At 42.7% G+C, this 72,089-nt stretch overlaps 1 protein-coding gene and 1 pseudogene across 1 annotated transcript in view; one reads left to right on the top strand and one right to left on the bottom strand.

The window, feature by feature from the left end:
• Positions 1-13,515, bottom strand: part of ggt5a (gamma-glutamyltransferase 5a) — a 223,320-nt gene extending 209,805 nt beyond the window's left edge. The window contains exons 1-3 of the mRNA XM_034169431.1: positions 13,500-13,515; positions 12,403-12,512; positions 12,156-12,352 (exon numbers count right to left, since the gene is read on the bottom strand). Coding sequence (XP_034025322.1) covers positions 12,156-12,352; positions 12,403-12,512; positions 13,500-13,515 — 323 coding nt within the window. The remainder of the gene's footprint in view (positions 1-12,155; positions 12,353-12,402; positions 12,513-13,499) is intronic.
• A 22,849-nt stretch (positions 13,516-36,364) lies between these two features.
• Positions 36,365-55,465, top strand: LOC117509735 (annotated as a pseudogene).
• The last annotated feature ends 16,624 nt before the right edge of the window (positions 55,466-72,089 follow it).

The raw sequence follows: 72,089 nt of genomic DNA, 5'->3' as shown, positions 1-72,089 counted from the left end.
TCAGAGTAATAGGTCCACTTTGTAGCCAATAATTCATGCTTATAGTATAAGATAGCATCATGCCACGGAAGGTGGAATACTTCTAAGTTTGAATGATGCACTGCTGACAGAGACTGTCTTCCTTTCATGCCTGTGATGGTTTGCATTCCTCTCCACACTTCCTTGATGTTATTAGCTTTCAACCTTCTCTCCACCTTCCATTTGTAATTCAACCTGGAATTTTCTTAGACTTCTTTTCACCTCCCACTGTATCTCTTTCTGCTTTTCCCGATCACCAGCTTTAAATGCCCCCTTCTTTTTGTTTAGAAGATGCTTTATGTCAGCTGTGATCCAAGGTTTATTATTGTGAAAGCATCTGACAGTTGTAAAAGGCAGGATGACATCCATGCAAAAGTTTATATAGTCTGTTGTGCTTTCCACCATTCTGTTGATGTTAATATCAGTTTCAATACTACAGTTGTTACCCTTTAGATTCTGCACAACCCTCCAGTCTGTGCGCTCAAAGCAGTCTTGCAAGGATTCAGTGGCCACAGGAGTCCACTTCCTGAAAGTCCGTGTTGTTATTGGCTGTGCGAGTACACAAGGCTTATATACAGGTCTTAGATAAATCATGTTGTGATCAGATTTACCTAAAGGTGGGAGTGCAGAAACAGTATAAGCCTCTTTGACATTAACATAACACAAGTCAAGACTTTTTTGCTCCCTTGTGGGGCAGTCCACATATTGTGAAAATCCAGTCAGATGGGGGCAATGTTTACATGATTAAAGTCGCCAGAAATAACAAACACAGCTTCTGGATGTAATGTTTGCAATCTCGCAACAGTTTTGTGAATGACATCACATGCAACTTGCGTCTCTGCTCTCGGGGGGATGTAAACAATCATGGCGACGATGCTGTTAAATTCTCTCGGAACATAATAGAGTCTCAATCCAACTGCCAGGAGCTCAGTGTCTCTACAACACAGTCACTGCTTAACAGAAATATGTGTTGTGTGGGCCGCTGAAGAGGAGGTACTGCTGGCCCACCACCACCAGAGGGCGCCCTGTCTGGAGTGCGGGCTCCAGGCACCAGAGGGCGCTGCCGCCTCACAGGAGCAGCCGGGGTGACAGCTGTCACTTATTGCCTACGACAGCCGTCACCAATCATCTGATCAGCAGTGGTATATCAGCAAGACGACATCTCCACCTCTTTGCCGAGATATCGCTCTACCTAGGAGGTACAGTACTCAGCCGACTGTGTTGTCTTTTTGACATTAACACTTTGTTACTTTTGTGTGTTAAATAGCAGACATTCTTCCGACGAGAGGTGGAGGTGGTTTTCCCGCCATACGGGTTGCTGGGTGCAAACGCACCCACATTTAACTGTTTTTGTTCCTCGCCAGCAGTACCAGATCCGACACGTGGAGGCAGTGGCCACCTGGGAGTTCGGGACTTGGCGGCTCCAGTATTCCCGGGGTTCGGTGGTGGAGGAAATCGTGTGGTTCCGGTTCTGCTTTGGACAGACGTCTCTTATCTTCGAGCCTGCCCACGTGACACATTTTGTGAATTGACTTCTTTGTCTATTGTTGTAATCTGTTGTGTTTGTTGTGCTTATTCACAACAGTAAAGTGTTGTTATTTGACTTCCTCCATTGTCCGTTCATTTGCGCCCCCTGTTGTGGGTCCGTGTTCCTACATTTTCCCAACAGGATATCTCGGCCAGCGTCATGGACTCCGAGGGGCGTCACCCGGCTGTTGAACGACCAATGGGAGAGCAGGGAGCGCAGGCGTCTGCAGGAGACGTGATTGGTGAGCTGCAGCACATTCTCACCGCCTTTACGGCTCGGTTGGATCAAATGACTGAGCAAAACATCCTCCTGAACCGCAGGGTGGAGGCTCTCTCCGCACAGATGGCGGCGAGCGCTCAGGGCGCTGCTGCAGCTCGTCCTCCTGCCGACCCTGTGCAGGATATAAACGTTCCAGTGGTGGTTCAACAACCCCTCCCACCATCCCCTGAAGCATACATAAGCCCTCCTGAGCCGTACGGAGGTTGTGTGGAGACGTGCGCGGATTTTCTTATGCAGTGTTCGCTCGTCTTCGCACAACGTCCCGTCATGTACGCGTCAGATGCTAGTAAAATAGCTTATGTGATTGCTCTGCTTTGGGGTAAAGCACGCGCCTGGGCTACGGCGCTCTGGGAACAGAACTCACGGTTGTTATCAGCATACACTGGGTTTGTGGGGGAGTTCAGAACGGTGTTTGATCACCCTAACAGAGGAGAGACCGCTTCAACCGTGCTGCTGTCAATGAGACAGGGACGCGAGAGCGCAGCCGCTTATGCAGTCAACTTCCGCATCGCGGCTGCGAGGTCCGGCTGGAATAACGTTGCGCTCCGCGCCGCCTTCATAAACGGACTGTCGTTGGTTCTGAAGGAGCAGCTGGTAGCTAAGGAGGAACCGCGGGATTTAGATGGGCTTATCGATCTCGTTATACGGTTAGACAATCGGTTGGAGGAACGCCGTCGGGAGCGAGGCGAAGGACGTGACCGGATACGCGCCGCCCCTCTCCCTTTCGGGTTCGAAAAGGGGCCGCCCTCCCCACGCTCCACAGCCGCAGCGCTTTGTGGGGCAACAGCTCCCCCTGCTGACGTTGTTAGGGAAACGCACAAGGCCAAAATGGGGAGGCTGATCCGTGGAGAGTGTTTTCTCTGCAGCTCAACTGAGCACACACAGAGAAACTGCCCCAAATGGCCAAAACGACAACACTCGTCTTTAGAGACTGGGCTAAGGGGGGGTCAAAACATTCAAGTGAGACACACACAAATTGCCACACGACTCCCAGTCACAATCCTGAGCGGGGATTTAACCCTTCAAGCCCAAGCACTGGTGGACACGGGGTCAGAAGGGAATCTGCTAGACAGCAGATGGGCAAGGGAGGTAGGGCTCCCTCTGGTGGCGCTTCCTTCACCGTTGCAGGTGCGAGCACTAGATGGCACCCTCCTCCCTTTACTCACACACAAGACACAACCAGTAACTCTGGTGGTGTCTGGAAACCACCGGGAGGAGATTGAGTTTTTTGTAACTCCTTCTACCTCCCGCGTGATTTTGGGCATCCCATGGATGTTGAAGCACAATCCCCGGATTGATTGGCTATCTGGGGTGGTGGTTCAGTGGAGCGAAACCTGCCATCGGGGGTGTTTAGGATCCTCGGTTCCTCCCGGTTCACAGGCTAAGGAGGAGGTCAAAGTCCCTCCCAATCTGACGGCAGTGCCGGTTGAGTACCACGATCTTGCTGACGTCTTCAGTAAGGATCTGGCACTCACCCTTCCCCCGCACCGTCCGTACGATTGTGCCATTGATTTGGTTCCAGGCGCTGAGTTCCCGTCCAGCAGGCTGTACAACCTCTCACGACCTGAGCGCGAATCAATGGAGACCTACATCCGGGACTCATTAGCTGCCGGGCTGATCCGGAACTCCACCTCCCCGATGGGGGCAGGTTTCTTTTTTGTGGGCAAGAAAGATGGCGGACTTCGTCCATGTATTGATTACAGGGGGCTGAATGAGATTACGGTTCGCAACCGATACCCGTTGCCATTGTTAGATTCCGTGTTCACCCCCCTGCATGGAGCCAAAATCTTTACTAAGCTGGATCTTAGAAATGCATATCACCTGGTTCGGATCCGGAAGGGAGACGAATGGAAGACGGCATTTAACACCCCATTAGGTCACTTTGAGTACCTGGTCATGCCGTTCGGCCTCACCAACGCCCCCGCGACGTTCCAAGCCTTGGTTAACGACGTCTTGCGGGACTTCCTGCACCGATTCGTCTTCGTATATCTGGACGATATTCTCATCTTTTCTCCGGATCCTGAGACCCATGTCCAGCATGTACGTCAGGTCCTGCAGCGGTTGTTAGAGAACCGACTGTTTGTGAAGGGCGAGAAGTGCGAGTTTCACCGCACGTCTTTGTCCTTCCTGGGGATTATCACCTCCTCTAACTCCGTCGCCCCTGATCCGGCCAAGGTTGCGGCGGTGAGAGATTGGCCCCAACCAACAAGCCGTAGGAAGCTGCAACAGTTCCTCGGCTTCGCTAATTTCTATAGGAGGTTCATTAAGGGCTACAGTCAGGTAGTTAGCCCCCTGACAGCCCTGACCTCTCCAAAAGTCCCCTTCACCTGGTCGGATCGGTGCGAAGCCGCGTTCAAGGAGTTGAAACGACGGTTCTCTACTGCGCCAGTTTTGGTGCAGCCCGACCCTAGCCGCCAGTTCATGGTTGAAGTGGACGCCTCTGACTCAGGGATAGGAGCCGTGCTGTCCCAGAGCGGAGAGACCGATAAGGTACTTCACCCGTGTGCCTACTTTTCACGCAGGTTGACCCCGGCTGAACGGAACTATGACGTCGGCAATCGAGAACTCCTTGCAGTGAAAGAGGCTCTTGAAGAGTGGAGACATCTGTTGGAGGGAACGTCCGTGCCATTCACGGTTTTCACTGACCACCGGAACCTGGAGTATATCAGGACCGCCAAGCGGCTGAACCCCAGGCAAGCCCGCTGGTCACTGTTCTTCGGCCGTTTTGACTTCCGGATCACCTACCGCCCCGGGACCAAAAACCAGAGATCAGATGCCTTGTCCCGGGTGCATGAAGACGAAGTCAAAACGGAGTTGTCGGATCCACCGGAACCTATCATCCCGGAGTCCGCTATCGTGGCCACCCTCACCTGGGACATAGAGAAAACCGTCCGGGAGGCCCTGGCACGGAGCCCGGATCCCGGAACTGGGCCGAAGAACAAACTTTACGTCCCACCAGAGGCCAGGGCTGCAGTCCTGGACTTCTGTCACGGCTCCAAGTTCTCCTGTCATCCAGGGGTGCGTAGGACCATGGCAGTTGTCCGGCAGCGCTTCTGGTGGGCGTCCCTGGAGGCCGACGTCCGGGATTATATCCAGGCCTGCACCACCTGCGCCAGGGGCAAGGCTGACCACCGCAGGGCATCGGGACTGTTCCAGCCGCTGCCTGTGCCTCATCGCCCCTGGTCCCACATCGGCCTGGATTTTGTCACGGGCCTCCCGCCGTCCCAGGGCAACACCACCATCCTCACGATAGTGGACCGATTCTCCAAGGCGGCCCACTTCGTGGCCCTCCCGAAGCTCCTGACTGCCCAGGAGACAGCGGACCTCCTGGTCCACCACGTCGTCCGGCTGCATGGGATTCCAACAGACATTGTCTCCGACCGTGGTCCCCAGTTCTCCTCGCAAGTCTGGAGGAGCTTCTGCCGGGAACTGGGGGCCACGGTGAGTCTCTCGTCCGGGTATCATCCTCAGACCAACGGGCAAGCAGAACGGGTCAATCAGGAGGTGGAACAGGCCCTGCGCTGCGTGACGGCCGCGCACCCGGCCTGGAGTACCCATTTGGCCTGGATCGAGTATCAATCAATCAATCAATTTTTTTTTTTATATAGCGCCAAATCACAACAAACAGTTGCCCCAAGGCGCTTTATATTGTAAGGCAAGGCCATACAATAATGATGTAAAACCCCAACGGTCAAAACGACCCCCTGTGAGCAAGCACTTGGCTACAGTGGGAAGGAAAAACTCCCTTTTAACAGGAAGAAACCTCCAGCAGAACCAGGCTCAGGGAGGGGCAGTCTTCTGCTGGGACTGGTTGGGGCTGAGGGAGAGAACCAGGAAAAAGACATGCTGTGGAGGGGAGCAGAGATCGATCACTAATGATTAAATGCAGAGTGGTGCATACAGAGCAAAAAGAGAAAGAAACAGTGCATCATGGGAACCCCCCAGCAGTCTACGTCTATAGCAGCATAACTAAGGGATGGTTCAGGGTCACCTGATCCAGCCCTAACTATAAGCTTTAGCAAAAAGGAAAGTTTTAAGCCTAATCTTAAAAGTAGAGAGGGTGTCTGTCTCCCTGATCTGAATTGGGAGCTGGTTCCACAGGAGAGGAGCCTGAAAGCTGAAGGCTCTGCCTCCCATTCTACTCTTACAAACCCTAGGAACTACAAGTAAGCCTGCAGTCTGAGAGCGAAGCGCTCTATTGGGGTGATATGGTACTACGAGGTCCCTAAGATAAGATGGGACCTGATTATTCAAAACCTTATAAGTAAGAAGAAGAATTTTAAATTCTATTCTAGAATTAACAGGAAGCCAATGAAGAGAGGCCAATATGGGTGAGATATGCTCTCTCCTTCTAGTCCCCGTCAGCACTCTAGCTGCAGCATTTTGAATTAACTGAAGGCTTTTTAGGGAACTTTTAGGACAACCTGATAATAATGAATTACAATAGTCCAGCCTAGAGGAAATAAATGCATGAATTAGTTTTTCAGCATCACTCTGAGACAAGACCTTTCTGATTTTAGAGATATTGCGTAAATGCAAAAAAGCAGTCCTACATATTTGTTTAATATGCGCATTGAATGACATATCCTGATCAAAAATGACTCCAAGATTTCTCACAGTATTACTAGAGGTCAGGGTAATGCCATCCAGAGTAAGGATCTGGTTAGACACCATGTTTCTAAGATTTGTGGGGCCAAGAACAATAACTTCAGTTTTATCTGAGTTTAAAAGCAGGAAATTAGAGGTCAACCATGTCTTTATGTCTGTAAGACAATCCTGCAGTTTAGCTAATTGGTGTGTGTCCTCTGGCTTCATGGATAGATAAAGCTGGGTATCATCTGCGTAACAATGAAAATTTAAGCAATACCGTCTAATAATACTGCCTAAGGGAAGCATATATAAAGTGAATAAAATTGGTCCTAGCACAGAACCTTGTGGAACTCCATAATTAACTTTAGTCTGTGAAGAAGATTCCCCATTTACATGAACAAATTGTAATCTATTAGACAAATATGATTCAAACCACCGCAGCGCAGTGCCTTTAATACCTATGGCATGCTCTAATCTCTGTAATAAAATTTTATGGTCAACAGTATCAAAAGCAGCACTGAGGTCTAACAGAACAAGCACAGAGATGAGTCCACTGTCCGAGGCCATAAGAAGATCATTTGTAACCTTCACTAATGCTGTTTCTGTACTATGATGAATTCTAAAACCTGACTGAAACTCTTCAAATAGACCATTCCTCTGCAGATGATCAGTTAGCTGTTTTACAACTACCCTTTCAAGAATTTTTGAGAGAAAAGGAAGGTTGGAGATTGGCCTATAATTAGCTAAGATAGCTGGGTCAAGTGATGGCTTTTTAAGTAATGGTTTAATTACTGCCACCTTAAAAGCCTGTGGTACATAGCCAACTAACAAAGATAGATTGATCATATTTAAGATCGAAGCATTAAATAATGGTAGGGCTTCCTTGAGCAGCCTGGTAGGAATGGGGTCTAATAAACATGTTGATGGTTTGGATGAAGTAACTAATGAAAATAACTCAGACAGAACAATCGGAGAGAAAGAGTCTAACCAAATACCGGCATCACTGAAAGCAGCCAAAGATAACGATACGTCTTTGGGATGGTTATGAGTAATTTTTTCTCTAATAGTTAAAATTTTGTTAGCAAAGAAAGTCATGAACTCATTACTAGTTAAAGATAATGGAATACTCAGCTCAATAGAGCTCTGACTCTTTGTCAGCCTGGCTACAGTGCTGAAAAGAAACCTGGGGTTGTTCTTATTTTCTTCAATTAGTGATGAGTAGAAAGATGTCCTAGCTTTACGGAGGGCTTTTTTATAGAGCAACAGACTCTTTTTCCAGGCTAAGTGAAGATCTTCTAAATTAGTGAGACGCCATTTCCTCTCCAACTTACGGGTTATCTGCTTTAAGCTACGAGTTTGAGAGTTATACCATGGAGTCAGACACTTCTGATTTAAAGCTCTCTTTTTCAGAGGAGCTACAGCATCCAAAGTTGTCTTCAATGAGGATGTAAAACTATTGACGAGATACTCTATCTCCCTTACAGAGTTTAGGTAGCTACTCTGCACTGTGTTGTTATATGGCATTAGAGAACATAAAGAAGGAATCATATCCTTAAACCTAGTTACAGCGCTTTCTGAAAGACTTCTAGTGTAATGAAACTTATTCCCTACTGCTGGGTAGTCCATCAGAGTAAATGTAAATGTTATTAAAAAATGATCAGACAGAAGGGAGTTTTCAGGGAATACTGTTAAGTCTTCTATTTCCATACCATAAGTCAGAACAAGATCTAAGATATGATTAAAGTGGTGGGTGGACTCATTTACTTTTTGAGCAAAGCCAATAGAGTCTAATAATAGATTAAATGCAGTGTTGAGGCTGTCATTCTCAGCATCTGTGTGGATGTTAAAATCGCCCACTATAATTATCTTATCTGAGCTAAGCACTAAGTCAGACAAAAGGTCTGAAAATTCACAGAGAAACTCACAGTAACGACCAGGTGGACGATAGATAATAACAAATAAAACTGGTTTTTGGGACTTCCAATTTGGATGGACAAGACTAAGAGACAAGCTTTCAAATGAATTAAAGCTCTGTCTGGGTTTTTGATTAATTAATAAGCTGGAATGGAAGATTGCTGCTAATCCACCGCCCCGGCCCGTGCTACGAGCATTCTGACAGTTAGTGTGACCCGGGGGTGTTGACTCATTTAAACTAACATATTCATCCTGCTGTAACCAGGTTTCTGTTAGGCAGAATAAATCAATATGTTGATCAATTATTATATAATTTACCAACAGGGACTTAGAAGAGAGAGACCTAATGTTTAATAGACCACATTTAACTGTTTTAGTCTGTGGTGCAGTAGAAGGTGCTATATTATTTTTTCTTTTTGAATTTTTATGCTTAAATAGATTTTTGCTGGTTATTGGTAGTCTGGGAGCAGGCACCGTCTCTACGGGGATGGGGTAATGAGGGGATGGCAGGGGGAGAGAAGCTGCAGAGAGGTGTGTAAGACTACAACTCTGCTTCCTGGTCCCAATCCTGGATAGTCACGGTTTGGAGGATTTAAGAAAATTAGCCAGATTTCTAGAAATGAGAGCTGCTCCATCCAAAGTGGGATGGATGCCGTCTCTCCTAACAAGACCAGGTTTTCCCCAGAAGCTTTGCCAATTATCTATGAAGCCCACCTCATTTTTTGGACACCACTCAGACAGCCAGCAATTCAAGGAGAACATGCGGCTAAACATGTCACTCCCGGTCTGATTGGGGAGGGGCCCAGAGAAAACTACAGAGTCCGACATTGTTTTTGCAAAGTTACACACCGATTTAATGTTAATTTTAGTGACCTCCGATTGGCGTAACCGGGTGTCATTACTGCCGACGTGAATTACAATCTTACCAAATTTACGCTTAGCCTTAACCAGCAGTTTCAAATTTCCTTCAATGTCGCCTGCTCTGGCCCCCGGAAGACAATTGACTATGGTTGCTGGTGTCGCTAACTTCACATTTCTCAAAACAGAGTCGCCAATAACCAGAGTTTGATCCTCGGCGGGTGTGTCGTCGAGTGGGGAAAAACGGTTAGAAATGTGAACGGGTTGGCGGTGTACACGGGGCTTCTGTTTAGGGCTACGCTTCCTCCTCACAGTCACCCAGTCAGCCTGCTTTCCCGGCTGCTCGGGATCTGCCAGAGGGGAACTAACGGCGGCTAAGCTACCTTGGTCCGCACCGACTACAGGGGCCTGGCTAGCTGTAGAATTTTCCACGGTGCGGAGCCGAGTCTCCAATTCGCCCAGCCTGGCCTCCAAAGCTACGAATAAGCTACACTTATTACAAGTACCATTACTGCTAAAGGAGGCCGAGGAATAACTAAACATTTCACACCCAGAGCAGAAAAGTGCGGGAGAGACAGGAGAAGCCGCCATGCTAAATCGGCTAAGAGCTAGTAGCTACGCTAAGCTAGCGGATTCCTAAAAACACGCAAAGTGAATAATGTGTAAATAATTTAGAGGTGATTCAGCAGAATGAGTGCTTTAGTTAAGGCACGTAAAGATTACACTGGGAAACAAATCGTAATCTAGATAACTAGATCAATCTAACTGCGCAGATTAAACAGCTAACAGATACAGAAAAACACCGCTGTGCTCCGGAACAGGAAGTGATACAATACCGCAGTGAGAGCCAACCACCAGAGTATGCCCATAACAGCCAGGTGTCTTCATCCACCGGCCTCTCCCCTTTTGAGGTGTGTCTGGGGTATCAGCCCCCGTTGTTTCCGGTGGTTGAGGGAGAGGTCGGTGTGCCCTTGGTCCAGGCCCACCTGCGGAAGTGCCGTCGGGTGTGGCGCGCCGCCCGTTCTGCTTTCCTAAAGGCCCGGACGAGGGCAAAAGCCCGTGCAGACCGTCGGCGGACCCCAGCCCCTGCGTATCGGCCAGGGCAGGAGGTGTGGTTGTCCACAAAGGACATTCCCCTGAAAGTGGACTCCCCTAAACTACAGGACCGTTACATCGGTTCCTTCAGAATCCTTAAGGTCATCAGTCCAGCCGCAGTGAGGCTTCAGCTTCCGGCCTCACTGCGGATCCATCCTGTTTTCCATGTGTCCCGGATAAAGCCGCATCACACCTCACCCCTCTGTGCTCCGGGTCCGGTGCTGCCTCCTGCCCGGATCATCGATGGCGAGCCGGCTTGGACTGTGCGCCGGCTCTTGGATGTCCGTAGGATGGGCCGGGGCTTCCAGTATTTGGTGGACTGGGAGGGGTACGGACCCGAAGAACGCTCCTGGGTGAAGAGGAGCTTCATCCTGGACCCGGCCCTCCTGGCCGATTTCTACCGCCGCCACCCGGACAAGCCTGGTCGGGCACCAGGAGGCGCCCGTTGAGGGGGGGGTCCTGTTGTGTGGGCCGCTGAAGAGGAGGTACTGCTGGCCCACCACCACCAGAGGGCGCCCTGTCTGGAGTGCGGGCTCCAGGCACCAGAGGGCGCTGCCGCCTCACAGGAGCAGCCGGGGTGACAGCTGTCACTTATCGCCTACGACAGCCGTCACCAATCATCTGATCAGCAGTGGTATATCAGCAAGACGACATCTCCACCTCTTTGCCGAGATATCGCTCTACCTAGGAGGTACAGTACTCAGCCGACTGTGTTGTCTTTTTGACATTAACACTTTGTTACTTTTGTGCGTTAAATAGCAGACATTCTTCCGATGAGAGGTGGAGGTGGTTTTCCCGCCATACGGGTTGCTGGGTGCAAACGCACCCACATTTAACTGTTTTTGTTCCTCGCCAGCAGTACCAGATCCGACACGCGGAGGCAGTGGCCACCTGGGAGTTCGGGACTTGGCGGCTCCAGTATTCCCGGGGTTCGGTGGCGGAGGAAATCATGTGGTTCCGGTTCTGCTTTGGACAGACGTCTCTTATCTTCGAGCCTGCCCACGTGACACATTTTGTGAATTGACTTCTTTGTCTATTGTTGTAATCTGTTGTGTTTGTTGTGCTTATTCACAACAGTAAAGTGTTGTTATTTGACTTCCTCCATTGTCCGTTCATTTGCGCCCCCTGTTGTGGGTCCGTGTTCCTACACTTTCCCAACAATATGACCAGGATGACACCATTGCTTGTCCACATAAAATGCAAGACCCCCGCCTTTACTTTTCCCGCTTGATTTCACATCTCTGTCCGCTCGTACCAGGGTAAAGCCCGGAAGCACCACAGCACTATCAAGTATATTAACCGTGAGCCAGGTCTCTGTAAGTCCGATCAGACAGCTTTCATGGAAGGCTTGTTCATGCTTGACAAACGCCAGCAGCTCATCGTATTTGTTCAGGTAGGAGTTAACATTACCCATCATGATCAAAGGCACCACAGGCTTAAACCTCCGCTTCCTAGCCTTTAGCTTAGCACCCGCATGGCAGCCTCTGAAGGGTTTCTTAACATCCAGAGGAATAGTATGTTTAATTCCATGCCTGGATTGGCGCAGTGAAAGAAGCGCTTCTTTGCTGTAGACAATTCCACATATGATAGCAAACAAAAAGAATAAAACTAGAAAACATCCGGAGCTACTGTCAGACGTGCTGCTTGCAAGAGCGCACTCTACGGGGTCATCCTCCCCCCTTCTGACCCTTGGCATAAATCTGCACTTGAACGAGTGCCTTTTTGGATGTTCCACTGCAGGGTGGTGTTAAACCTACTGTGGAGGATTCTGCATGTTGTGAGTGGAGGCAGCGTGTTTTTCATAATCTACCTCAGACGATCACATCACACTGAAATATTTACATATTCAAGCAAACAGCAGTTCAGAACTCACCGTGCTATGTCTGAGCATTTCCCAGAGTCTGCAGCCACGGCGGCTCTTGAGAAACAGTCATCTTGACATTTGCTCCTCCCAAAGGCAATGACACAAATGATGGCTGTAATCACGGTGAGCAGCGCGGCTGTGCAGCACACGTAAATCCACACCTTTGACCTTGCCACATGGGAGAACGTTTGGATACTCCTCGGGGATCATTAAACGGTCTTCATGGGTTATCTCCTCTCAGACTTTGCAATCTGACTGCATTGCTCTTGCCCCCATCAGGGTCTGGCTCCACCCCTCCTGCCTGAGGCCCAAGAGGAGGAGGAGAAAGTTCTGGCACACATGTAGAGTCTTGCCCAAAGAGCTTTCCTAGTAAACAGAGCAAAAGGCCACAGCAAGAGGAGTTACACACAACAGCAACAAAATATCACAGGTGGCTCTGCCTGAGGCTTCATAGGGCTGTAAGCTGACCCCCCCCCCCCCCCAACCCCCCAGGATTTCAGTAGTCTGATTATAACCCATCTGATGTTACAGTCAAATGTTTTCACCCTCAGTTACTGTCACCAGTCTCCAGGTGATCTGGTCCTATAGTCAGGTCAGGTTTTGGGAGCATGCACAGGTGTCACACCTTAGCACATCCACCACACCATGGAACCACCCCAGGTCCTGGACAGCAACCACCCAGGCAGACAACCGGCCCATCCCTACATCTTGAATGTTACCACCAAGCTGCCTAAATCTTACATAAATCCTAACTACAAATTAAATTACTTATTACATTTTATTAATGCCCACCCTAAAATAAATTCATTTTCTGACTCCAATGCATCGTAAAAACCAAAAGATTTGTGTTTCTTCTCTCTTGTCCTGTGATGAAGTCATCAGTATCCATCACATGACAATGACGTCAGTTTGAAAGTGCGAGAGTTGCGGCACACGCTGTGACACACGGATTTAATTAATATTTTGTCTAGTCGCAAAAATCATCTAATGCATCAGTTTTCGATGGATTTGGAGCTTGTCAGGGTTTGAGTTTGTCTAGTTATCTGTTTTTATTTCTTTTCTCTGGTCTGTTATTTTTCTTATGTCATTGGTTTTTGCATGTTCATTCTCTTGCTGGGTTTTTCTGCTTGGGTCTGTCTCTGTCTCTTGGTTCTTGGTGATGGGTGTTTCCATCTCTCTGGCTACGCCCTCTGGTGCTTTCCATGCAGTCCTATTCCTGATTTGCTGATCATCACCTGGGGTTATATAAGCTCACTGGGTGTGTTAGTTCTTTGCTACATTGTTGTGCCTTGTGCCACTTTCCAGCTCTGTTCCTGTGTTCTTTTCTCCTGCCTGCCTCCTTATGTTCCTGACCTCCTGCCTGTTGCATCGTCCACGTCTTAAGCCTGATGATTTTTGTACTGCTGCTTGTTCTGGACTGCCTACTCGTGTACCGACGTCTGCCAACCTTCCAAGTAAAACCTTTGTACAGCCAGAGCTGTTTGTGTGAGCCGTGCATTGGTGTCCTACAGTTCCTGACCAACCAGCCTGATAAGGGCTCTGATGAAGTGAGTGGACAAACACCGACTGCTGTGTGCAGCTCTTCTGGACAAGGACAGAAGATAAACAGATAACTCACAGATGTTCATTGTTTGACCTCGACAGGACAAATGGGAAGTTTCATTATTTTCAATGAGAAGCTGAAATTCTGTCTCCTGCGGCAATTGGATGTTTTATCTTTAATGAGGAGAAAAACTGACAGCAAGAAATGGATCATTTAAAGTGCATATCTCTGGTAAAAGAAATGTCAAAAAACTATTAAAAATAAATAAAGAATGAAAAGTAAGAAAACACTGGTGTATTGTGTGTTATTATTGGTCTCATATGCCCAGTTTCACCGACCGAACAGTTCCCCCTGAACATCGGTCCACCCTGCCTTCACTGCACATACATCATTAGCCGCGGTTCACGGATTATCACCTCGTTTCTGCTTCAAACTGCACTCCAGTCATCATCTATCTCAACGACAGATATCTGAAGCTTTTGTGCAACAATCATTTCCCCATAAATTCAGCTTTATTTCATCATAAAAGACGGAAGAAGCGATCAGAGCACCGCGGCTACACGAGCTGCTAGCTGATGTGTTCACTGAGCGTTGGTCATTTCAAAGCATCACAGAGTATCGCCTTGTTTCTGCTTAAAACTGATTTTAGAATGGTTTAAGAGCTTTTACTTTGTCATTTGATGGTTAATAATCCCATTAATCCATTTGATCGCGTTTGATGAAGAGACTGTCTCAGACGAGTGGCTGAGGGCCAAAATGACACATTTGCAGTGGAGGCAGGGCGGACCCATTTATAGGGGTGGACCATTCGGTCTGCAACATGAAGATATATCTGCTATTTTGGTCATAATTAGCTTTGCATGCTAACAATGTTAAAAGATATTAAATTGTATAAAATGTTTCGTGTTCATTATTTTGAAAAAGTAACAAATGTTTAGAAGTATGTGCACTGTCCAGTTCTAATGAACTAGGTACTGTATGGGTTGAATAAAGTTGATTTTAGGTTCTGGTGTGATATTTCTGCCATAATGTGTTTAAGGGATTTATCATGATGCCAAACAAATGAAAAAGTGTATGCTTATGCTTTGATGGGTGTTTAATTGATTTATGATGGTTTTGAAATGATACAATATTATACGGTTTGATTAAGGATTGTAATATGTGCTTATGATGAATTGTACTGACCATGTGTAACTGTTGCTGTGTTGTTGACTTCCTGTAGATAAGCCTGGCATTGACCACTTTGAATAAAGTCATTATTTGGTGCTGGCATGATGCTTATGCTGCAATATGTTTAAGGATCTGATATTTTGCTAAAGTGCACGTAATCTTTTGGAAATGTTTTGGATGATTTATCATGTAGTTGGAATATTGTTTCATCATTATAAACTGTTCAAATGTATTACTGTTGCTGACTGAACTTTGATATGATCTTTTTCTGTGGACTCCCTGGAACTGAAACTTTTGACTGTGTTGGCAACAGACCTGTGGTTTCTTGCTGTCTGCATATTGGTTCACAAAAAAACAGTTCACCACAATATGTGTTTAAGAGAACAATCAGTTAGCCCCGGACACCACCACACCTCCACTCTGCTATCTCTCCCCCCAATATCCCGAATACATTCATGTCACACCTCGGCCTTGCCCCTGCCGCCAGGTAGAAGATGGCAACACCCCAACTAAACTAAACTGAACCGTATAAACACTGTGGGTTTCCAGATTTCGAGGTTCTTTGCTGACACACAATCTGATGGTATCGTTGTTGTGTAATAAAGTGTGTTGCATTGAACCCACCCTGCACTCGGTTGTTGACAATCTGCTGATCTGTTCTGCTGTATTCTTCAATAAACCCTTTAAGGTCTGTATAAGTGCAAATTGAATTCTGAGTTTTTTTGTGTCTCTCACGGTTCACGAACACTCGAGTAACACTTCCAGGTCCTTTGGGACATGGGGAAGGGTGGTATCCTCAACAGACAACAGACATATTAAGTCATAAACATGAAGAATTTAGCTTGATTTGATCGGCTGTTGATATAAACGCTCAGAAATGTTGAACTGTGAAAAATGAAAAATTTGATTTCAGTGACGTCACCTTATGAACCATTTTGTCTTTCTTTTCTAATATGCATATGTCGCGGACATGAATGAGCGACGCACATCAGTATCTCACCATGTCATTTAGGTCCTTCAGACTTTATTTTGAGTAAATGCTTCAGAGGAGCATTAGCATGGCAAAAACCTTTCAGCTCCAGGCCTCCCACCTTTTTAAGCATTTTTCTTTATATGCCCCTCACATGCCTGGAAAAGCTCCTCAGCATCTAACCATGTCCTTTAGGTCCTTCAGACTTTTTTCAGTAAAATGGTTCTTGGGAGCATGAGCTCACCCACCCCCATCCCCACCCCAGGCTCCCCGCCTTTTTCAGTATTTTCCTTATTTTGCCTTTCAGCTTCTGGGGTGCTCTGCCCCGCATAATCCCCACCTTTTTAAGCATTTTTCTTTTTTTGTTTTTCAGCTGACCCCTCTCATTACAGTCATCTTAACCTGCCACTTTAAGCATTTTTTTTAATGTAGCTGTAAATTAATATTCAAAGTTTTCAGCTAGTTGACAGTAGGGCTGTACAATATGGCCAAATTTGCATATCGCAATATTGTCATATAAATTGTCATGTAAATTTCACTTATAGACATGCTGTCCATATTCTTGAGCCGCTTAGGTGGGTAGGGAGAGTTCCCATGGGATAAAAAAGCTTTTCAACCTACCATCCCTGGTTCTCAAGACCAGACACCTAAGTGGTTCTACTGTCTTTTTTTTTTGTCTTTTTTTTTAAGATGTTTAAGTGTACCTTTGTAAACACTAGTAGACTTCCACTTTAGATTTGAAATGTATAATAGAAGATATACCTTACTGAATTTTCATATCAGTATGATATACGATATGACTATGATATGATGACCTCTACTGGTGGTTGACTCTCACTGCGGTATTGCATCACTTCCTGTTCCAGAGCACAGCAGTGTTTTGCTGTATCTGTTAGCTGTTTAATCTGCGTAGTTAGATTGATCTAGATAACGATTTATTTCACAGTGTAATCTTCACGTGCCTCAATTAAAGCACTCTCTCTGCTGAATCACCTCTAAATTATTCACACATTATTCACTTTGTGTGTTTTTAGGAATCCGCTAGCTTAGCGTAGCTATTAGCTCTTAGCCGGTTTAGCATGGCAGCTTCTCCTGTCTCTCCCGCACTTTTCTGCGCTGGGTGTGAAATGTTTAGTTATTCCTCAGCCTCCTTTAGCAGTAATGGTACTTGTAATAAGTGTAGCTTATTCGTAGCTTTGGAGGCCAGGCTGGGTGAATTGGAGACTCGGCTCCGCACCTTGGAAAATCCTACAGCTAGCCAGGCCCGTGTAGTTGATGCGGACCAAGGTAGCTTAGCCGCCGTTAGCTGTCCCCCAGCAGATCCCGAGCAGCCGGGAAAGCAGGCCAGCTGGGTGACTGTGAGGAAGAAGCATAGTTCTAAACAGAAGCCCCCTGTACACCACCAACCCGTTCACATCTCTAACCGGTTTTCCCCACTCGGCGACACACCCGCCGAGGATCAAACTCTGGTTATTGGCGACTCTGTTTTGAGAAATGTGAAGTTAGCGACACCAGCAACCATAATCAAATGTCTTCTGGTGGCCAGAGCAGGCGACACTGAAGGAAATTTGAAACTGCTGGCTAAGGCTAAGTGTAAATTTGGTAAGATTGTAATTCACGTCGGCAGTAATGACACCTGGTTTCACCAATCGGAGGTCAGTAAAATTAATATTGAATCGGTGTGTAACTTTGCAAAAACAATATCAGACTCTGGAGTTTTCTCTGGGCCCCTCCCCAATCGGACCGGGAGTGACATGTTTAGCCGCATGTTCTCCTTGAATTGCTGGCTGTCTGAGTGGTGTCCAAAAAATGAGGTGGGCTTCATAGATAATTGGCAAAGTTTCTGGGGAAAACCTGGTCTTGTTAGGAGAGACGGCATCCATCCCGCTTTGGATGGAGCAGCTCTCATCTCTAGAAATCTGGCCAATTTTATCAAACCCTCCAAATCGTGACTATCCAGGGTTGGGACCAGGAGCAGAGTTGTAGTCTTACGCACCTCTCTGCAACTTCTCTCCCCCTGCCATCCCCCCAATACCCCATCCCCGTAGAGACGGTGCCTGCTCCCAGACCACCAACAACCAGTAAAAATCTATTTAAGCATAAAAATTCAAAAAGAAAAAATAATATAGCACCTTCAACTGCACCACAGACTAAAACAGTTAAATGTGGTCTTTTAAACATTAGGTCTCTCTCTTCTAAGTCCCTGTTAGTAAATGATATAATAATTGATCACCATATTGATTATTCTGCCTTACAGAAACCTGGTTACAGCAGGATGAATATGTTAGTTTAAATGAGTCAACACCCCTGAGTTACATTAACTGTCAGAATGCTCAAAACACGGGTCAAGAAGGAGGATTAGCGGCAATCTTCCATTCCAGCTTATTAATTAATCAAAGACCCAGACACAGCTTTAATTCATTTGAAAGCTTGACTCTTAGTCTTGTCCATCCAAATTGGAAGTCTCAAAAACCAGTTTATTTGTTATTATCTATCGTCCACCTGGTCGTTACTGTGAGTTTCTCTGTGAATTTTCAGACCATTTGTCTGACTTAGTGCTTAGCTCAGATAAGATAATTATAGTGGGTGATTTTAACATCCACATAGATGCTGAGAATGACAGCCTCAACACTGCATTTAATATATTATTAGACTCAGTTGGCTTCGCTCAAAATGTAAATGAGTCCACCCACCATTTTAACCGCACTTTAGATCTTGTTCTGACATATGGCATAGAAATGGAAGACTTAACAGTATTCCCTGAAAACCCCCTGTTGTCTCATCATTTCTTAATAACATTTACATTTACTTTAATGGACTACCCAGCAGTGGGGAATAAGTTTCATTACAGTAGAACTCTTTCAGAAAGCGCTGTAACTAGGTTTATGGATATGATTCCTTCTTTGTTATGTTCTTCAATGCCATATACCAACACAGTGCAGAGTAGCTACCTAAACTCTGTGAGTGAGATAGATTATCTCTTCAATAGCTTTACATCCTCATTGAGCACAACTTTGGATGCTGTAGCTCCTCTGAAAAAGACAGCCTTAAATCAGAAATGCTTGACTCCGTGGTATAACCCACAAACTCGCAGCTTAAAGCAGATACCCATAAGCTGGAGAGGAAATGGCGTCTCACTAATTTAGAAGATTTTCATTTAGCCTGGAAAAAGAGTCTGTTGCTCTATAAACCCCCCCCCCCCTTAAAGCTAGGACATCTTACTATTCATCACTAATTGAAGAAAATAAGAACAACCCCAGGTTTCTTTTCAGCACTGTAGCCAGGCTGACAAAGAGTCAGAGCTCTATTGAGCTGAGTATTCCTTTAACTTTAACTGGTAATGACTTCATGACTTTCTTTGCAAATAAAATTTTAACTATTAGAGAAAAAATTATTCATAACCATCCCAAAGACATATCTTTATGTTCGGCTGCCTTCAGTAATGTTGGTATTTGGCTAGACTCTTTCTCTCCGATTGTTCTGTCTGTTATTTTCATTAGTTACTTCCTCCAAACCATCAACATGTCTATTAGACCCCATTCCTACCAGGCTGCTCAAGGACGCCCTACCATTAATTAATGCTTTGATCTTAAATATGATCAATCAATCAATCAATCAATTTTTTTATATAGCGCCAAATCACAACAAACAGTTGCCCCAAGGCGCTTTATACTGTAAGGCAAGGCCATACAATAATTATGTAAAACCCCAACGGTCAAAACGACCCCCTGTGAGCAAGCACTTGGCTACAGTGGGAAGGAAAAACTCCCTTTTAACAGGAAGAAACCTCCAGCAGAACCAGGCTCAGGGAGGGGCAGTCTTCTGCTGGGACTGGTTGGGGCTGAGGGAGAGAACCAGGAAAAAGACATGCTGTGGAGGGGAGCAGAGATCGATCACTAATGATTAAATGCAGAGTGGTGCATACAGAGCAAAAAGAGAAAGAAACAGTGCATCATGGGAACCCCCCAGCAGTCTACGTCTATAGCAGCATAACTAAGGGATGGTTCAGGGTCACCTGATCCAGCCCTAACTATAAGCTTTAGCAAAAAGAAAAGTTTTAAGCCTAATCTTAAAAGTAGAGAGGGTATCTGTCTCCCTGATCTGAATTGGGAGCTGGTTCCACAGGAGAGGAGCCTGAAAGCTGAAGGCTCTGCCTCCCATTCTACTCTTACAAACCCTAGGAACTACAAGTAAGCCTGCAGTCTGAGAGCGAAGCGCTCTATTGGGGTGATATGGTACTACGAGGTCCCTAAGATAAGATGGGACCTGATTATTCAAAACCTTATAAGTAAGAAGAAGAATTTTAAATTCTATTCTAGAATTAACAGGAAGCCAATGAAGAGAGGCCAATATGGGTGAGATATGCTCTCTCCTTCTAGTCCCCGTCAGTACTCTAGCTGCAGCATTTTGAATTAACTGAAGGCTTTTTAGGGAACTTTTAGGACAACCTGATAATAATGAATTACAATAGTCCAGCCTAGAGGAAATAAATGCATGAATTAGTTTTTCAGCATCACTCTGAGACAAGACCTTTCTGATTTTAGAGATATTACGTAAATGCAAAAAAGCAGTCCTACATATTTGTTTAATATGCGCTTTGAATGACATATCCTGATCAAAAATGACTCCAAGATTTCTCACAGTATTACTAGAGGTCAGGGTAATGCCATCCAGAGTAAGGATCTGGTTAGACACCATGTTTCTAAGATTTGTGGGGCCAAGTACAGTAACTTCAGTTTTATCTGAGTTTAAAAGCAGGAAATTAGAGGTCATCCATGTCTTTATGTCTGTAAAACAATCCTGTAGTTTAGCTAATTGGTGTGTGTCCTCTGGCTTCATGGATAGATAAAGCTGGGTATCATCTGCGTAACAATGAAAATTTAAGCAATACCGTCTAATAATACTGCCTAAGGGAAGCATGTATAAAGTGAATAAAATTGGTCCTAGCACAGAACCTTGTGGAACTCCATAATTAACTTTAGTCTGTGAAGAAGATTCCCCATTTACATGAACAAATTGTAATCTATTAGACAAATATGATTCAAAGCACCGCAGCGCAGTGCCTTTAATACCTATGGCATGCTCTAATCTCTGTAATAAAATTTTATGGTCAACAGTATCAAAAGCAGCACTGAGGTCTAACAGAACAAGCACAGAGATGAGTCCACTGTCCGAGGCCATAAGAAGATCATTTGTAACCTTCACTAATGCTGTTTCTGTACTATGATGAATTCTAAAACCTGACTGAAACTCTTCAAATAGACCATTCCTCTGCAGATGATCAGTTAGCTGTTTTACAACTACCCTTTCAAGAATTTTTGAGAGAAAAGGAAGGTTGGAGATTGGCCTATAATTAGCTAAGATAGCTGGGTCAAGTGATGGCTTTTTAAGTAATGGTTTAATTACTGCCACCTTAAAAGCCTGTGGTACATAGCCAACTAACAAAGATAGATTGATCATATTTAAGATCGAAGCATTAAATAATGGTAGGGCTTCCTTGAGCAGCCTGGTAGGTATGGGGTCTAATAAACATGTTGATGGTTTGGATGAAGTAACTAATGAAAATAACTCAGACAGAACAATCGGAGAGAAAGAGTCTAACCAAATACCGGCATCACTGAAAGCAGCCAAAGATAACGATACGTCTTTGGGATGGTTATGAGTAATTTTTTCTCTAATAGTTAAAATTTTGTTAGCAAAGAAAGTCATGAAGTCATTACTAGTTAAAGTTAATGGAATACTCAGCTCAATAGAGCTCTGACTCTTTGTCAGCCTGGCTACAGTGCTGAAAAGAAACCTGGGGTTGTTCTTATTTTCTTCAATTAGTGATGAGTAGAAAGATGTCCTAGCTTTACGGAGGGCTTTTTTATAGAGCAACAGACTCTTTTTCCAGGCTAAGTGAAGATCTTCTAAGTTAGTGAGACGCCATTTCCTCTCCAACTTACAGGTTATCTGCTTTAAGCTACGAGTTTGTGAGTTATACCACGGAGTCAGGCACTTCTGATTTAAAGCTCTCTTTTTTAGAGGAGCTACAGCATCCAAAGTTGTCTTCAATGAGGATGTAAAACTATTGACGAGATACTCTATCTCACTTACAGAGTTTAGGTAGCTACTCTGCACTGTGTTGGTATATGGCATTAGAGAACATAAAGAAGGAATCATATCCTTAAACCTAGTTACAGCGCTTTCTGAAAGACTTCTAGTGTAATGAAACTTATTCCCCACTGCTGGGTAGTCCATCAGAGTAAATGTAAATGTTATTAAGAAATGATCAGACAGAAGGGAGTTTTCAGGGAATACTGTTAAGTCTTCTATTTCCATACCATAAGTCAGAACAAGATCTAAGATATGATTAAAGTGGTGGGTGGACTCATTTACTTTTTGAGCAAAGCCAATAGAGTATAATAATAGATTAAATGCAGTGTTGAGGCTGTCATTCTCAGCATCTGTGTGGATGTTAAAATCACCCACTATAATTATCTTATCTGAGCTAAGCACTAAGTCAGACAAAAGGTCTGAAAATTCACAGAGAAACTCACAGTAACGACCAGGTGGACGATAGATAATAACAAATAAAACTGGTTTTTGGGACTTCCAATTTGGATGGACAAGACTAAGAGACAAGCTTTCAAATGAATTAAAGCTCTGTCTGGGTTTTTGATTAATTAATAAGCTGGAATGGAAGATTGCTGCTAATCCTCCACCTCGGCCCGTGCTACGAGCATTCTGACAGTTAGTGTGACTCGGGGGTGTTGACTCATTTAAACTAACATATTCATCCTGCTGTAACCAGGTTTCTGTAAGGCAGAATAAATCAATATGTTGATCAATTATTATATCATTTACCAACAGGGACTTAGAAGAGAGAGACCTAATGTTTAATAGACCACATTTAACTGTTTTAGTCTGTGGTGCAGTTGAAGGTGCTATATTATTTTTTCTTTTTGAATTTTTATGCTTAAATAGATTTTTGCTGGTTATTGGTAGTCTGGGAGCAGGCACCGTCTCTACGGGGATGGGGTAATGAGGGGATGGCAGGGGGAGAGAAGCTGCAGAGAGGTGTGTAAGACTACAACTCTGCTTCCTGGTCCCAACCCTGGATAGTCACAGTTTGGAGGATTTAAGAAAATTGGCCAGATTTCTAGAAATGAGAGCTGCTCCATCCAAAGTGGGATGGATGCCGTCTCTCCTAACAAGACCAGGTTTTCCCCAGAAGCTTTGCCAATTATCTATGAAGCCCACCTCATTTTTTGGACACCACTCAGACAGCCAGCAATTCAAGGAGAACATGCGGCTAAACATGTCACTCCCGGTCCGATTGGGGAGGGGCCCAGAGAAAACTACAGAGTCCGACATTGTTTTTGCAAAGTTACACACCGATTTAATGTTAATTTTAGTGACCTCCGATTGGCGTAACCGGGTGTCATTACTGCCGACGTGAATTACAATCTTACCAAATTTACGCTTAGCCTTAGCCAGCAGTTTCAAATTTCCTTCAATGTCGCCTGCTCTAGCCCCCGGAAGACAATTGACTATGGTTGCTGGTGTCGCTAACTTCACATTTCTCAAAACAGAGTCGCCAATAACCAGAGTTTGATCCTCGGCGGGTGTGTCGTTGAGTGGGGAAAAACGGTTAGAAATGTGAACGGGTTGGCGGTGTACACGGGGCTTCTGTTTAGGGCTACGCTTCCTCCTCACAGTCACCCAGTCGGCCTGCTTTCCCGGCTGCTCGGGATCTGCCAGGGGGTAACTAACGGCGGCTAAGCTACGTTGGTCCGCACCGACTACAGGGGCCTGGCTAGCTGTAGAATTTTCCACGGTGCGGAGCCGAGTCTCCAATTCGCCCAGCCTGGCCTCCAAAGCTACGAATAAGCTACACTTATTACAAGTACCGTTACTGCTAAAGGAGGCCGAGGAATAACTAAACATTTCACACCCAGAGCAGAAAAGTGCGGGAGAGACAGGAGAAGCCGCCATGGTAAATCGGCTAAGAGCTAGTAGCTACGCTAAGCTAGCGGATTCCTAAAAACACGCAAAGTGAATAATGTGTAAATAATTTAGAGGTGATCCAGCAGAAGGAGTGCTTTAGTTAAGGCACGTGAAGATTACACTGGGAAACAAATCGTAATCTAGATAACTAGATCAATCTAACTGCGCAGATTAAACAGCTAACAGATACAGAAAAACACCGCTGTGCTCCGGAACAGGAAGTGATACAATACCGCAGTGAGAGACAACCATCAATCTATCTTTATTAGTTGGCTATGTACCACAGGCTTTTAAGGTGGCAGTAATTAAACCATTACTTAAAAAGCCATCACTTGACCCAGCTATCTTAGCTAATTATAGGCCAATCTCCAACCTTCCTTTTCTCTCAAAAATTCTTGAAAGGGTAGTTGTAAAACAGCTAACTGATCATCTGCAGAGGAATGGTCTATTTGAAGAGTTTCAGTCAGGTTTCAGAATTCATCATAGTACAGAAACAGCATTAGTGAAGGTTACAAATGATCTTCTTATGGCCTCAGACAGTGGACTCATCTCTGTGCTTGTCCTGTTAGACCTCAGTGCAGCTTTTGATACTGTTGACCATAACATTTTATTACAGAGATTAGAGCATGCCATAGGTATCAAAGGCACTGCGCTGCAGTGGTTTGAATCATATTTATCTAATAGATTACAATTTGTTCATGTAAATGGGGAGTCTTCTTCACAGACTAAGGTTAAATATGGAGTTCCACAAGGTTCTGTGCTAGGACCAATTTTATTCACTTTATACATGCTTCCCTTCGGCAGTGTTATTAGAAAGCATTGCTTAAATTTTCATTGTTACGCAGATAATACCCAGCTTTATCTATCCATGAAGCCAGAGGACACACTCCAATTAGTTAAACTGCAGGAATGTCTTTCAGACATAAAGACATGGATGACCTCTAATTTCCTGCTTTTAAATTCAGATAAAACTGAAGTTATTGTACTTGGCCCCACAAATCTTAGAAACATGGTGTCTAACCAGGTCCTTACTCTGGATGGCATTACCCTGACCTCTAGTAATACTGTGAGAAATCTTGGAGTCATTTTTGATCAGGATATGTCATTCAATGCGCATATTAAACAGAAAACTGAAAAGCCTTCAGTTAATTCAAAATGCTGCAGCTAGAGTACTGACGGGGACTAGAAGGAGAGAGCATATTTCACCCATATTGGCCTCTCTTCATTGGCTCCCTGTTAATTCCAGAATATAATTTAAAATTCTTCTTCTTACTTATAAGGTTTTGTATAATCAGGTCCCATCTTATCTTAGGGACCTCTTAGTACCATATCACCACAATAGAGCACTTCGCTCTCAGACTGCGGGCTTACTTGTAGTTCCTAGGGTTTGTAAGAGTAGAATGGGAGGCAGAGCCTTCAGCTTTCAGGCTCCTCTCCTGTGGAACCAGCTCCCAATTCAGATCAGGGAGACAGACACCCTCTCTACTTTTAAGATTAGGCTTAAAACTTTCCTTTTTGAAAAAGCTTATAGTTAGGGCTGGATCAGGTGACCCTGAACCATCCCTTAGTTATGCTGCTATAGACGTAGACTGCTGGGGGGTTCCCATGATGCACCCAGTGTTTCATTTTATTCACCTCTTTTTGCTCTGTATGCACCACTCTGCTTTTAATCATTAGTGATCGATCTCTGCTCTCTTCCACAGCATGTCTTTTTCCTGATTCTCTCCCCTCAGCCCCAACCAGTCCCAGCAGAAGACTGCCCCTCCCTGAGCCTGGTTCTGCTGGAGGTTTCTTCCTGTTATAAGGGAGATTTTCCTTCCCACTGTCGCCAAGTGCTTGCTCATAGGGGGTCGTTTTGACCATTGGGGGTTTTCTGTAATTATTATATGGCTTTTGCCTTACAATATAAAGCACCTTGGGGCAACTGTTTGTTGGGATTTGGCGCTATATAAATAAAATTGATTTGATTTGATTTGACACAAAGTGCAGCAACAGTGAAAAATAACATTCTTAAACAAAACAGTAATAATACAACACTCATTTTATACTCATCATAAGGTTAGGATACTGTGCCCTCCAAAAGTATTGGAACATTTGGAATTTCACATATTTTAATTTGTTTATGCCATTTTAAATACAAGAAATACAAAAAAATAAAGAATAAAAATTTCTAAAATGATCTTCCTCAAACTCAAACTGAAAGCAAATCTCTAAAACTTGATAAAACCTGTAAATAATAATCAGTTTTATTGCCAGTTTTCTTCAGACAAGTCAGGGGATGGAAACATGAACATTTCCAAGTCAATGGATATGTCTTAGACTTTATTTACATCAATTATGAAGAAATACACAAGTTTCTTTCACCAAAACATCAAATCTAGGCTTTCATCTCAAAAGTACTTTCTGACAAATTGTAACTGAACTTTCAGGTCTTCTTTTTAAGAAAATCCTCCTCTACACCACTTCATCAGGAAGCTGGATTTTATATTTTTAATTAATTTATATCAAGTTGTAGAGATTTGTTTTCAGTGTGAGTTAAGGAAGATAATTTTAGGGAAAAAAGTATTTGGAATGGAATAAACAAATTAAAATGTGTGCTTTGAAGGTCTCAATGAGCACAGCGGCCTCCAACATCCGTAAATGGAAGAAGTTTGGATCCACCAGGACTCTTCCTAGAGCTGGCCACCCGTCTAAACTGAGTGATCAGGCAATAAGGACCATAGTCAGGGTGGTGACCAATAACCCGATAGTCACTCTGTCAGAGCTCCAGCATTCCTCTGTGGAGAGAGGAGAACCTTCCAGAAGGACAACCATCTCTGCAGCAATCCACCAATCAGGCCTGTATGGTAGATTGATCAGACGGAAGCCACTCCTTAGTAAAAGGCACATGGCAGCCCACCTGGAGTTTGACAAATGACACCTGAAAGACTCTCAGACCAGGAGAAACAAAATTCTCTGGTCTGATGAGACAAAGATGGAATGCCAGGTGTCATATTTGGAGAAATCGGGCACCATCCCTACAGTGAAGCATGGTGGTGGCAGCATCATGTTGTGGGGATGTTTTTTAGCAGCAGGAATTGGGAGACTAGTCAGGATTGAGGGAAACATGAATGCAGCAATGTACAGAGACATCCTGGATGGAAACTTGCTCCAGAGCGCTTTTGACCTCAGACTGAGGTGACAGTTCATCTTTCAGCAGAACAATGACCCAAAGCACACAGCCAAGATATCAAAGGAGTGGCCTCAGGACAACTCTGTGAAGGTCCTTGAGTGGTCCAGCCCAGTAATTTAGTGTAGAACTGCTACTGCCCTCTTGACAACTTATTTTCTCAAAAGCGACTACTGTTAAATCTAGCTGCCTTTCCTGGCATCATTGGAGACTTTTCTGGTGTTTGGTGGCTCAAAAGTTAAAGCACGTATTGATCTACAGTCTCTCTTGCCACCTCACAGCAGTGCAATGCCGCTGCGGCTGATCCCGCGCCGGGATCGTACATGCGTGATTTATTTGCATTTGCATTTAGGTGAGAAACCAATTTTTGGTTTTCGATCCCGCTCTAAAACAAAAAATTTATTTCTCACCAAAACCACTGCTGCTGCAATGATCTGATCATTGAATCACAAACCTCACTGACTCAATCAGCCGACTTACCTCATTCGCTGCACAGCCTGTCCATGAGAAGTTATTATTTTATTTTGAGAAGTGACACCCAGTTTTAAAGGCAAAATAAACAAATAAACCCAGAATCAAATATATTTGTAGTTCTAAATATTACTCACTTTTTGTCTCTCCCACCACGTTATTCTGCTTTCCAGCAACTGTTACGAGATCATACAGGCGAGCCCCAAGTTAACTCACACAAGTTGGGGTCAAGAAAATCAGACCACAGGTTATCTGAAACCATGAGTTAAGGTGACCAAAAAAACCTTAAAATCAGCTTATGTTAGCCATATTATGTTTCAACATTTGAAGCATGACTCCTTTCTGGGTGGTGATGATTTCTTCATCTGTAGTGGGTTCAAGATTTTTTTCAATTTCAATTTATTTTCCTTAATATAGCGCCAAATCACAAAAGAGTTGCCTCAAGGCGCTTCACACAGGTAAGTTCTAACCTTACCAACCCCCAGAGCAACACTGGTAAGGAAAATGTTGGGAAAGTGTAGTGACACGGACCCACAACAGGGGGCGTAAATGAACGGACAATAGAGGGAGTTCAATTTGAACACTTTACTATTGTGAATGTCACAACCACACACAGCAGATTATAGAATAAATACAAGTCAATGGATAAAGGTGTCGTGTGGGCAGGCTTGACGATAGGAGACGTCCATCTGGAGAAGAACCGGAACCACACGATTTCCACCGCCACCGAACCCGAAGGATACTGGAGCCGCCAGGTCTCGAGTCCCCCAGGTAGCCACCGTCTCAGCGTGTCGGCTCTGGTACTGCTGGCGAAGAGCAAAGACAGTCAAGTGTGGGTGTGTGTACACCCCGTAACAACAACGGTGGGAATTCCACCTCCACCTCTAACACACACTCGTGCAGCGTCTGAGTAACCACTTATCTGGTGGGAAGTAGAACGAAACAGTCGTGGCCCACGCCGGTCCTCTGGGTAGACAGCTGCAACAAAGTAGCTCTTGAAATCACTTATTACAATACGCAGGCAGAGAAAGTTACCTCCAAAGAAGTACGATATCTCGGCGACGTGGTGGAGGTGTCATCCTGCTTTTATCCGGGGTGAAGTGCAGATGATCGGTGACAGCTGTCATAGTTGATGAGTGACAGCTGTCACCTCGGCTGTTCCTGTAAGGCGGCAGCGCCCCCTCGTGCCTGAAGCCCGCACTTCAGGCAGGGCGCCCTCTGGTGGTGGGCCAGCAGTACCTCCTCTTCTGGCGGCCCACACAACAGAAAAACTCCCTCTGAGGAAGAAACCTCAAGCAGACCAGACTCAAAGGGGTCACCCTCTGCTTGGGCCATGCTGCAAACAAATTACAGAAACAATTCACAGAACAATTCACAGACGAATATACAAGAATTGCTGTTGGTGCATAGGACAGGAGGGTCGCCAGCACAAATACAACTCCAACAACAACAAAAAACAACAACAAAAAAAACCAACTCCAACTCAACGCATGGATCAGGGTCTCAGCATCAGCCATAGACAGGATGGGACGAATCTTCGCTATATTTCGCAAGTGGAAGAAAGCAGTCCTCGTAATATTTCTAATGTGGAGGTCAAAGGACAACGTAGGATCAAAAATTACCCCAAGGTTCCTCACTTTGTCAGTGTAATGTATGACACACCAGCCTAGGCTGAGCATTAACTGGTCAAATTGGTGCCGATGTCTCAGTGGAACAAGAACCATCATAGTAGGGGGCCTAAGACAGACCCCTGTGGAACCCCAAATTTTATGTCACTAAGGTTAGAGTTACTTTTATGTGTTACTGTTATGTGTTACTGTATAAAACACAGTGAGAACGACTGGTCAAGTATGACATCAGCCATCCAAGGGCACTCCCAGTAATCCCAAAATGATTTTCCAGCCTATCAAGTAGAATATGATGATCCACGGTATCAAATGCAGCACTGAGATCTAACAGCACCAGAACCGTAGTGGTGTCTGAATCCATTGTAAGCAGAAGATCATTCACCAATTTAGTGAGAGTCATCTCTGTGGAATGATATTTTGTAAAACCAGACTGCAGTGGCTCAAAGAGATTATTCTCAGTAAGATAGTCTACGAGCTGCAGTGACACTACTTTTTCCAGAATTTTAGAGCAAAATGATAGACTTGACATCGGCCGATAGTTTTTCAATACACTAGGGTCAAGATTAGGTTTCTTAAGTAATGGTTTAATCACTGCAGATTTGAAACATTTAGTAACAGATCCAGAAGTTAAAGAAAGATTAATAATTTCCAGCACATTCAGCCCAAGAGTGGGCTACAGGTCCTTAAACAGTTTTGTTGGTATAGGATCAAATAAACAGGTTGTGCTTTTAGTTGACGTTACGAGTTTCGTCTGCATGTGAGATACTATCAAATTCTGTAAATCTAGGTAATACCTCAGTCATGGCGCCCACATCAATAGCAGTGTGTAGTGGCTGGGTTGAGGCATGCTGGGATATGTTTAACCTAATGTCTTTTATTTTCTTCTCAAAGTAATCCAGGAAATCTTGTGCTGTAAAAGGAGAGCGAACTACAGGTGGTTGTCCATGTATAAGTGTTGCCACCATGTCGAACAAGAACTTTGAGTTATGCTTGTTTTTGTTGATCAAATCAGAGTAATAGGTCTGCTTTGTAACCAGTAATGCATGCTTATAGTCTAAGATAGCATCATGTCACGCAAGGTGGAATACTTCTAATTTTGAACTTCATCATTTCCGTTCTAGACCTCTAGCCTTATGCTTGAGGTCAATCAATCAATCAATCAATTTTATTTATATAGCGCCAAATCACAACAAACAGTTGCCCCAAGGCGCTTTATATTGTAAGGCAAGGCCATACAATAATTACGTAAAAACCCCAATGGTCAAAACGACCCCCTGTGAGCAAGCACTTGGCAACAGTGGGAAGGAAAAACTCCCTTTTAACAGGAAGAAATCTCCAGCAGAACCAGGCCCAGAGAGGGGCAGTCTTCTGCTGGGACTGGTTGGGGCTGAGGGAGAGAACCAGGAAAAAGACATGCTGTGGAGGGGAGCAGAGATCAATCACTAATGATTAAATGCAGAGTGGTGCATACAGAGCAAAAAGAGAAAGAAACACTCAGTGCATCATGGGAACCCCCCAGCAGTCTAAGTCTATAGCAGCATAACTAAGGGATGGTTCAGGGTCACCTGATCCAGCCCTAACTATAAGCTTTAGCAAAAAGGAAAGTTTTAAGCCTAATCTTAAAAGTAGAGAGGGTGTTTGTCTCCCTGATCTGAATTGGGAGCTGGTTCCACAGGAGAGGAGCCTGAAAGCTGAAGGTACGCAGGTCACGCAGGTAATCACTGAACCAAGGTGATCGTGTTTTGGGGAAGCGTGGTTTTAACACAGGTGGCTCAATCATGTCGAGTGTAGTTTTGAGGACTGAGTTTAAACTATCCACAAGACTGTCTACTGATTGAGTATTTGCCAAATGTGACGTTAAGACATCTGGCAGTCTAGCTTCGAGTTCAGTCTTAGTTGAGGAGTTGATGCATCGCTGTAGTGATATATAAGGTTGTTGTTCCACTAAACACGGCAGCGAAACTGTAAACTTAATAAGTGAGTGATCAGAGACCACTGATGTAAGAGGCATGATGTCAATATTCATGACAACAATACCATGTGCGAGAGCCAGATCCATGGTATTTCCACTAATGTGCGTCGAGTCCCGAATGCATTGCCGAAATTGTAATGCATCCACAATTTCCATAAATGATTTGCAGAGGGGATCAGAAGGCCTATTTATATGAACGCTGTGTATATAAAATAATTATTTTGTGTCAGATTAATCATTTTCTCTGCAAACATGCTGCAGAAAGCATTTTCAGCCGTCTAAAAAGGTAATTATTTATCATGTTAACATTGTCATGGCTTGGTGTGTTCTTTCCTTCTTGTCTGCAGCTGATAAATATGTTTATAACAGATTTAGCGTCTTCAGACGAGCTGCACTCTGTGATCCACTCACATCACCACTCACTCTGTTCCCTTCTTCTTTGCTCCACTTGACAAGCTGCACATCGTGTTGGTGATTAGATCATACCATGTAGCACAACATTTACGCATGAAAGATTTTTTGAACACTTCAGCTAGTCAACGGCTGAAGCTGGAGCGGTCCTCTGTGATTCAGGAAGTAATTACAGCCATTTTCAACAGCCAATTTGCAGAGAAAATGATTAATCTGACATGGCACAATCCAGTGGAAGTGGTAGCTTTGGCTGTATTCCCTCTGCCATTGTACAGAAGTGAACTTCTTCGGTAAAACAAGATGATGTGGAGGAGGGAGGGGCAGAGGAGGCGTTGAGCCTGGTGACACAAGCAGGAAGAACTAGACATGAAGGCATCTCATTGGTTTTTTGAGAGTGGACCGTGGGGTTTATACTGGTCTGAGTTTTATCAATCCTGCAGCTGCTACAGACATCTGATTTTTTTCATACCTTTTTCTGAATACATAATGTATTGACTACTGTTAGGATAGCTGGACCATAGACGGACCATTTCACCCAATATAACAAATGATGTTTCTGAACAGAGTTACCTACCCTAGCTTTAACGGGGCTCACTCCGTTAAAGCCAAAAAAAAGTGGTTTCGCGACATCTTGTGGACTACCTCACTGAGAATAATCTTTTTGAGCCACTGCAGTCTGCTTTTAGAAAATATCACTCCACAGAGACAGCACTTACTAAAGTAGTGAATGACCTTTTGTGAGCAATGGACTCAGATACCACTACAGTCTTGGTGCTGTTAGATCTTAGTGCTGCGTTTGATACTGTAGATCATCATATTTTACTCAGTAGGCTGGATAATCACTTTGGGATTACTGGAACTGCTCTTGCAATAGTTGACGTCATACCTGTCCAGTCGTTCTTACTGTGTATTGTGTAATGGCACCTCCTCTGATCGTAGGGACATGAAGTTTGGGGTTCCACAGGGATCTGTTTTAGGCCCCCTGCTTTTTTCCCTTTATGTAGCACCCCTTGGGAATATACTGCGACGCTTTGGGATTCCCTTTCATTGCTATGCTGATGACACTCAATTGTACATGCCAATAACTGCTGGTAATCTCATTCACATAAAATCTTTGGAAGATTGCCTTGCATCTGTAAGATGTTGGATGTCTAGTAACTTCCTACTTTTAAATTCTGATAAGACTGAAGTTATGGTTCTTGGTCCAGCAATGTATCTGCATCAATTTGATCAGCTAGCACTTAGCTTAGGTTCGTGTCTTATACATCATGCGGATAAAGAGAGGAACCTTGGAGTAATTTTTGATCCTATGTTGTCCTTTGATCTCCTCATTAGAGACATTACGAGGACTGCTTTCTTCCATTTGCGAAATATAGCGAAGATTCGTCCCATCCTGTCTATGGCTGATGCTGAGACTTTGATTCATGCATTTTTCTCTTCTAAATTGGACTATTGTAATGCTCTATTTTCTGTCTTACCACAGTCCAGGATTAGGGGTCTTCAACTGGTTCAAAACGTTGCTGCCAGATTTTTGACACAAAGCAGAAAGTTTGACCACATTACACCCGTTTTGGTGTCCCTGCACTGGCTTCCAGTTGCTGCAAGATCGGATTTTAAAGTACTGTTATTAGTTCATAAAATTGTTCATGGACTTGCGCCTCCCTATCTGGCTGACCTGGTAAGCCCCTATGTACCAGTTCAGGCCCTGCGCTCCCAGGGTGCAGGACTTCTGTGTGTTCCCAGGGTGAATAAAAAGTCTGCCGGTCTCAGAGCTTTCTCCAACCGTGCCCCAGCTCTGTGGAACGATCTCCCGGCACACATTCGGCAGTCTGATACTGTGGAGACTTTTAAGTCACGTTTAAAGACTCATTTGTTTTCCCTGTTTTATCATTAGTGTTATGATGTGCTTTTATTTTTGTATTCTTTTATGGTCGTCTTTTTATTGTGTTTTAATTTTTTTATTCAGTTTTTTTGTTGTTGTTTTATGTTGTGTGAAGCGCCTTGAGACGATTTCATCGTGAATTGGTGCTATATAAATGAATAAATTTGATTTGCTCAGCTGTATTATACAAATAATATGCAAATTAGACATTCACATCATTTAGCAACTTCTAGTGACTTTTAGGACAGCCAAGAGCTACTTTTCTTACTGAGGAGTTCGTAACACTGCGCTCTGATACAGTGATGTGAGGCAAAATGCAAGACTGCAGCCTGTAAGTGCTTTAAGAGTGGTCAGTGTTGTATGGGTGCCTGTGGGTGCCGTGCAGAAGGCTGTTTAAACCCAGGTTGATTGCTTTAAGTAGCTAAAACAACAAAACACTTAAAATGCAGTATTTTCAGTTTGGAATTTATATAGAATGTTCTTTGAATGCGTTTATTTGTGATCTAATTCCAGAATTATGCAGTTTTGGATCTACATTTATTACAAGAGAAAAAAGGTACCTCTTGGAACTTACATTAACAACATAATGTATAGCTCATGGCTCTGATGCTTGAACTTGCAAATTTTGATGTGTAAAGTTAACAATGAATCAGAAAATGTGATTCTAAGAAAATTGATATTTTTTGCCCTAAGATGTCTTGTTTTGGTTGTTGTTTGTACCCTTTTTCCCTCTATTTACACCCAAATATACTTCAAATGATATTAAATCACATCAAATCATAGGTTTACCAAAATCATATTAATATATGTTTAACATGGGTGGTAATCAGTTAATTTTTTATGGAATGCCCCTTTAAGGTAACTAAAATTTCAATTTGGTCAATTTGGTACTAATAACAAAAAAATAATGTCAGTGGGTGTATTGAACTTATTTTGAATGGTTCTGATACTTGAGGTATCAAGCGTATGTTGTCTAATGGAAACAATGAATCATAAAAAATGATTTTAATAAATTAGCCATAGTGTACTCTAAAATGTCTCTGTCTTCTTTGCTTTTGTATTCTGATTTTCTTTATATTCACAAAAAAACATACTTATGCAATTTTTATGTTTAATTAATGTGCTTGATGTAAAAGAGGCCAATTATGATCAATTTTGATGTCATAACCATTTTGAAGTTGGATAAAGTTAATCAATAGACCCATCTTATCTGACATAATTGTATTTTCATAGCTAAGACTGGCATAATGGTCTATGTAAGTTGTCTTATTGGGTTTCTTGTGCAAGAAAACATATAATTAGACACCAAAATTATCATAATTGGACCATCATAACAGATTTTATGAATTTGACCCTTCATGAAAAGTGCGTTGACCTTTCCACATTTTCGGTCATTGTGACGTAATGCAAAGTCAATAATAGGTCAAACTATATATTTTTGAAGTCTACTCATCAAGACGAGTAATTTGATATGCATATCAAAAGGATTGGACCATTTTTGAATCTTGACCCAAAAATGGGGGGTTTTGGCCCAAAAATGGCCAAATAATGATTTTTATTTTTGGCATCGCCCCTGATGTGAAACCTTACTATATAAGGACTTGATCTAGCATAGATGCCTGCCTGTAACAAAAAATGGTGAAAAAAATTTTTTTGAAGCACTTTTATGCCTTCTGCTGGCTGTCTGATTAGAACTGGGTAGAATTAACATAATACTGACCTATTTAGAACTGTATTTAATTATACTTGTAATTCATCAAGAGGACCACATTGGGAATCAGTGTGTTTTACACTATCTGTGTTATCCTCTCTGTTATTTATATATTGCAATGCATTTTACATATATAACTTTTACCAAATAAATCCATCCCTGTATACATTAACAGTATAGTAACTGTTGTTAAGTATAAGACGTACTAAATACTGAGACACAGGGCAAATCAGAAAGGAAGACATGGTGTGCTGTACTGAATGAGGCCTCATCACCACACTAACTGTTTCAAAAAGGTTCCATTTGATTTGTGCACTCTGGTGTTGAAATATAATTTATACAGGTCTTACATGTGCTCTCTCTGGTACGTTGCTTATATTTCAGTCATTTAAAAATATTTTTTTATTAGATGTATCTTTTTTTGTAATAGACCATTTCACAGATACCTCCATTTTGTATTTGGCGCAGTGCATGCTGGGATTGCTTGGGGACATCCTGCATCGACTGCATATCCAGTTGTTAAACTCTGACGGGACGCATCATGTGATAAATCTGGGTTTTTGGGTCCAAAGACCTGCAAGTTTACAATTAAAGTTACGTCTGTTTGATCCTTTTAAGGATCTACAGTTTAAGTTTAGTTTGTGTTTACATTGTGTGCAAACCTCCGTCCCTCCCTTCTCCGCCTCCGTTAACCGCATTTGTCTGTTTATAAGATAAGAACACTCAATAAAACTTTTTTCTTTTAATTTATATATTTTATTATGCACAGGTAAAATATACATGTCTGTTTGTTAATAAAAAAAATATTTATTACAATAAACAGGACATTAAAGTGCAAACTTCACTTTCCCCCCGAACGACATGAACAGGAAGCGATCGCAGCTCACAGCAACTCCCACTGAAAATAACGGAGAAACGACCTGAGCTTCTGGCATTTTTACATAAAACAAATGCAGTAACAACGTCTAAAAACCCAGTTAATATATCCAGGAGAGTTTTCCTCACAATATGCAGAGTTTCATGTTGCGATGTTAATGCTGTTGTCTGTGTGCAACGGTTTAAGTGCAGCCTGATCAGAGCATCTCAGTGCAATTCTGTGTTAATGACAGCGTGACTCTTGTTTGAAGTTGAAAATCACATGATGTGTTACATCACACTTAACAACCGGATTCGAACGTGTTGTGGGTAATTTACAGCGGCTTTTATATTGAAAGGTGAAACCGGATGTGTCGCGCATTTTGCCGATAACTTTCCGCGGGGTGGTTTCTCTGTTTGAGCGTGAACAACATGATGTGACGTCCGGACGGACACACAAACGCAGAGACAGACAAGGCTGTCTGCCGGACGTCTTGCTGCGGGTTCGGCCCGTTTGGACTTCCTTTCTGCGACCATGTTGACGTGCGCACTGCAGTGGCACGCGCACGCGCCTTCACCCGGACACCGGTCATGAATGCTGAGCAGGTACGAGCACGAATCGTGCACGGAGCGGGGCGGCAGTTCGGTTCCCGTGATTCGGTTGTTGACTGGTTGATATGTGCACGGCTGCGCTGCTGGGTCGGAACCGGGTGTCGGTGCGTGGGGTTTGCGGTGCTGTGGATTGTGCCACGCAGGGTTCAGGGATCGGGCGGGTCACAGTTGACGCATTGCTGGTTCGGTTCTGCTGGTCCGTTATCGTTACGTAACCGTCGGGTTGTCGGTGAAAGCCCGGTTTAAACGTGCATGTGCGCGCGTGTGGATGCAGCAGTGACTCATGGCAGCGGGACTTTAATGTTTCCGTCAGTCAGACGCCAAATGTGATCCGGTTCATATCTGATTCTTGTCTCAACAAACTCACTGTATCTATCTGTAAAAATATCAACGAACACTTTTGTTGTTTCTCACATTTTTCATGAGCTGAACTCAAAGATCTAAAACTTTTTCACAATTGACCGATTTCTTTCAAATATTTTTCACAAATCTGTCTAAAGCACTAATCCTTTGCCCACATAATCCGTCCCACCTCACAGGTGTGACATATCAAGATGCAGGTTAGACAGCATGATTACTGCACAGCTGTGCCTTAGGCTGGCCACAATAAAAGGCCACTCTGAAATGTGCAGTTTATTAATGTTCATGTTTATTTCCCAACAACTTTGTGGTTACATTAATTAATTTCGAGGACAACCCATGTGCATTGGGGGGGGGGGGGGGGGGGCGTTAGCTGATACAAAACAAAGAATGAATGTTTGAGTTCATGGTACAAATATTTCATGAGGTGAAAAGGTGGAATGTACCATTGAAAGAATGTTAAAACATTCATTATTTGTTTTATATAACGGATAAAATAGATTCTTGACCAACAGCCAAGGACACGCGTGCGTGGAGTGATGTTGTGCTGTTCTGACTTCCTCTTTCCTGCTGCTACACATCAGAATTTTGGCTCTCTGTTGGGACTGTTTACACTGAGACTGCTACCTGCTACTTTGGACTTGAATTAACGGTCTTTTTCAAGACTTTTTTTTACTTTTTTACCTTTTTACTTTTTTTTTTTTTTTTAACTTTCTTACTGTGCTCCAACGCCTAAGGAAGACCTCTAACAGTCGAAACATCGCGACGGAGCACTTTTATCTGCTAACTTTCATCAGCGTTGGCAAGCTAACTGGCTTGCTAACGCTTTCGTTTTTATTTTTTTATTTTTTATTTATTTATTTTTTTCTCTTTTAGCACCGTTGTCGTGCGTTCGCTGTTGCCGTGCGTTGCCTGTGCTGCTTCATGGCCTGTTTGGTGCCTTGATTGGGGCACTCCTTCTGCTGAATCACCTTTAAATTATTTACACATTATTCACTTTGTGTGTTTTTAGGAATCCGCTAGGTTGTGTAGCTACTAGCTCTTAGCCGATTTAGCATGACGGCTTCTCCTGTCTCTCCCGCACTTTTCTGCTCTGGGTGTGAAATGTTTAGTTATTCCTCGGCCTCCTTTAGCAGTAACGGTACTTGTAATAAGTGCAGCTTATTCGTAGCTTTGGAGGCCAGGCTGGGCGAATTGGAGACTCGGCTCCGCACCGTGGAAAATTCTACAGCTAGCCAGGCCCCTGTAGTCGGTGCGGACCAAGGTAGCTTAGCCGCCGTTAGTTCCCCCCTGGCAGATCCCGGGCAGTCGGGAAAGCAGGCTGACTGGGTGACTGTGAGGAGGAAGCGTAGCCCTAAACAGAAGCCCCGTGTACACCGTCAACCCGTTCACATCTCTAACAGTTTTTCCCCACTCGACGATACACTCGCCGAGTATCAAACTCTGGTTATTGGCGACTCTGTTTTGAGAAATGTGAAGTTAGCGACACCAGCAACCATTGTCAATTGTCTTCTGGGGGCCAGAGCAGGCGACATCGAAGGACATTTGAAATTGCTGGCTAAGGCTAAGCGTAAATTTGGCAAGATTGTAATTCACGTCGGCAGTAATGACACTCGGTTACGCCAATCGGAGGTCACTAAAATTAACATTAAATCGGTGTGTAACTTTGCAAAAACAATGTCGGACTCTGTTGTTTTCTCTGGGCCCCTCCCCAATCAGACCGGGAGTGACATGTTTAGCCGCATGTTCTCCTTGAATTGCTGGCTGTCTGAGTGGTGTCCAAAAAATGAGGTGGGCTTCATTGATAATTGGCAAAGCTTCTGGGGAAACCTGGTCTTGTTAGGAGAGACGGCATCCATCCCACTTTAGATGGAGCAGTTCTCATTTCTAGAAATCTGGCCAATTTTCTTGGATCCTCCAAACTGTGACTGTCCAGCGTTGGGACCAGGAGGCAGAGCTGTGGTCTTATACACCTCTCTGCAGCTTCTCTCCCCCTGCCATCCCCTCATTACCCCATCCCCGTAGAGACGGTGCCTGCTCCCAGACCACCAATAACCAGCAAAAATCTATTTAAGCATAAAAATTCAAAAAGAAAAAATAATATAGCACCTTCAACTGCACCACAGACTAAAACAGTTAAATGTGGTCTATTAAACATTAGGTCTCTCTCTTCTAAGTCCCTGTTGGTAAATGATATAATAATTGATCAACGTATTGATTTATTCTGCCTAACAGAAACCTGGTTACAGCAGGATGAATATGTTAGTTTAAATGAGTCAACACCCCCGAGTCACACTAACTGTCAGAATGCTCGTAGCACGGGCCGGGGCAGAGGATTAGCAGCAATCTTCCATTCCAGCTTATTAATTAATCAAAAACCTAGACAGAGCTTTAATTCATTTGAAAGCTTGTCTCTTAGTCTTGTCCATCCAAATTGGAAGTCCCAAAAACCAGTTTTATTTGTTATTATCTATCGTCCACCTGGTCGTTACTGTGAGTTTCTCTGTGAATTTTCAGACCTTTTGTCTGACTTAGTGCTTAGCTCAGATAAGATAATTATAGTGGGCGATTTTAATATCCACACAGATGCTGAGAATGACAGCCTCAGCACTGCATTTGGTCTATTATTGGACTCTATCGGCTTTGCTCAAAAAGTAAATGAGTCCACCCACCACTTTAATCATATCTTAGATCTTGTTCTGACTTATGGTATGGAAATAGAAGATTTAACAGTATTCCCTGAAAACTCCCTTCTGTCTGATCATTTTTTAATAACATTTACATTTACCCTGATGGACTACCCTGCAGTGGGGAATAAGTTTCATTACACTAGAAGTCTTTCAGAAAGCGCTGTAACTAGGTTTAAGGATATGATTCCTTCGTTATGTTCTCTAATGTCATATACCAACACAGAGCAGAGTAGCTACCTAAACTCTGTAAGGGAGTTAGAGTATCTCGTCAATAGTTTTACATCCTCTTTGAAGACAACTTTGGATGCTGTAGCTCCTCTGAAAAAGAGAGCTTTAAATCAGAAGTGTCTGACTCCGTGGTATAACTCACAAACTCGTAGCTTAAAGCAGATAACCCATAAGTTGGAGAGGAAATGGCGTCTCACTAACTTAGAAGATCTTCACTTAGCCTGGAAAAAGAGTTTGTTGCTCTATAAAAAAGCCCTCCGTAAAGCTAGGACATCTTTCTACTCATCACTAATTGAAGAAAATAAGAATAACCTCAGGTTTCTTTTCAGCACTGTAGCTAGGCTGACAGAGTCAGAGCTCTATTGAGCTGAGTATTCCATTAACTTTAACTAGTAATGACTTCATGACTTTCTTTGCTAACAAAATTTTGACTATTAGAGAAAAAATTACTCATAACCATCCCAAAGATGTATCGTTATCTTTGGCTGCTTTCAGTGATGCCGGTATTTGGTTAGACTCTTTCTCTCCGGTTGTTCTGTCTGAGTTATTTTCATTGGTTGCTTCGTCCAAACCATCGGCATGTTTATTGGACCCCATTCCTGCCAGGCTGCTCAAGGAAGTCCTACCATTATTTAATGCTTCAATCTTAAATATGATCAATCTATCTTTGTTAGTTGGTTATGTACCACAGGCCTTTAAGGTGGCAGTAATTAAACCATTACTTAAAAAGCCATCACTTGATCCAGCTATCTTAGCTAATTATAGGCCAATTTCCAACCTTCCTTTTCTCTCAAAGATTCTTGAGAGGGTAGTTGTAAAACAGTTAACTGATCACCTGCAGAGGAATGGTCTATTTGAAGAGTTTCAGTCAGGTTTTAGAATTCATCATAGTACAGAAACAGCATTAGTGAAGGTTACAAATGATCTTCTTATGGCTTCGGACAGTGGACTTATCTCTGTGCTTGTTCTGTTGGACCTCAGTGCTGCTTTTGATACTGTTGACCAGAAAATTTTATTACAGAGATTAGAGCATGTCATAGGTATTAAAGGCACTGCGCTGCGGTGGTTTGAATCATATTTGTCTAATAGATTACAGTTTGTTCATGTAAATGGGGAATCTTCTTCACAGACTAAAGTTAATTATGGAGTTCCACAAGGTTCTGTGCTAGGACCAATTTTATTCACTTTATACATGCTTCCCTTAGGCAGTATTATTAGATGGTATTGCTTAAATTTTCATTGTTACGCAGATGATACCCAGCTTTATCTATCCATGAAGCCAGAGGATACACACCAATTAGCTAAACTGCAGGATTGTCTTACAGACATAAAGACATGGATGACCTCTAATTTCCTGCTTTTAAACTCAGATAAAACTGAAGTTATTGTACTTGGCCCCACAAATCTTAGAAGCATGGTGTCTAACCAGATCGTTACTCTGGATGGCATTTCCCTGATCTCTAGTAATACTGTGAGAAATCTTAGTCATTTTTGATCAGGATATGTCATTCAAAGCGCATATTAAACAAATATGTAGGACTGCTTTTTTGCATTTACGCAATATCTCTAAAATTAGAAAGGTCTTGTCTCAGAGTGATGCTGAAAAACTAATTCATGCATTTATTTCCTCTAGGCTGGACTATTGTAATTCATTATTATCAGGTTGTCCTAAAAGTTCCCTAAAAAGCCTTCAGTTGGTTCAGAATGCTGCAGCTAGAGTACTGACGGGGACTAGCAGGAGAGAGCATATCTCACCCGTGTTGGCCTCTCTTCATTGGCTTCCTGTTAATTCTAGAATAGAATTTAAAATTCTTCTTCTTACTTATAAGGTTTTGAATAATCAGGTCCCATCTTATCTTAGGGACCTCATAGTACCTTATTACCCCATTAGAGCGCTTCGCTCTCAGACTGCGGGCTTACTTGTAGTTCCTAGGGTTTGTAAGAGTAGAATGGGAGGCAGAGCCTTCAGCTTTCAGGCTCCTCTCCTGTGGAACCAGCTCCCAATTCAGATCAGGGAGACAGATACCCTCTCTACTTTTAAGATTAGGCTTAAAACTTTCCTTTTCGCTAAGGCTTATAGTTAGGGCTGGATCGGGTGACCCTGGACCATCCCTTGGTTATGCTGCTTTAGACGTAGATTGTGGGGGGTTCCCATGATGCACTGTTTCTTTCTCTTTTTGCTCCGTATGCATCACTCTGCATTTAATCATTAGTGATCGATCTCTGCCCCCCTCCACAGCATGTCTTTTTCCTGGTTTTTTCCCTCAGCCCCAACCAGTCTCAGCAGAAGACTGCCCCTCCCTGAGCCTGGTTCTGCTGGAGGTTTCTTCCTGTTAAAAGGGAGTTTTTCCTTCCCACTGTTGCCAAGTGCTTGCTCATAGGGGGTCGTTTTGACCGTTGGGGTTTTTCATAATTATTGTATGGCCTTGCCTTACAATATGGAGCGCCTTGGGGCAACTGTTTGTTGTGATTTGGCGCTATATAAGAAAAAAGTTGATTGATTGATATTTTATTACTTTACAGACGGAAAAAGGACTTTCATTTTGGTGTTCGTCACTGCTGCTTTGACATTAACAGTTCAACACAAACTAATGTTACATTTGAAAAAAAACTACATCTGTTTTTTTTTTTCAACTTGGGGAAAAAAAAACAGATGTAGTCCGTGATATTTCCTAGTGTGCCTTAATAGAGAGAGTGGTGTCAACTCAGAACATGGCGCCATTTTGATTTCATCTGCGCTGAATGAACCTTTTAATGTTTTCAACATTTTTTTAAAATCATTTAACCACATACAGCAACACATCCAGGTACAGGTGCTATCAAAATAAAAAATAGCTAAGCTATCAAATTTGCAATTTATGATGACGTATTTAATTAATTTAAAGCCTGATTTATGCAGCTGCAGCTTTGTGACAGTTTTAAAGTTCTCCATCTCTGGATTATGCTTTATTATGGACCAATTTGACCCTCAACAAGCTTTTCTTTCTACAATCATCACCTCCCAATCAAACCAAAGCTGTACATTTTCCTCTTTACCAACTTCATGCTGTAAATGTGTAGACTTTTCTGATCCATTTATCAGCGTGCACTGCAAAAACTGTTATAATACGGTAGACGAAGGAATAAAAGCAGAAAAGTGTCAAATCACAGCCTTTTGTGTCTGATTTAACAGGTGCACATCAGGCTGCGGGTCCGAGTCTGAGCACAGTATGAAAAAATAAACGGTCAATCGTTTAATCACAGAAATGACTCTGGTCCCACTTTCCTAAAATCGGCGAGTGTCAGCTGAACTTCAATTTGTGCCTCTGTTACTGTGCACGTCCAGACTGCTCAGGGTTTTTAATGGAAATACATTGCGATTGGTCGGGACATTTTATCCGATGTGAGTGAAAATTCATTATACAAAATCCCATATATACGGTGTTGATTACATGGAAAACAATACATATCATTGGGACTTTTTTTTTTGTATGGTGACTGCGAATGTCCGGTTTATACGATGACAGTTTAAGTGAGTTTTGTCAAGGTTTGAGTTTTGTTTGGTTATGTTTTCTTTCTTTTGATCTTTCTTTCTTTTTTCGTATTTCATTGGTTTTTGTTTGTTCTCTTGCTGGGTTTTTCTGCATGGGTCTGTCTGTCTCTGGTTCTCTTGTCTGTCTCTTGGTGATGGGTGTTTCCCTCTCTCTGGCCATGCCCTTGTTCTGGTGCTTTCCATGCACACCTGTTTCTGATTTGCTGATTACCACCTGGGGTTATATAATCTCACTGAGTGTATTAGTTTCTTGCCAGTTTGTCGTGCCTTCATTCCAGCTCTGTACCTGCGTTCCATAGTCCTGCCTGCCTCCTTGTGTGTTCCTGACCTCCAGGCTGTTACAACAACCATGCCTTTTTGCCTGATGATTTTTGTACTGCTGCTTTTCTTTGACTGCCTATCATGTACCGACCTCTGCAATCCATTACAGTAAAGCCTTCTGAAAACCAGAGTTGTTTGTTCGAGCCGAGCATTTGTGTTCAGCAATTCCTGACCATCCAGCCTGTCAGAACAAACTGACCAACAATGGACACAGCCGGCTCTGACCCATTCCAGCTGGCAGTACGCTACCACAGTAGGCAGCTCATGCAGCAAGACCACCAGCTCACCGCTCTTTCTTCCGTGTTCAGCGATCTCGCTAAAGTGCAGGACTGAGTTATGGGGTAAAAACAGCAAAAATGGTGACAAAGGTCAGTTTCAGTTTGTACAGGGGTCAAAAGTTAAAGTTGCTCCAATTTTGATAAAAATTGATGCAAATTATTGGTTGGGTTAATAGCATTTTAAAAAGGAATAGTTTGTGCCATCTGTCATGCTTAGTTATGTTACAGGTTAACATATGTCATACGTCATAGAATCCAATGGATGTCGACCTTGTTTGACCTTTTACTTTGGAGACCAAGCGTTCAACCCAGTCAAAACTATTCCATTTATTAATCCTTGTATTTCAGCCAATAATTTGCATCACTTTTTACCAGAATTGGAGCATCTTTCATTTTGGACCCCTGTACAAACTGGAACTGATATTTGTCACCATTTTTGCTGTTTTGACCTCAGAGATAGTCCAAACTATACCTTTTTGGAATTGTTATGATCAGACAAATAACGTGGTATAGTTTTCAACATGATTGGAGCATTTTAAAATTTTGATCCCTGTGTAATTCTTTATTGACTCCTGTAGCTCATTAGAGGTCAGCTCCAGGATGGCTCTATATCTGAAAATAAACATTCGTTAATTTAGAATATGCATGCCAAATTCCAAGCGATCTTGCCAAAACTTTGTTTTGGCAGGATATGGGTGTCGGTATTTATGTTTCTTTGTTTGTAATCATTGCATTTTTCACATTTAACTCACTGTGCAGCACACAGTTTACATCGCAGACTCTTGCAACTTCACATATAGCAGCCCTACTAAGGTACCTTTCAGTACACAAAAGGATCAAGGCCAAAGGTCACACGAAGGTCAAACACTAAATGCAACTAAACAACTTTCCTGGTCGCAATTTTTGAAATTTTGCCTACAAATTTGCCATGAATATAGTCATATGCCTTGCCCATTACCTGGGATAAGCGATTGACCTTGACCTTCAGGGTTTCGCTTGAGTTCAGATGTCACCTAAATTATGTCGAACTTCAGATTGTAGTAAAACATGTCATGTAATACACCAAAGTAATATTTTATGATTACATTAGCACTAGCAGAATATAGTTGTATGATTACAAATAGATAAAACTTTAATTATAAGTAAAATGTTCATTACATTTAATACTGGGTGTTGAATAACTAACATAAATGTATTGTTTGCTTATTGTCATAATGTCAGTATACAACCCCTGGCAAAAATTATGGAATCACCGGCCTCAGAGGATGTTCATTCAGTTGTTAAATTTTGTAGAAAAAAAGCAGATCAGACATGACACAAAACTAAAGTCATTTCAAATGGCAACTTTCTGGCTTTAAGAAACACTAAGAAATCAGAAAAAAAGATTGTGGCAGTCAGTTACTTTTTAGACCAAGCAGAGGAAAAAAAATATGGAATCACTCAATTCTGAGGAATAAATTATGGAATCACCCTGTAAATTTTCATCCCCAAAACTAACACCTGCATCAAATCAGATCTGCTCATTAGTCTGCATCTAAAAAAGGAGTGAACACACCTTGGAGAGCTGTTGGCACCAAGTGGACTGAATCATGGCGCCAACACGAGATGGTCAATTGAAACAAAGGAGAGGATTATCAAACTCTTAAGAGGGTAAATCATCACGCAATGTTGCAAAAGATGTTGGTTGTTCAGTCAGCTGTGTCTAAACTCCTGGACCAAATACAAACATGGGAAGGTTGTTAAAGGCAAACATACTGGTAGACCCAAGGAAGACATCAAAGCATCAAGACAGAAAACTTAAAGCAATATGTCTCAAAAATCGAAAAATGCACAACAAAACAAATGAGGAACGAATGGGAGGAAACTGGAGTCAACGCTGTCACTGAACTGTAAGAAAACCGCCTAAAGGAAATGGGATTTACATACAGAAAAGCTAAACGAAAGCCATCATTAACACCTAAACAGAAAAAAACAAGGTTACAATGGGCTAAGGAAAAGCAATTGTGGACTGTGGATGACTGATGAAAGGCATATTCAGTGATGATCTCGAATCTGCATTGGGCAAGGTGATGATGCTGGAACTTTTGTTTGGTGCCGTTCCAATGGGATTTATAAAGATGACTGCCTGAAGACAACATGTAAATTTCCACAGTCATTGATGATGTGGGGCTGCATGTCAGGTAAAGGCACTGGGGAGATGGCTGTCATTACATCATCAATAAATGCACAAGTTTACGTTGATATTTTGGACAATTGAAAGGATGTTTGGGGATGATGAAATCATTTTTCAAGATGATAATGCATCTCCATAGAGCAAAAACTGTGAAAACATTCCTTGCAAAAAGACACATAGGGTCAATGTCATGGCATAGGGTCAATATCAACGAGCAGATGTGATTTGATGCAATTGTTAGTTTTGGGAATGAAAATTTACAGGGTGATTCCATATTTCTTTCCTCAGAATTGAGTGATTCCATATTTTTTTCCTCTGCTTGGTCTAAAAAAGTAAGTTACTGACTGCCACAATCTTTTTTTCTTGATTTCTTATAGTGTTTCTTAAAGCCAGAAAGTTGCCATTTGAAATGACTTTAGTTTTGTGTCATGTCTGTGATCTGCTTTTTTTCTACAAAATTAAACAACTGAATGAACATCCTCCGAGGCTGGTGATTCCATAATTTTTGCCAGGGGTTGTAATAAGAAGTAAAGTGATTTTTGCAGGGTAGAGAAGAATCTGTTCCAGGGGACGTCGTTCTTATTGAATACATTTGATCTTCACTTATTGTGGGCTCGCTTGCCGTGTAGTTCAATACCAGTTGTTGACAGATATTGGTCCATGACGTCATCAACAAGCGCTATCGCAATTGGTCAGTGCAGTCCAAATCTCTACCGTAGGCCAGATTTTTATCATTTATACCATCTACCGTATATACCGCACACCGCTTAGGTGGCATACGGCTCATCCGCTGACATTAGCATTGCTTGCTGCAGCCTGTTTGCATCATCAGATATGTACCTGATTACAATTGTTATACACCCCCAATTCCAATGAAGTTGGGATGTTGTTAAAATGTAAATAAAAACCATAATACGATTTTAAAATCCTCGTCAACCTATATTCAATTGAATACACCACAAAGACAAGATATTTAAGTTCAACTGATAAACTTGTTTTGTGCAAATATTTGCTCGTTTGAAATGGATGTCTGTCAATCAATCAAGCATTTTTTATATAGCGCCAAATCACAACAACAGTTGCCCCAAGGCACTTTATATTGTAAGGCAAGGCCATACAATAATTATATAAAAACCCCAACGTCAAAACGACCCCCTGTGAGCAAGCACTTGCTACAGGTGGGAAGGAAAAACTCCCTTTTAACAGGAAGAAACCTCCAGCAGAACCAGGCTCAGGAGGGGCAGTCTTCTGCTGGGACTGGTTGGGGCTGAGGGAGAGAACCAGGAAAAGACATGCTGTGGAGGGGAGCAGAGATCGATCACTAATGATTAAATGCAGAGTGGTGCATACAGAGCAAAAAGAGAAAGAAACAGTGCATCATGGGAACCCCCCAGCAGTCCTGCGTCGATAGCAGCATAACTAAGGGATGGTTCAGGGTCACCTGATCCAGCCCTAACTATAAGCGTTAGCAAAAAGGAAAGTTTTAAGCCTAATCTTAAAAGTAGAGAGGGTGTCTGTCTCCCTGATCTGAATTGGGAGCTGGTTCCACAGGAGAGGAGCCTGAAAGCTGAAGGCTCTGCCTCCCATTCTACTCTTACAAACCCTAGGAACTACAAGTAAGCCTGCAGTCTGAGAGCGAAGCGCTCTATTGGGGTGATATGGTACTACGAGGTCCCTAAGATAAGATGGGACCTGATTATTCAAAACCTTATAAGTAGAAGAAGAATTTTAAATTCTATTCTAGAATTAACAGGAAGCCAATGAAGAGAGGCCAATATGGGTGAGATATGCTCTCTCCTTCTAGTCCCCGTCAGTACTCTAGCTGCAGCATTTTGGAATTAACTGAAGGCTTTTTAGGGAACTTTTAGGACAACTTGATAATAATGAATTACAATAGTCCAGCCTAGAGGTCAGGGTAATGCCATCCAGAGTAAGGATCTGGTTAGACACCATGTTTCTAAGATTTGTGGGGCCAAGTACAATAACTTCAGTTTTATCTGAGTTTAAAAGCAGGAAATTAGAGGTCATCCATGTCTTTATGTCTGTAAGACATCCTGCAGTTTAGCTAATTGGTGTGTGTCCTCTGGCTTCATGGATAGATAAAGCTGGTATCATCTGCGTAACAATGAAAATTTAAGCAATACCGTCTAATAATAATAAGAATAATAATAATAATAAAGTGAATAAAATTGGTCCTAGCACAGAACCTTGTGGAACTCCATAATTAACTTAGTCTGTGAAGAAGATTCCCATTTACATGAACAAATTGTATCTATTAGACAAATATGATTCAAACCACCGCAGCGCAGTGCCTTTAATACCTATGGCATGCTCTAATCTCTGTAATAAAATTTTATGGTCAAAAGTATCAAAAGCAGCACTGAGGTCTACAGAACAAGCACAGAGATGAGTCCACTGTCCGAGGCCATAAGAAGATCATTGTAACCTTCACTAATGCTGTTTCTGTACTATGATGAATTCTAAAACCTGACTGAAACTCTTCAAATAGACCATTCCTCTGCAGATGATCAGTTAGCTGTTTTACAACTACCCTTTCAAGAATTTTTGAGAGAAAAGGAAGGTTGGAGATTGGCCTATAATTAGCTAAGATAGCTGGGTCAAGTGATGGCTTTTTAAGTATGGTTTAATTACTGCCACCTTAAAGCCTGTGGTACATAGCCAACTACAAAGATAGATTGATCATATTTAAGATTGAAGCATTAAATAATGGTAGGGCTTCCTTGAGCAGCCTGGTAGGAATGGGGTCTAATAAACATGTTGATGGTTTGGATGAAGTAACTAATGAAAATAACTCAGACAGAACAATCGGAGAGAAAGAGTCTAACCAAATACCGGCATCACTGAAAGCAGCCAAAGATACGATACGTCTTTGGATGGTTATGAGTAAATTTTTTCTCTATAGTTAAAATTTTGTTAGCAAAGAAAGTCATGAACTCATTACTAGTTAAAGTTAATGGAATACTCAGCTCAATAGAGCTCTGACTCTTTGTCAGCCTGGCTACAGTGCTGAAAAGAAACCTGGGGTTGTTCTTATTTTCTTCAATTAGTGATGAGTAGAAAGATGTCCTAGCTTTACGGAGGGCTTTTTTATAGAGCAACAGACTCTTTTTCCAGGCTAAGTGAAGATCTTCTAAATTAGTGAGACGCCATTTCCTCTCCAACTTACGGGTTATCTGCTTTAAAGCTCTCTTTTTTAGAGGAGCTACAGCATCCAAAGTTGTCTTCAATGAGGATGTAAAACTATTGACGAGATACTCTATCTCCCTTACAGAGTTTAGGTAGCTACTCTGCACTATGTTGGTATATGGCATTAGAGAACATAAAGAAGGAATCATATCCTTAAACCTAGTTACAGCGCTTTCTGAAAGACTTCTAGTGTAATGAAACTTATTCCCCACTGCTGGTAGTCCATCAGAGTAAATGTAAATGTTATTAAGAAATGATCAGACAGAAGGGAGTTTTCAGGGAATACTGTTAAGTCTTCTATTTCCATACCATAAGTCAAAACAAGATCTAAACTATGATTAAAGTGGTGGGTGGACTCATTTACTTTTTGAGCAAAGCCAATAGAGTCTAATAATAGATTAAATGCAGTGTTGAGGCTGTCATTCTCAGCATCTGTGTGGATGTTAAAATCGCCCACTATAATTATCTTATCTGAGCTAAGCACTAAGTCAGACAAAAGGTCTGAAAATTCACAGAGAAACTCACAGTAACGACCAGGTGGACGATAGATAATAACAAATAAAACTGGTTTTTGGGACTTCCAATTTGGATGGACAAGACTAAGAGACAAGCTTTCAAATGAATTAAAGCTCTGTCTGGGTTTTTGATTAATTAATAAGCTGGAATGGAAGATTGCTGCTAATCCTCCGCCCCGGCCCGTGCTACAAGCATTCTGACAGTTAGTGTGACTCGGGGGTGTTGACTCATTTAAACTAACATATTCATCCTGCTGTAACCAGGTTTCTGTAAGGCAGAATAAATCAATATGTTGATCAATTATTATATCATTTACCAACAGGGGACTAGAAGAGAGAGACCTAATGTTTAATAGACCACATTTAACTGTTTTAGTCTGTGGTGCAGTTGAAGGTGCTATATTATTTTTTCTTTTTGAATTTTTATGCTTAAATAGATTTTTGCTGGTTATTGGTGGTCTGGGAGCAGGCACCGTCTCTACGGGGATGGGGTAATGAGGGGATGGCAGGGTGAGAGAAGCTGCAGAGAGGTGTGTAAGACTACAACTCTGCTTCCTGGTCCCAACCCTGGATAGTCACAGTTTGGAGGATTTAAGAAAATTGGCCAGATTTCTAGAAATGAGAGCTGCTCCATCCAAAGTGGGATGGATGCCGTCTCTCCTAACAAGACCAGGTTTTCCCCAGAAGCTTTGCCAATTATCTATGAGCCCACCTCATTTTTTGGACACCACTCAGACAGCCACAATTCAAGGAGAACATGCGGCTAAACATGTCACTCCCGTGTCCGATTGGGGGAGGGCCCAGAGAAAACTACAGAGTCCGACATTGTTTTTGCAAGTTACACACTGATTTAATGTTAATTTTAGTGACCTCCGATTGGTGTAACCGGGTGTCATTACTGCCGACGTGAATTACAATCTTACCAAATTTACGCTTAGCCTTAACCAGCAGTTTCAAATTTCCTTCATGTCGCCTGCTCTGGCCCCCGGAAGACAATTGACTATGGTTGCTGGTGTCGCTAACTGCACATTTCTCAAAACAGAGTCGCCAATAACCAGAGTTTGATCCTCGGCGGGTGTGTCGTCGAGTGGGGAAAAACGGTTAGAAATGTGAACGGGTTGGCGGTGTACACGGGGCTTCTGTTTAGGGCTACGCTTCCTCCTCACAGTCACCCAGTCAGCCTGCTTTTCCGACTGCTCGGGATCTGCCGGGGGGAACTAACGGCGGCTAAGCTACCTTGGTCGGCACCGACTACAGGGGCCTGGCTAGCTGTAGAATTTTCCACGGGTGCGGAGCCGAGTCTCCAATTCGCCCAGCCTGGCCTCCAAAGCTACGAATAAGCTACACTTATTACAAGTACCGTTACTGCTAAAGGAGGCCGAGGAATAACTAAACATTTCACACCAGAGCAGAAAAGTGCGGGAGAGACAGGAGAAGCCGCCATGGCTAAATCGGCTAAGAGCTAGTAGCTACGCAACCTAGCGGATTCCTAAAACACGCAAAGTGAATATGTGGTAGAATAATTTAGAGGTGATTCAGCAGAAGGAGTGCTTTAGTTAAGGCACGTAAAGATTACACTGGGAAACAAATCGTAATCTAGATAACTAGATCATCTAACTGCGCAGATTAAACAGCTAACAGATACAGAAAAACACCGCTTTTCTCCGGAACAGAGTGATAGCAATACCGCAGTGAGAGCCAACACCAGTAGGATTGGTCCTATCAACTTTCCGTTTGCAACAGATTTCAAAAAAGTTGGAAACGGTGCAACAAAAAGACTGGGAAAGTTGATGAATGCTCAAAGAACGCCTAATTGGAAACAGGTGAGTGTCATGATTGGGTATAAAAGGAGCATCCCCAAAAGGCTCAGCCATTCACAAGCAAAGATGGGGCGAGGATCACCACTTTGTGAACAACTGCATGAGAAAATAGTCTAACAGTTTAAGAACAATGTTTCTCAACGTTCAATTGCAAGGAATTTAGGGATTACATCATCTACAGTCCATAATATAATCAGAAGATTCAGAGAATCTAGAGAACTTTCTACATGTGAGTGGCAAGGCCGAAAACCAACATTGAATGCCTGTGACCTTCAACCCCTCAGGTGGCACTGCATAAAAACCGACATCGTTGTGTAAAGGATCTTTCCGCGTGGACTCAGGAACATTTCAGAAACCATTGTCAATTAACACAGTTCATTGCTACATCTACAAGTGCAAGTTAAAACTCTACCATGCAAAGCGAAAGCCATACATCAACAACATCCAGAAATGCCTCCGCCTTCTCTGGGCCCGAGCTCATTTGAAATGGACAGACACAAGTGGAAAAGTGTGCTGTGGTCTGATGAGTCCACATTTCAAAATTGTTTTTGGAAATCATGGATGTCGTGTCCTCTGGCCAAAAGAGGAGAAAGACCATCCAGATTGTTACCAGCGCAAAGGTCAAAAGCCAGCATCTGTGATGGTATGGGGGTGTGTAGTGCCATGACATGGGCAAGTTACACATCTGTGATGGCACCAACAAATTCTGAAAGGTACAATCCAGGTTTTGGAGCAACACATGCTGCCATCCAAGCAAACGTCTTTTTCAGGTACGTCCCTGCCTTATTTCAGCAGACCAATGCCAAGCCACATTCTGCATGTGTTACAACAGCGTGGCTTCATAGTAGGAGTGCGGGTACTAAACTGCCTGCCTGCAGTCCAGACCTGTCGCCATTGAAATTGTGTGGTGCATTATGAAGCGCAAATATGAACAACGGAGACAACGGAGTAGTCCCATCAAACAGAATGGGAAAGAAATCCACCTACAAGGTTCAACAATTAGTGTCCTCAGTTCCCAAACGCTTGAGTGTTGTTAGAAGGAAAGGTGGATGTAACACAGTGGTAAACATACCACTGTCCCAGCTTTTTGAAAGGTGTTGCAGGCATCCATTTCAAAATGAGCAAATATTTGCACAAAAAACAATAGTGTATCAGTTTGAACTTAAATATCTTGTCTTGGGGTATATTCAATTGAATATTGGTTGAAGAGGATTTGCAATCATTGTTTTTATTTACATTTCACCAACGTCCCAACTTCATTGGAATTGGAGTTGTAGTAGCGTTACTGCTCCTCAGCTCAGTGGCAGTAAACATCAACCAGCTTTCACAATGAACATTAATCCACTAACTTGCTTGAGGATATTAAAAAACCCCTACTGCTCTCTTGTTCAATTAAAGTTAGCAGTCAGAGGTTACAACAGAAGAATCTGTCAATCTTTCATTTGCTCCACAGATTTTGACTGACTGACATTACAAAAGCTGGCATTACCCTCACCTCCACAATATATTTTCACACTCAACTGTAATGCTCTCTTTCCCTTTACATGATCCTTTCATACTTTTAAGTTTCTTTCTGAATAACTCCTGTTTCACACCAGACACCTGTACTGTAAGGCACTGGGCCTGAAAAACGTAGGGGAAACACTGTACACTCACATGTTGGAGTCATCTTTCTGTGGGTCAAGGATGAATCTTTTAGAGCAGACGTCTCAGACAACCCTGACTCATGGAGCTCCACAGTTTTGCTCTGGATGCCTTGTCGTAATTTTTTTTTTATTCTTCCCACATTCTTAAATGCAAGAAGCTGCTGCCTGTAGGTCCTTAAATCCAGCCAGCCAAAGGTTCCCCAGTTACTCCCTAATTATGACACAGTCAGAGCTTTTAAATATAAATTTCTGGTATCATCTGTGCTATTTAAAGTCATTCCTTTAAACCACTGAAAATCTGATATCGTGAAGAAAAACTGAAATAAATGACAGTCATCTTCAACTGGGCCGCGGGGTGAACTATCTTTTATATATACATGAAAATAGACATTCTAATTACATGATACATGTTTCCTTTGAGAAAGAAATGTAACTGATGCTTGATGTTTTAGAGTTTAAACCTGAACTTTATTAATAACAAATTTAATTTTATAAATATAACTAAAAACCAACCAATATACATCATGCTGCCTTCACTCATTGACAGTCGCTGCGTCACATTACTCAGCATTTGCATAAAACAGACTTCTCATTTGTTTTGGCCCGCCCAGCTGGTGACATAATGATCACTTTTCTCTTGCTGCTGTAAAATGTCTACGCTGAGTGAAAATGAATGGCAGCTGTCACTTTGCTTCTGTCTCTTATAATGTGGCCAAGGGGTGATGGGGACCCAGCCATGCATTCAGGGTGCCCTCTGCAGGATAAATGATGTAATGGCACCATTTCCAACAGTCAAAGTGTTTTTCTACATTGTTTATTGTTTATAAAAGTTTTCATATAGGCAAAAAATAAGGCAGATACTGACATGTTTGTGAAAGGCTCATATTGGCAGATATTTATAGGGCCGACCATATATCGATTGGGCTCTACTTTATGTCCCTAATATTTGTGATGAGGGTGTGAAGCTGCATGCAGTGAGATGTGCACTAGATTGATTGTGCATGGAAGCACACACATCTTAACACCTCCCCCGTTTCTCTGTGTCTCTTTGTTTTCCAGAGATCAGATAACTGAGAGGTGCAGTGTTCTGGAGCAGCGCAGCCAGACCTCTTGCTGCCAAAATGCTTCCTGGTGGCGGAGTGCTGAAATGTTGAGACTGAAGCCCAGGTGAGCTCGTTCATGTGAGGGGGCTCAACGCTACGCTCACTAGGTTCCAGGCTGCGTTCAGTCACTAGCAGGAAAAGACACGCTAACTGGACTTTTGTCAGCGTTTTCTCCCTGGCAGGCTCACTCAGCGCTGCAGAGCGGAGATGGAGTGGTCGCTGGAGAGTGTGAGGGAGATGGTGGCTGGTGGGATGCAGTCCATCAGGGAGTGTGAGGTCTGTGCTTTTGCCATCAGTGTGTGTGTGCTGCTGTTGTTTATGTGGTACTGTTACAGGGTGGGTCGAGAGCACGGCTCCAGCCCTTTGCGCAGCCGCTATCTGACCGGATCCGGGAGAATTGGAGGGGTGGTTGGGGGCTTCATGAGTTCAGACTGCCGAGGTAAAGGAAAAGGGAAGCACGGATTAATGCTGGAAGACCAGAATGGCTTTGCATTCTGCCAGTCATCAGAATGTTTCCGCTGCACCAGTGCCGGCGAGAGTCTGAACCAGAGGCTCTACCACAGCCTGCAGGATTACGCCAAACCGCTTATACCTGGTCAGGCATGGGCAGGGTGCACAAAGGGGTCCGTGACCAAGGCCGACACCGCAGCCGCCCACCATCCAGCGGCCAGAGGTCTTCTTCCTCCCTGACCCCCCCTCAGCTCCTTTCTGCTCCAGGGAAGTCCAGAGACACGATGTGGAGTTGCTGGAGCAGAGCTTCCCCACCCTTCTGGCTGAGTTTGAGAGCATCTACCACCAGCCTCCTGTACGGAGTGGCTCCTCCCTCCCACCAGGGTGGAAAGTTAACAGCACTCCCTGCGGCCAGTGGTGGACCTACTACCTGGTCAACCAAGGCACCCCTCTGGTAGCTGAATGGTCCGGAGGTGTCCACGGGCTGGAGGGTGCTTGGCCAGCTGCGCACCTTTATCGCCAACAATGTTTCGGGAATGCCTGCTTCTCTGTGCTGACACCTGGAGCTCTAATCACAGAGCATTACGGTCCAACCAACGTGAGGCTGCGCTAGCCACTTAGGTAAGACAATAACGTACAGTGAGGTCCAAATATTTGGACCATTGTCACAGTTACTGGAAACCATCTACGATAGCATTCAGAGTCAAAATAAAATCATTGATTTAAAGCTTTCAGCTGTAAGTTGAGATCATTCCCTTCTGTGTCTGGTTATATATATTATAGCACTTTTTAACCTTTCAACCCAAAACAGATGCTCAGGTTTGTCACATTTGCCATCTGTCCATTTGTTTATCCCTTATTTTCCACACAGTTTCCTGAAACTGGGTTAATTGATTACTTCAGAATGTCTTTTGTCTATGGTGGCCTCAAAACCTGTTAATTTTAGGTTCAGGATATTAAGAGTCAAGATTCTCTGAAGCACTTTTACCCTGTGTAAAGCAGAGTTAGCAGCATGTTGTTTTCACTGATGTCTGTTTGTGGCCAAATCAAAAGTAGTTGGATGGATTTCTTTATGTACATATATTTGTCAAGGTGATTACATTCTGGAATGGTTTGGTCAAAGATTAAGGAAAGCATGGTTCAAAAAAAAAAAAAAAAAAAAATATATATATATATATATATATATATTTTTTTTTTTGTACATCTCAAAAACCAAGAAGCCTAGATGGATGATCTAAAACAGCTGTGCCCAGCTCTGTTCCTGGAGGGCCCCTGCCCTGCACATTGTCCATGTCTGTGTACACCTGATTTGTTAGAAGTGGGGTCTTTCAGCTCTTGAATGGCTGAGCACACCTGATGAGGTTAACGGCCTGGGAGTAGAACAGGGAGAGTTAGGAAAAATGCAAGGCCCTCCATGAACAGGATTGGACACAGCTGATCCAAAGCATATTTGATTGATTAGTATGAATGACTTCATAATGAAGTCATAAACAACCAAAAACACAGTTAAAGACATAATGTATATGTAGAGTGTGCACAGTATCATCTGATACCTTTCTTTTAAATTTTTTTGGCATAACTGACTGCTTCTTGCAGGAGTGGTGGCCAAGCCGTTAGTGCACTTGGTTTCAGTGTGGAAGGTTTGCGGTTCAAAGCCCACCCCTACCACATTGGTCTGTCTGTGATTTCTCTAACTGTTCTGTTCCTGGGGCAGAATGAGTATATAATGATATAATGAGTGTACAACAGCATCTTAAAATCAAGCCAAAGACTGTGGTGCACAAATTGTGTTCTATTCTGTTTCTGAAATCAATAAAGGGTCAAACATGCAGTGCAAATATAGAAAGGTTAATGCTTTGGTTTTAACATCCTGTTAGTGATGATAGTTGATAACATCTGTGTGCAACGTTAGCTAATATCTGTAAAAACTATTAGTCCTATCAGTGTTCCATTTTGCCACCATTCATCCTTGACAAGTGTCAGCTGTTCTGTGTTTGTCCCTGATCGAAGTTTCACACAACGCACAGCTGCTGTAAGCAGGTGGTTTTACAACCCCAGTTCCAGTGAAGTTGGGACATTGTGTAAAATGTAAATAAAAACAATACAATGATTTGCAAATCCTCTTCAACCTATATTCAAGTGAAAATACAAAGACAAGATATTTAATGTTCAAACTGATAAACTTTATTGTTTTTGTGCAAATATTTGCTCATTTTGAAATGGATGCCTGCAACATGTTTCAAAAAAGCTGGGACAGTGGTATGTTTACCACTGTGTTATGTCACATTTCCTTCTAACAACACTCAATAAGTGTTTGGGAACTGAGGACACTAATTGGTGAAGCTTTGTAGGTGGAATTCTTTCCCATTCTTGCTTGATGTATGACTTCAGTTGTTCAACAGTCCGAGGTCTCAGCGACATCCCTGAGAAAGACATTGCTTGGATAGCAGCATGTGTTGCTCCAAAACCTCTTCTTCACCTCTCAACCACACTCCATTGCTTTGGACAGTTGTCCCCAAGTATTTAACCCTCTGTGGTCCGAGGGCATTTTTTTTGGACAGTTCACTCGCCTGGCATAAATATTTTATTATTGCTGTTAACAGCTCTCCCTGCATCCCACAATCAAGTTTTGTCTCTTTTTTTTCAGGACAACCTGTGCTTTCAAGGTAATTTGAGGTATTGTGTGAAAGACTGTGCAAAAAAAGGTTCGAACAATATATACAAAATGGTCTGTGTTTTGTTGGCCATTGATATGGTAAACAGTGCTTTACGCCAAGAAAGCAACAGAGTTATCCAGTAACATTCACATGCAAACTAGTGGAGCAATCCTGATAGTTACACACTCTTTGTTTGAGCACGTGAGATTGTCATCAGAGGCGCTCCGTCTGCTTCACTGATCAAGTAACTAGAAGGAGAGAGCATATCTCACCCATATTGGCCTCTCTTCATTGGCTTCCTGTTAATTCTAGAATAGAATTTAAAATTCTCTTCTTCTTACTTATAAGGTCTCTTCTTGGCTGCTCCCTGTTAATTCCAGAATATAATTTAAAATTCTTCTTCTTACTTATAAGGTTTGTATAATCAGGTCCCTCTTATCTTAGGGACCTCTAGTACCATATCACCACAATAGAGCACTTCGCTCTCAGACTGCGGGCTTACTTGTAGTTCCTAGGGTTTGTAAGAGTAGAATGGGAGGCAGAGCCTTCAGCTTTCAGGCTCCTCTCCTGTGGAACCAGCTCCCAATTCAGATCAGGGAGACAGACACCCTCTCTACTTTTAAGATTAGGCTTAAAACTTTCCTTTTTGAAAAAGCTTATAGTTAGGGCTGGATCAGGTGACCCTGAACCATCCCTTAGTTATGCTGCTATAGACGTAGACTGCTGGGGGGTTCCCATGATGCACCCAGTGTTTCATTTTATTCACCTCTTTTTGCTCTGTATGCACCACTCTGCTTTTAATCATTAGTGATCGATCTCTGCTCTCTTCCACAGCATGTCTTTTTCCTGATTCTCTCCCCTCAGCCCCAACCAGTCCCAGCAGAAGACTGCCCCTCCCTGAGCCTGGTTCTGCTGGAGGTTTCTTCCTGTTATAAGGGAGATTTTCCTTCCCACTGTCGCCAAGTGCTTGCTCATAGGGGGTCGTTTTGACCATTGGGGGTTTTCTGTAATTATTATATGGCTTTTGCCTTACAATATAAGCACCTTGGGGCAACTGTTTGTTGGGATTTGGCGCTATATAAATAAAATTGATTTGATTTGATTTGACACAAAGTGCAGCAACAGTGAAAAATAACATTCTTAACAAAACAGTAATAATACAACACTCATTTTATACTCATCATAAGGTTAGGATACTGTGCCCTCCAAAAGTATTGGAACATTTGGAATTTCACATATTTTAATTTGTTTATGCCATTTTAAATACAAGAAATACAAAAAAATAAAGAATAAAAATTTCTAAAATGATCTTCCTCAAACTCAAACTGAAAGCAAATCTCTAAAACTTGATAAAACCTGTAAATAATAATCAGTTTTATTGCCAGTTTTCTTCAGACAAGTCAGGGGATGGAAACATGAACATTTCCAAGTCAATGGATATGTCTTAGACTTTATTTACATCAATTATGAAGAAATACACAAGTTTCTTTCACCAAAACATCAAATCTAGGCTTTCATCTCAAAAGTACTTTCTGACAAATTGTAACTGAACTTTCAGGTCTTCTTTTTAAGAAAATCCTCCTCTACACCACTTCATCAGGAAGCTGGATTTTATATTTTTAATTAATTTATATCAAGTTGTAGAGATTTGTTTTCAGTGTGAGTTAAGGAAGATAATTTAGGGAAAAAGTATTTGGAATGGAATAAACAAATTAAAATGTGTGCTTTGAAGGTCTCAATGAGCACAGCGGCCTCCAACATCCGTAAATGGAAGAAGTTTGGATCCACCAGGACTCTTCCTAGAGCTGGCCACCCGTCTAAACTGAGTGATCAGGCAATAAGGACCATAGTCAGGGTGGTGACCAATAACCCGATAGTCACTCTGTCAGAGCTCCAGCATTCCTCTGTGGAGAGGAGAACCTTCCAGAAGGACAACCATCTCTGCAGCAATCCACCAATCAGGCCTGTATGGTAGATTGATCAGACGGAAGCCACTCCTTAGTAAAAGGCACATGGCAGCCCACCTGGAGTTTGACAAATGACACCTGAAAGACTCTCAGACCAGGAGAAACAAAATTCTCTGGTCTGATGAGACAAAGATGGAATGCCAGGTGTCATATTTGGAGAAATCGGGCACCATCCCTACAGTGAAGCATGGTGGTGGCAGCATCATGTTGTGGGGATGTTTTTTAGCAGCAGGAATTGGGAGACTAGTCAGGATTGAGGGAAACATGAATGCAGCAATGTACAGAGACATCCTGGATGGAAACTTGCTCCAGAGCGCTTTTGACCTCAGACTGAGGTGACAGTTCATCTTTCAGCAGAACAATGACCCAAAGCACACAGCCAAGATATCAAAGGAGTGGCCTCAGGACAACTCTGTGAAGGTCCTTGAGTGGTCCAGCCCAGTAATTTAGTGTAGAACTGCTACTGCCCTCTTGACAACTTATTTTCTCAAAAGCGACTACTGTTAATCTAGCTGCCTTTCCTGGCATCATTGGAGACTTTTCTGGTGTTTGGTGGCTCAAAAGTTAAAGCACGTATTGATCTACAGTCTCTCTTGCCACCTCACAGCAGTGCAATGCCGCTGCGGCTGATCCCGCGCCGGGATCGTACATGCGTGATTTATTTGCATTTGCATTTAGGTGAGAAACCAATTTTTGGTTTTCGATCCCGCTCTAAAACAAAAAATTTATTTCTCACCAAACCACTGCTGCTGCAATGATCTGATCATTGAATCACAAACCTCACTGACTCAATCAGCCGACTTACCTCATTCGCTGCACAGCCTGTCCATGAGAAGTTATTATTTATTTTGAGAAGTGACACCCAGTTTTAAAGGCAAAATAAACAAATAAACCCAGAATCAAATATATTTGTAGTTCTAAATTACTCACTTTTTGTCTCTCCCACACGTTATTCTGCTTTCCAGCAACTGTTACGAGATCATACAGGCGAGCCCCAAGTTAACTCACACAAGTTGGGGTCAAGAAAATCAGACCACAGGTTATCTGAAACCATGAGTTAAGGTGACCAAAAAAACCTTAAAATCAGCTTATGTTAGCCATATTATTTTCAACATTTGAAGCATGACTCCTTTCTGGGTGGTGATGATTTCTTCATCTGTAGTGGGTTCAAGATTTTTTTCAATTTCAATTTATTTTCCTTATATAGCGCCAAATCACAAAAGAGTTGCCTCAAGGCGCTTCACACAGGTAAGTTCTAACCTTACCAACCCCCAGAGCAACACTGGTAAGGAAATGTTGGGAAAGTGTAGTGACACGGACCCACAACAGGGGGCGTAAATGAACGGACAATAGAGGGAGTTCAATTTGAACACTTTACTATTGTGAATGTCACAACCACACACAGAATTATAGAATAAATACAAGTCAATGGATAAAGGTGTCGTGTGGGCAGGCTTGACGATAGGAGACGTCCATCTGGAGAAGAACCGGAACCACACGATTTCCACCGCCACCGAACCCGAAGGATACTGGAGCCGCCAGGTCTCGAGTCCCCCAGGTAGCCACCGTCTCAGCGTGTCGGCTCTGGTACTGCTGGCGAAGAGCAAAGACAGTCAAGTGTGGGTGTGTGTACACCCCGTAACAACAACGGTGGGAATTCCACCTCCACCTCTAACACACACTCGTGCAGCGTCTGAGTAACCACTTATCTGGTGGGAAGTAGAACGAAACAGTCGTGGCCCACGCCGGTCCTCTGGGTAGACAGCTGCAACAAAGTAGCTCTTGAAATCACTTATTACAATACGCAGGCAGAGAAAGTTACCTCCAAAGAAGTACGATATCTCGGACGTGGTGGAGGTGTCATCCTGCTTTTATCCGGGGTGAAGTGCAGATGATCGGTGACAGCTGTCATAGTTGATGAGTGACAGCTGTCACCTCGGCTGTTCCTGTAAGGCGCAGCGCCCCCTCGTGCCTGAAGCCCGCACTTCAGGCAGGGCGCCCTCTGGTGGTGGGCCAGCAGTACCTCCTCTTCTGGCGGCCCACACAACAGAAAAACTCCCTCTGAGGAAGAAACCTCAAGCAGACCAGACTCAAAGGGTCACCCTCTGCTTGGGCCATGCTGCAAACAAATTACAGAAACAATTCACAGAACAATTCACAGACGAATATACAAGAATTGCTGTTGGTGCATAGGACAGGAGGGTCGCCAGCACAAATACAACTCCAACAACAACAAAAAAACAAACAAAAAAACCAACTCCAACTCAACGCATGGATCAGGGTCTCAGCATCAGCCATAGACAGGATGGGACGAATCTTCGCTATATTTCGCAAGTGGAAGAAAGCATCCTCGTAATATTTCTAATGTGGAGGTCAAAGGACAACGTAGGATCAAAAATTACCCCAAGGTTCCTCACTTTGTCAGTGTAATGTATGACACACCAGCCTAGGCTGAGCATTAACTGGTCAAATTGGTGCCGATGTCTCAGTGGAACAAAACCATCATAGTAGGGGGCCTAAGACAGACCCCTGTGGAACCCCAAATTTTATGTCACTAAGGTTAGAGTTACTTTTATGTGTTACTGTTATGTGTTACTGTATAAACAAGTGAGAACGACTGGTCAAGTATGACATCAGCCATCCAAGGGCACTCCCAGTAATCCCAAAATGATTTTCCAGCCTATCAAGTAGAATATGATGATCCACGGTATCAAATGCAGCACTGAGATCTAACAGCACCAGAACCGTAGTGGTGTCTGAATCCATTGTAAGCAGAAGATCATTCACCAATTTAGTGAGAGTCATCTCTGTGGAATGATATTTTGTAAAACCAGACTGCAGTGGCTCAAAGAGATTATTCTCAGTAAGATAGTCTACGAGCTGCAGTGACACTACTTTTTCCAGAATTTTAGAGCAAAATGATAGACTTGACATCGGCCGATAGTTTTTCAATACACTAGGGTCAAGATTAGGTTTCTTAAGTAATGGTTTAATCACTGCAGATTTGAAACATTTAGTAACAGATCCAGAAGTTAAAGAAAGATTAATAATTTCCAGCACATTCAGCCCAAGAGTGGGCTACAGGTCCTTAAACAGTTTTGTTGGTATAGGATCAAATAAACAGGTTGTGCTTTTAGTTGACGTTACGAGTTTCGTCTGCATGTGAGATACTATCAAATTCTGTAAATCTAGGTAATACCTCAGTCATGGCGCCCACATCAATAGCAGTGTGTAGTGGCTGGGTTGAGGCATGCTGGGATATGTTTAACCTAATGTCTTTTATTTTCTTCTCAAAGTAATCCAGGAAATCTTGTGCTGTAAAAGGAGAGCGAACTACAGGTGGTTGTCCATGTATAAGTGTTGCCACCATGTCGAACAAGAACTTTGAGTTATGCTTGTTTTTGTTGATCAAATCAGAGTAATAGGTCTGCTTTGTAACCAGTAATGCATGCTTATAGTCTAAGATAGCATCATGTCACGCAAGGTGGAATACTTCTAATTTTGAACTTCATCATTTCCGTTCTAGACCTCTAGCCTTATGCTTGAGGTCAATCAATCAATCAATCAATTTTATTTATATAGCGCCAAATCACAACAAACAGTTGCCCCAAGGCGCTTTATATTGTAAGGCAAGGCCATACAATAATTACGTAAAAACCCCAATGGTCAAAACGACCCCCTGTGAGCAAGCACTTGGCAACAGTGGGAAGGAAAACTCCCTTTTAACAGGAAGAAATCTCCAGCAGAACCAGGCCCAGAGAGGGGCAGTCTTCTGCTGGGACTGGTTGGGGCTGAGGGAGAGAACCAGGAAAAAGACATGCTGTGGAGGGGAGCAGAGATCAATCACTAATGATTAAATGCAGAGTGGTGCATACAGAGCAAAAAGAAAGAAACACTCAGTGCATCATGGGAACCCCCCAGTCTAAGTCTATAGCAGCATAACTAAGGGATGGTTCAGGGTCACCTGATCCAGCCCTAACTATAAGCTTTAGCAAAAAGGAAAGTTTTAAGCCTAATCTTAAAAGTAGAGAGGTGTTTGTCTCCCTGATCTGAATTGGGAGCTGGTTCCACAGGAGAGGAGCCTGAAAGCTGAAGGTACGCAGGTCACGCAGGTAATCACTGAACCAAGGTGATCGTGTTTTGGGGAAGCGTGGTTTTAACACAGGTGGCTCAATCATGTCGAGTGTAGTTTTGAGGACTGAGTTTAAACTATCCACAAGACTGTCTACTGATTGAGTATTTGCCAAATGTGACGTTAAGACATCTGGCAGTCTAGCTTCGAGTTCAGTCTTAGTTGAGGAGTTGATGCATCGCTGTAGTGATATATAAGGTTGTTGTTCCACTAAACACGGCAGCGAAACTGTAAACTTAATAAGTGAGTGATCAGAGACCACTGATGTAAGAGGCATGATGTCAATATTCATGACAACAATACCATGTGCGAGAGCCAGATCCATGGTATTTCCACTAATGTGCGTCGAGTCCCGAATGCATTGCCGAAATTGTAATGCATCCACAATTTCCATAAATGATTTGCAGAGGGGATCAGAAGGCCTATTTATATGAACGCTGTGTATATAAAATAATTATTTTGTGTCAGATTAATCATTTTCTCTGCAAACATGCTGCAGAAAGCATTTTCAGCCGTCTAAAAAGGTAATTATTTATCATGTTAACATTGTCATGGCTTGGTGTGTTCTTTCCTTCTTGTCTGCAGCTGATAAATATGTTTATAACAGATTTAGCGTCTTCAGACGAGCTGCACTCTGTGATCCACTCACATCACCACTCACTCTGTTCCCTTCTTCTTTGCTCCACTTGACAAGCTGCACATCGTGTTGGTGATTAGATCATACCATGTAGCACAACATTTACGCATGAAAGATTTTTTGAACACTTCAGCTAGTCAACGGCTGAAGCTGGAGCGGTCCTCTGTGATTCAGGAAGTAATTACAGCCATTTTCAACAGCCAATTTGCAGAGAAAATGATTAATCTGACATGGCACAATCCAGTGGAAGTGGTAGCTTTGGCTGTATTCCCTCTGCCATTGTACAGAAGTGAACTTCTTCGGTAAAACAAGATGATGTGGAGGAGGGAGGGGCAGAGGAGGCGTTGAGCCTGGTGACACAAGCAGGAAGAACTAGACATGAAGGCATCTCATTGGTTTTTTGAGAGTGGACCGTGGGGTTTATACTGGTCTGAGTTTTATCAATCCTGCAGCTGCTACAGACATCTGATTTTTTTTCATACCTTTTTCTGAATACATAATGTATTGACTACTGTATAGGATAGCTGGACCATAGACGGACATTTCACCCAATATAACAAATGATGTTTCTGAACAGAGTTACCTACCCTAGCTTTAACGGGGCTCACTCCGTGTTAAAGCCAAAAAAAAGTGTGTTTCGCGACATCTTGTGGACTACCCTCACTGAGAATAATCTTTTTGAGCCACTGCAGTCTGCTTTTAGAAAATATCCCACTCCACAGAGACAGCACTTACTAAAGTAGTGAATGACCTTTTGTGAGCAATGGACTCAGATACCACTACAGTCTGGTGCTGTTAGATCTTAGTGCTGCGTTTGATACTGTAGATCATCATATTTTACTCAGTAGGCTGGATAATCACTTTGGGATTACTGGAACTGCTCTTGCAATAGTTGACGTCATACCTGTCCAGCGTTCTTACTGTGTATTGTGTAATGGCACCTCCTCTGATCGTAGGGACATGAAGTTTGGGGTTCCACAGGGATCTGTTTAGGCCCCCTGCTTTTTTCCCTTATGTAGCACCCCTTGGGAATATACTGCGACGCTTTGGGATTCCCTTTCATTGCTATGCTGATGACACTCAATTTGTACATGCCAATAACCTGCTGTAATCTCATTCACATAAAATCTTTGGAAGATTGCCTTGCAATCTGTAAGATGTTGGATGTCTAGTAACTTCCTACTTTTAAATTCTGATAAGACTGAAGTTATGGTTCTTGGTCCAGCAATGTATCTGCATCAATTTGATCAGCTAGCACTTAGCTTCGGTTCGTGTCTTATACATCATGCGGATAAAGAGAGGAACCTTGGAGTAATTTTTGATCCTATGTTGTCCTTTGATCTCCTCATTAGAGACATTACGAGGACTGCTTTCTTCCATTTGCGAAATATAGCGAAGATTCGTCCCATCCTGTCTATGGCTGATGCTGAGACCTTCTGATTCATGCATTTTTCTCTTCTAAATTGGACTATTGTATGCTCTATTTTCTGTCTTACCACAGTCCAGGATTAGGGTTCTTCAACTGGTTCAAAACGTTGCTGCCAGATTTTGACACAAAGCAGAAAGTTTGACCACATTACACCCGTTTTGGTGTCCCGGCACTGGCTTCCAGTTGCTGCAAGATCGGATTTTAAAGTACTGTTATTAGTTCATAAAATTGTTCATGGACTTGCGCCATCCCTATCTGGCTGACCTGTGTAAGCCCCTATGTACCAGTTCAGGCCCTGCGCTCCCAGGGTGCAGGACTTCTGTGTTCCCAGGGTGAATAAAAAGTCTGCCGGTCTCAGAGCTTTCTCCAACCGTGCCCCAGCTCTGTGGAACGATCTCCCGGCACACATTCGGCAGTCTGATACTGTGGAGACTTTTAAGTCACGTTTAAAGACTCATTTGTTTTCCCTGTTTTATCATTAGTGGTTATGATGTGCTTTTATTTTTGTATTCTTTTATGGTCGTCTTTTTATTGTGTTTTAATTTTTTTATTCAGTTTTTTGGTTGTTGTTTTATGTTGTGTGAAGCGCCTTGAGACGATTTCATCGTGAATTGGTGCTATATAAATGATATAAATTTGATTTGCTCAGCTGTATTATACAAATAATATGCAAATTAGACATTCACATCATTTAGCACTTCCTAGTGACTTTTTAGGACAGCCAAGAGCTACTTTTCTTACTGAGGAGTTCGTAACACTGCGCTCTGATACAGTGATGTGAGGCAAAATGCAAGACTGCAGCCTGTAAGTGCTTGAAGAGTGGTCAGTGTTGTATGGGTGCCTGGTGGGTGCCGTGCAGAAGGCTGTTTAAACCCAGGTTGATTGCTTTAAGTAGCTAAAACAACAAAACACTTAACAATGCAGTATTTTCAGTTTGGAATTTATATAGAATGTTCTTTGAATGCGTTTATTTGTTGATCTAATTCCAGAATTATGCAGTTTTGGATCTACATTTATTACAAGAGAAAAAGGTACCTCTTGGAACTTACATTAACAACATAATGTATAGCTCATGGCTCTGATGCTTGAACTGCAAATTTTGATGTGTAAAGTTAACAATGAATCAGAAAATGTGATTCTAAGAAAATTGATATTTTTTGCCCTAAGATGTCTTGTTTTGGTTGTTGTTTGTACCCTTTTTCCCTCTATTTACACCCAAATATACTTCAAATGATATTAAATCACATCAAATCATAGGTTTACCAAAATCATATTAATATATGTTTAACATGGGTGGGTAATCAGTTAATTTTTTATGGAATGCCCCTTTAAGGTAACTAAAATTCAATTTGGTCAATTTGGTACTAATAACAAAAAATAATGTCAGTGGGTGTATTGAACTTATTTTTGAATGGTTCTGATACTTGAGGTATCAAGCGTATGTTGTCTAATGGAACAATGAATCATAAAAATGATTTTAATAAATTAGCCATAGTGTACTCTAAAATGTCTCTGTCTTCTTTGCTTTTGTATTCTGATTTTCTTATATTCACAAAAAAACGACTTATGCAATTTTTATGTTTAATTAATGTGCTTGAGGTAAAAGAGGCCAATTATGATCAATTTGATGTCATAACCATTTGAAGTTGGATAAAGTTAATCAATAGACCATCTTATCTGACATAATTGTATTTCATAGCTAGACTGGCATAATGGTCTATGTAAGTTGTCTTATGGGTTTCTTGTGCAAGAAACATATAATTAGACACCAAAATTATCATAATTGGACCATCATACAGCTTTATGAATTTGACCCTTCATGAAAAGTGCGTTGACCTTTCCACATTTTCGGTCATTGTGACGTAATGCAAAGTCAATAATAGGTCAAACTATATATTTTTGAAGTCTACTCATCAAGACGAGTAATTTGATATGCATATCAAAAGGATTGGACCATTTTGAATCTTGACCCAAAAATGGGGGGGTTTTGGCCCAAAAATGGCCAAATAATGATTTTTATTTTTGGGCATCGCCCCTGATGTGAAACCTTACTATATAAGGACTTGATCTAGCATAGATGCCTGCCTGTAACAAAAAATGGTGAAAAAATTTTTTTGAAGCACTTTTATGCCTTCTGCTGGCTGTCTGATTAGAACTGGGTAGAATTAACATAATACTGACCTATTTAGAACTGTATTTAATTATACGTGTAATTCATCAAGAGGACCACATTGGGGAATCAGTGTGTTTTACACTATCTGTGTTATCCTCTCTGTTATTTATATATTGCAATGCATTTACATATATAACTTTTACCAAATAAATCCATCCTGTATACATTAACAGTATAGTACTGTTGGTTAAGTATAAGACGTACTAAATACTGAGACACAGGGCAAATCAGAAAGGAAGACATGGTGTGCTGTACTGAATGAGGCCTCATCACCACACTAACTGTTTCAAAAAGGTTCCATTTGATTTGTGCACTCTGGTGTTGAAATATAATTTATACAGGTCTTACATGTGCTCTCTCTGGTACGTTGCTTATATTTCAGTCATTTAAAATATTTTTTTATTAGATGTATCTTTTTTTGTAATAGACCATTTCACAGATACCTCCATTTTGTATTTGGCGCAGTGCATGCTGGGATTGCTTGGGGACATCCTGCATCGACTGCATATCCAGTTGTTAAACTCTGACGGACGCATCATGTGATAAATCTGGGTTTTTGGGTCCAAAGACCTGCAAGTTTACAATTAAAGTTACGTCTGTTTGATCCTTTAAGGATCTACAGTTTAAGTTTAGTTTGTGTTTACATTGTGTGCAAACCTCCGTCCCTCCCTTCTCCGCCTCCGTTAACCGCATTTGTCTGTTATAAAGATAAGAACACTCAATAAACTTTTTCTTTTAATTTATATATTTTATTATGCACAGGTAAAATATACATGTCTGTTTGTTAATAAAAAAAATATTTATTACAATAAACAGGACATTAAGTGCAAACTTCACTTTCCCCCCCGAACGACATGAACAGGAAGCGATCGCAGCTCACAGCAACTCCCTCTGAAAATAACGGAGAAACAACCTGAGCTTCTTCTGGCATTTTTACATAAAACAAATGCAGTAACAACGTCTAAAACCCAGTTAATATATCCAGGAGAGTTTTCCCTCACAATATGCAGAGTTTCATGTTGCGATGTTAATGCTGTTGTCTGTGTGCAACGGTTTAAGTGCAGCCTGATCAGAGCATCTCAGTGCAATTCTGTGTTAATGACAGCGTGACTCTTGTTGAAGTTGAAAATCACATGATGTGTTACATCACACTTAACAACCGGATTCGAACGTGTTGTGGGTAATTTACAGCGGCTTTTATATTGAAAGGTGAAACCGGATGTGTCGCGCATTTTGCCGATAACTTTCCGCGGGGTGGTTTCTCTGTTTGAGCGTGAACAACATGATGTGACGTCCGGACGGACACACAAACGCAGAGACAGACAAGGCTGTCTGCCGGACGTCTTGCTGCGGGTTCGGCCCGTTTGGACTTCCTTTCTGCGACATGTTGACGTGCGCACTGCAGTGGCACGCGCACGCGCCTTCACCCGGACACCGGTCATGAATGCTGAGCAGGTACGAGCACGAATCGTGCACGGAGCGGGGCGGCAGTTCGGTTCCCGTGATTCGGTTGTTGACTGGTTGATATGTGCACGGCTGCGCTGCTGGGTCGGAACCGGGTGTCGGTGCGTGGGGTTTGCGGTGCTGTGGATTGTGCCACGCAGGGTTCAGGGATCGGGCGGGTCACAGTTGACGCATTGCTGGTTCGGTTCTGCTGGTCCGTTATCGTTACGTAACCGTCGGGTTGTCGGTGAAAGCCCGGTTTAAACGTGCATGTGCGCGCGTGTGGATGCAGCAGTGACTCATGGCAGCGGGACTTTAATGTTTCCGTCAGTCAGACGCCAAATGTGATCCGGTTCATATCTGATTCTTGTCTCAACAAACTCACTGTATCTATCTGTAAAAATATCAACGAACACTTTTGTTGTTTCTCACATTTTTCATGAGCTGAACTCAAAGATCTAAAACTTTTTCACAATTGACCGATTTCTTTCAAATATTTTTCACAAATCTGTCTAAAGCACTAATCCTTTGCCCACATAATCCGTCCCACCTCACAGGTGTGACATATCAAGATGCAGGTTAGACAGCATGATTACTGCACAGCTGTGCCTTAGGCTGGCCACAATAAAAGGCCACTCTGAAATGTGCAGTTTATTAATGTTCATGTTTATTTCCCAACAACTTTGTGGTTACATTAATTAATTTCGAGGACAACCCATGTGCATTGGGGGGGGGGGGGGGGGGGGGGGGGCGTTAGCTGATACAAAACAAAGAATGAATGTTTGAGTTCATGGTACAAATATTTCATGAGGTGAAAAGGTGGAATGTACCATTGAAAGAATGTTAAAACATTCATTATTTGTTTTATATAACGGATAAAATAGATTCTTGACCAACAGCCAAGGACACGCGTGCGTGGAGTGATGTTGTGCTGTTCTGACTTCCTCTTTCCTGCTGCTACACATCAGAATTTTGGCTCTCTGTTGGGACTGTTTACACTGAGACTGCTACCTGCTACTTTGGACTTGAATTAACGGTCTTTTTCAAGACTTTTTTTTACTTTTTTACCTTTTTACTTTTTTTTTTTTTTTAACTTTTTTACTGTGCTCCAACGCCTAAGGAAGACCTCTAACAGTCGAAACATCGCGACGGAGCACTTTTATCTGCTAACTTTCATCAGCGTTGGCAAGCTAACTGGCTTGCTAACGCTTTCGTTTTTATTTTTTTATTTTTTATTTATTTATTTTTTTCTCTTTTAGCACCGTTGTCGTGCGTTCGCTGTTGCCGTGCGTTGCCTGTGCTGCTTCATGGCCTGTTTGGTGCCTTGATTGGGGCACTCCTTCTGCTGAATCACCTTTAAATTATTTACACATTATTCACTTTGTGTGTTTTTTAGGAATCCGCTAGGTTGTGTAGCTACTAGCTCTTAGCCGATTTAGCATGACGGCTTCTCCTGTCTCTCCCGCACTTTTCTGCTCTGGGTGTGAAATGTTTAGTTATTCCTTGGCCTCCTTTAGCAGTAACGGTACTTGTAATAAGTGCAGCTTATTCGTAGCTTGGAGGCCAGGCTGGGCGAATTTGAGACTCGGCTCCGCACCGTGGAAAATTCTACAGCTAGCCAGGCCCCTGTAGTCGGTGCGGACCAAGGTAGCTTAGCCGCCGTTAGTTCCCCCCTGGCAGATCCCGGGCAGTCGGGAAAGCAGGCTGACTGGGTGACTGTGAGGAGGAAGCGTAGCCCTAAACAGAAGCCCCGTGTACACCGTCAACCCGTTCACATCTCTAACAGTTTTTCCCCACTCGACGATACACTCGCCGAGTATCAAACTCTGGTTATTGGCGACTCTGTTTTGAGAAATGTGAAGTTAGCGACACCAGCAACCATTGTCAATTGTCTTCTGGGGGCCAGAGCAGGCGACATCGAAGGACATTTGAAATTGCTGGCTAAGGCTAAGCGTAAATTTGGCAAGATTGTAATTCACGTCGGCAGTAATGACACTCGGGTTACGCCAATCGGAGGTCACTAAAATTAACATTAAATCGGTGTGTAACTTTGCAAAAACAATGTCGGACTCTGTTGTTTTCTCTGGGCCCCTCCCCCAATCAGACCGGGAGTGACATGTTTAGCCGCATGTTCTCCTTGAATTGCTGGCTGTCTGAGTGGTGTCCAAAAAATGAGGTGGGCTTCATTGATAATTGGCAAAGCTTCTGGGGAAAACCTGGTCTTGTTAGGAGAGACGGCATCCATCCCACTTTAGATGGAGCAGTTCTCATTTCTAGAAATCTGGCCAATTTTCTTGGATCCTCCAAACTGTGACTGTCCAGCGTTGGGACCAGGAGGCAGAGCTGTGGTCTTATACACCTCTCTGCAGCTTCTCTCCCCCTGCCATCCCCTCATTACCCCATCCCCGTAGAGACGGTGCCTGCTCCCAGACCACCAATAACCAGCAAAAATCTATTAAGCATAAAAATTCAAAAAGAAAAAATAATATAGCACCTTCAACTGCACCACAGACTAAAACAGTTAAATGTGGTCTATTAAACATTAGGTCTCTCTCTTCTAAGTCCCTGTTGGTAAATGATATAATAATTGATCAACGTATTGATTTATTCTGCCTAACAGAAACCTGGTTACAGCAGGATGAATATGTTAGTTTAAATGAGTCAACACCCCCGAGTCACACTAACTGTCAGAATGCTCGTAGCACGGGCCGGGGCAGAGGATTAGCAGCAATCTTCCATTCCAGCTTATTAATTAATCAAAAACCTAGACAGAGCTTTAATTCATTTGAAAGCTTGTCT

This window comes from Thalassophryne amazonica, chromosome 5 (genome assembly GCF_902500255.1).
Source record: "Thalassophryne amazonica chromosome 5, fThaAma1.1, whole genome shotgun sequence".
Classification (NCBI taxonomy): domain Eukaryota; kingdom Metazoa; phylum Chordata; class Actinopteri; order Batrachoidiformes; family Batrachoididae; genus Thalassophryne; species Thalassophryne amazonica.
The sequence above is the reverse complement of the archived record's forward strand: the minus strand, read 5'-3'. Positions and strand labels throughout refer to the sequence as shown.